At 34.0% G+C, this 57,578-nt stretch overlaps 3 protein-coding genes and 1 long non-coding RNA gene across 6 annotated transcripts; 1 reads left to right on the top strand and 3 right to left on the bottom strand.

Annotated features, from left to right (window-relative positions):
- Window positions 1-2,549: 2,549 nt before the first annotated feature.
- Window positions 2,550-6,227, top strand: LOC114738139 (uncharacterized). The gene is made up of 3 exons (XM_028926155.1): window positions 2,550-2,617; window positions 4,334-4,798; window positions 5,950-6,227. Exons 2-3 carry the CDS (start codon window positions 4,352-4,354, stop codon window positions 6,097-6,099), a joined length of 597 nt encoding a protein of 198 aa, XP_028781988.1. The 5' UTR covers window positions 2,550-2,617; window positions 4,334-4,351; the 3' UTR covers window positions 6,100-6,227.
- Window positions 6,228-8,126: 1,899 nt separating this feature from the next.
- Window positions 8,127-11,057, bottom strand: LOC114738138 (uncharacterized). Its single transcript, XM_028926154.1, has 2 exons — window positions 9,570-11,057; window positions 8,127-9,240 (listed from the first exon to the last, which is right to left on the bottom strand). The coding sequence occupies exons 1-2, from the start codon at window positions 11,055-11,057 to the stop codon at window positions 8,689-8,691; spliced, it is 2,040 nt and encodes a 679-aa protein (XP_028781987.1). The 3' UTR covers window positions 8,127-8,688.
- Window positions 11,058-12,986: 1,929 nt separating this feature from the next.
- Window positions 12,987-44,282, bottom strand: LOC114738137 (putative disease resistance protein At3g14460). 3 transcript variants are annotated; one of them, XR_003739493.1, is made up of 3 exons: window positions 44,086-44,282; window positions 14,574-14,663; window positions 12,987-13,460 (listed from the first exon to the last, which is right to left on the bottom strand). XR_003739493.1 is itself a non-coding variant. In XM_028926153.1 (3 exons), exons 1-2 carry the CDS (start codon window positions 18,626-18,628, stop codon window positions 14,660-14,662), a joined length of 3,153 nt encoding a protein of 1,050 aa, XP_028781986.1. In that variant the 5' UTR covers window positions 18,629-18,887; the 3' UTR covers window positions 12,987-13,460; window positions 14,411-14,659. The 3 variants fall into 3 exon arrangements, 2 of the variants coding, with proteins under 2 accessions (XP_028781986.1, XP_028781985.1); XM_028926153.1 differs by lacking the exon at window positions 44,086-44,282 and adding an exon at window positions 15,480-18,887 and having other exon boundaries at window positions 14,411-14,663; XM_028926152.1 differs by lacking the exon at window positions 44,086-44,282 and adding an exon at window positions 15,480-18,887.
- Window positions 44,283-52,424: 8,142 nt separating this feature from the next.
- Window positions 52,425-54,612, bottom strand: LOC114738136 (uncharacterized). The gene is made up of 3 exons (XR_003739492.1): window positions 54,380-54,612; window positions 52,645-52,733; window positions 52,425-52,570 (listed from the first exon to the last, which is right to left on the bottom strand). It is a non-coding gene; the product is annotated as an uncharacterized LOC114738136 (long non-coding RNA).
- Between the last annotated feature and the right edge of the window lie 2,966 nt (window positions 54,613-57,578).

Raw genomic sequence — 57,578 nt, 5'->3', positions numbered from 1 at the left:
TTATTATATCCTGCCTTTTAACACAGCATTTTTGGATGGAAAGAAAATTAAAAAAGCAAAATACTAGAAGAAAAATCTGTCAAATTTTAGAAGCTTTCTTCAAAGTATTCCCCCCCCCCTTTTCTTTTTCATTTTTCCCTTTATTCAAAGTAAGTAACAGAAGGAGCATCACTTTGGAGCTCTTTGTATCATTTGTTACGATGGATGGTCGAATATTATTTAAATTAGAGGTGAACAATAACCACAAAAAAAAAAAGGAGAAAAAAAGAGAGAATGAGGGAGTTGGGCCAAGGATTGAGTTTTGCATAAATTTGTGCTTATTTTGAGACATTTAAATATTCTTAAAGCATCAAGGTAAGGCCTCCTCTCCAATCTACCCTCATTCTCTTCTAGTTTCATCCGTTGGTTTTCTCTTTTACTTGGAACCCACGTGAAGTTGGAGATTGCTACGTTGGAGTTGTTTGGTCTTTGATTTGTACCTCGAGAGGCTAAATGGAGCTCGTGGGTTTCTCTGTAGGGATTTAATTTGGGGGCGGGGGGCGAGCGAGGCATTGATTTTAAGTGTTGCATAGCATGATACTCTTCTGTTATATTTATAAAGTAGACAAAAAAGATTTTTTTTTTTGGTTCTTTATAGAACACTGAGAAAAAATTTTTATATGGATCCTCTAATTCTAAATATAAAATCCTTTTTATAGTGTAAAACTAAATATAAAGACTCCTTTTGTGGTGTAATTTTACGCCACAAAAATGGTTTTATATTTAGTACCAGAGAAGTATAATTTTACTTTTCATTTTTATTGTATTGACTTAGTTTATATGAAATAGTATAATACTACCTCCGGTCCTAATTATAAGAGTTAATTGACTAATTTGAAGAAATTAAAAAAGAAGTTAAGTTAATTATTCGTAACAAATATTGTCTTTTTTAAAATATCCTCATTAATCAAGTGTATTGGTAGGAACTACTATTGTTAGAAGGACTATCTAAGAAAAATACATAAATATAAGAGACAAAGTGGATTGAGGTCTTATATTTAAGACCAAAATAAAAGTCAAATAAGGCCTTATATTAAGAATCGAAGGTAGTATATATTAAATACATGTAAAGTAAAAAGTTGTTGGATTTTAAACGAGAGTTAATAAAATTTAAGATTTTTTCTATGAAACATGTTAAAACTTGAAAGTCAATCAAAAGAGTATTAATAATCATGAAAATTTTTATTGTGTTTTTAAAAGCTAAAAAGATTAACATAAAACTTGAAATGCACTTTTGCTATTAAACTATTCTTTCAGCAGAATTGTTGGGTATCTTAAATTATTAAGGAGTGCAACACTGCTCTCAAAAGTATATAAAAACAAACTTACTATCTCCGGCTTTTAATACTCCTCTGGTCCTAAATATAAGACCCATTTTATAATGTAATTTATACTACAAAAAGGGTCTTATATTTAGGATCGCAGGATTATAAAAAATTAGTTGACTAATTTGAATAGATTAAAAAACTAGTTAACTTAGTTTTATTATAACAGATATGTGTTTTTTTAAATATTTTTGCTAATTAATTATATTGATTAGAACTACTATTATTATTAAAGACTATATTATAAACATACTTGACTATATAGTATTGGCATATATACATATTTATGTTTGCCTTTTCTCCCTTAGTGATAAGGATAACTTTGCAACTATTTTCAATTTGAAAAATAATATTGTATCCTTAAAATCAAACTATAATTTTAAAAATAATTTTATGGTATATAAAATAAGTATGTGATAATAATTTTGTCTTAATTTACATAAAAATATTTTTTAAAAGTATTTTTGACTTAACCAAACATCTTTTTGTACTCCTTGAAAGTTTATATCTAATGCTTATGTGTGAATAATTTAAGAATAAACATGGCATTTAACCCAAACTACTAATAAAGATAATGGATTAAAATGAAATCTATTTCAAAATTGAGGGGACCAAATATAGATTATCATTTTAATTAATACTCTCTTATCCTGTTTATAAAGATGAGAAAAAGACATTATTATTGTCCTATTTATGTGCCACTAAAAGAATTTTTATATTGTTGTGTAACTTTATTTTTTATTTATTATTGTATTGATTTTGTTTATATGATGTATAATATACTATTTCCGGTTCTTAATATAAGAGCTAGTTAATTAATTTGAATAGATTAAAAAAATTAGTTAGGGTAATTATTAGTAATAAATTAAATGTATTGATTAGAACTACTATTATTACAAGGATTATTTTGAAAAAAATAAATAAATACGAGAGAAACAAAGTGAATTAAAATTTTATATTTATAACTAAAATAAAAGTTAAACAAACTCTTGTATAAGGACTGAAAGCAGTATATAAATATGGATAAATTAGAAAGTTATTAATTTTAAATAAGAGTTAATGAAATTTAATATTTTCTTAGTATATTCAAATTTTAACTTTTAATAATTTATATTAGGACGCTAGGCCGATCCCACCCTGCCACAGCGTAGCTTACCGTATTATAAGTCGAAATTTCCGAGAGGAGCGACGCGGGTGGTGGCTGTGCTGAACCGAAATTTCACTCGTGTCCTCCGTCCTTTATTCCACTTCAGGTGAGTTTCGGTGACATTTTCTGCACTCGTATGGCCCTCTTCTGTTATCTCCTTCGTTTTTTTTTCCCGCTTGTGCACCATCGCTTGTTCATTCTCTTTAGCGAGCTGTATTTCCCCCGTTTTCGGGTGCATTCGTCAAGTTTGCATGATTTGTTCTATTAAAGGTCCCACAACGGAATTTCGTGATTGCCCTTAGAAATCTATCATGAAATTTTGTGACTGTGTAAGGCTATGCATATAAGTTGAGAGGAAAACAGGAAGGGAAGGAATCTAACGAAAAGGAAATCTGAAAGGGAGAGAACCAAGGGAAAGTGATGGTAAATGATCAATATCAAGTAACGATGACTTTGGAGGATTTTGGAAGATTATTGAGCGTTTTTCATTATTCTTTTATTTCTTATTAATTTCTTAAATTCTCCATTCCCTCCTCCCTTTGGCTTCATTATTCATCCATTCGAGACTGTACTCTCTAGTAGAAGTTGGTTGCCCTGTCTGTAAGTGGGTATGAATAAAGCCCCAGGACTGTGGTTAGGAAGGAAATAATATAGTATAGTATGTGTCATCTTCATTTCTCAGAATAGATTGTATGAATGTATCAGCAAGTAAGCTGTGGTTTCTAATTTGGACCTAGCTAAAAATGGAACTAAATTCAATTGGGTAAAGGATATATATATATATATATATATATAATGTTGGTAGTGACTGGGTTGGTCATCAATGTCATTCAGTTATTGTGAATCCGATGAGTCAGTGGTAACTTAGTAAATTCCAGCTACCAACATCCATGTCTCCCGTGTTTTGAACTCGCCCCCTTCCCGGGGGGTTCTTCAGCCATGTCTGTAATATTCTTATTGTTTGTCATGGGAAAGCCAACACTTATTAGGAAGGACCATGTTCCAATGACTATCTCCATTTAGTGTATCATTAAAATTTACTTGTAACCCTGTCAATTGAGCAAATGATAGAAATAAGACACATACGACATCATCTATTTGGTAATTGGTACTCCTCTGGTCCTATTTATAGATCACTTCTAACATGTTTTACATAGATCAAGAAGAATCTTAAACCTCATTAACTCATTTAAAATTCAACAACTTTTTAATTTTATCCCTATTTAATATACATTATACTTTACATAAATAAAGTCCATACAATAATAAATGAAGGGTAAAATTGTACATTCATATAAAAAGTTTTCTCAGTGCCCAATAAATAGGACAAAAAAATATCTTTTCTCTGCCTTATAAATAGGACCAGAAGAGTATATTTTAGATACGTATATATTTTTTTATTATAGGAATGCAGAAAATCAATGTGAATTTTCTACATTGGAATCGTTGGGTGACTTGGGTTGGTTGAAAGAGCTAGTTTCGGACTATTGGTGTTTCATCTTTTCATCCTTTGCTCAGTTGTGATATAACAATAAATGCTTGTCTTTTATATTTTCTGTTTTAGAGGATTTCCATAGTTTAAATTAAGGTAATTAAAATTCCATATTATCATGTCTCCACTATTTTTGCTTATGAAAGACATTTAAGTTCTCCTATATCTGGTATGTGGCTTATATTTTTAATGGCTTGCTTATGGACGAGTGACCTATGCTACTGAGGGGGAGGTCATTTTGTTGCGCTCCAGAACTTATTCTATTTTCATCTAGTTTTTAAGTTAGTATTTGCCCTAATTATTAACTTGGTCATTCTGTTTAATTGTCAGGTTTGGTCACTGTATTACATGGGATCTACAGCAGAGGATGACTATGCTGCATTTGAAAAGAAGGTCAAACGAACAATGTACCTTGACAACCTTTCTCCTTCGGTCACTGAATCCGTGTTGAGAACTGCTTTTGATCAGTTTGCAAATGTAAAAAATGTCAAGCTCATTCCCAACTACCTTGAACCAATGAATGTGCCACAGTGTGCACTAATAGAATTGGATAATGAAAAGAAGGCCAAGGAAGTTATATCAATGATTGAGCAATATCCTTTCATGATATGTGGGAAACCAAGGCCTGTAAGGGCATTTCCTGCAAAAGCAGAAATGTTTGATGATCGCCCTAAAAATCCTCGTAGAAAGTTAACCTGTCGTTGGTTGGAGCCAGGTGATCCTGACTTTGAGGTGGCAGAGGAACTGAAGGAGCTTACTCGCAAACATGCTGCTGAAGCTGCTTACTTGCACCAAGTAAGTTTTCCCTCTTGTACTTATTATGTATTTATTTTAGTAATCAATTGAATTTTAGTCAATCTTGTTATTTTTATTACTAACCTGCCAGTTGCTGCAATTGTCAGAGGAAGGGCAATTTTTTATTCGGTTATTACTTAAATTCACTTTTATCATTGACTTTCAAAGATTGGTTTTATCCCTAAACTTTTCCTTTTTAATAATTATCCTTAAATTGGTGAATTTATTTCATTATTTTTGTTCCAATGAAGCAGGTTCAGGAATTATTTTCAGTAGTGTGACTAGTGATAGTGAGAGCTGCTAGTGTTGATGGTATAAGATAAGATGTGATTCTTATGGGCTGCCACCATAGACTTTAAACATACTGATTTTAGGTTTCTGTTTCAAAATAAGAAACGGTAAAAATTCAGGGATGATTATCCATGGCTAGCCTCAAGAAAACAGAATATCAAAATACTGCTTAATTTTCATCCGTCACATGTCTAACCTTCCCCTATTTGTACTAACGGAGGTTGGATGGTCTCCTTCCAATTTACTTAACCAGCTCCAAGTTCCTAACAACTCCCCGGTTATCCCCCAATTCTCATGTAATGAATAACATATTTTAACCTCAAAGAGGTGCCTTCAACCTTGTTGCATTTGTTCTTTGAGAATTTGCTGGAAGGGATTACTGCTTTACTTGTTTGATTACCTAGTATATTATTTTAACCACGCAGAATCATATTACCTGAGGTAAACAAGGAAACGGATAAATTTTTTCCCCCCCTCATGCAACTTCGTTATCACTATATTTTATTTTTAACATTCAGTGTTTGCTTTAGCTGCTTTGTTTTCTGGGTTGACTATTGGGGTTCAGTAAAGGATACTTTTCTTCTAAATCATATGATGCCGAGGTGTTGTTTCTTCTCTTTCAATGAGGAATATGACTGAGAAGAGCATGCACGTTCGGAAGAAGCTTGTGTTTAGAGTGTAAGAAATAGATAAGTGTCCAAAGATAAATAACATGTCACATTGGTTATCGCTCTTTTGAAAATATGTCCATTCATTTGGAAGACCGTCTTATCTTGCTGGCTTTTAGCTTTTTAAGATTGCCAATAGGTTTATAATACTCTTATGGGTTAGCTTATTCTTAAACTTGTTCTTTTTTGCAGGTACAACTACAAGAAGAGGAAAAGCTTGCAAAGCACCAGGAAGACACGCTTAAAGGGCATTATAAGAAGTACAGGATGATAGAGAGCGTTATGGACGGAACTGCCCAATGTCTGGCGCGTCACTATAATGTGCGTTATAACAATGATTGAAAACTTTATTTGGACTAGCAATACGTGTAAGTAAACTCTTCTTTATTAGTAGGTTATTTTCTTCTAAAGCTATATTGTCCCTTCCAGTTATCAGGAATAATTTATGCGAGGAACGTCTTTACATGACCTATGATCCTTGTTAAAGTACAATTTTTAGTCTGCTCTATTCTTTCCTTTTATGTTCAGCGGAGTGTGATGGAGGATGTTTGTGTTGTACTTGTATTGATAACTTAGAAAAGTATACTTATTATGTCTGTATGTTTGTTTTAATTACTTGCCCATGCTTTAAAGCCGTATAACTTTCTTGCATTAGGAATAGGGATTATATTGTGATTTGGAGTTATTATAGCCATGAAAAAGCTTCTGGTGTTGTGGTCTTGTGCGCCTGTTTGTGATACCCAAGACCCAAAGCAGAGACGATGAGGATGGAATGTGCATCCGTTATTTTTCTAAGAATTTGGAGAATTGTGTTGTCCTATAAGCCGAATGTTAGGGAGCATTTGCATGCTTTAAGAAAATCCCAGCCCCAAGAATGAATCATCGATATATCAATAATTCAATATATCGAGTGAACTCTGTAACAAATATTTTGTCTATCACGGATGGATATCTATAATATTTTGGCAAATGACAAAAAAGGATTGTGGAAATTGCAAAATTCCAGAAGATTAATTTAATGACAGTTTAAGTTCTATAAAATCTTGCTGAAAGATGAGTTGCAAATGGCTAAATATCAATTCAGTTGCAGATATGAGAGGCTCATATGCTAATCGGACGTTTATTATTGAAATTACTTACAAGTATATTACAAAAGTTGAGATAAAATTTTTTTCATATATTTATCTCATATTCTTATAAATCTGAGTTATTCCACATTGACAATAAATCTTGTACTACTTCTGGTTTTTAATATAAAATCTAGTTGACTAATTTGGAAAAATGAAGGAAGTTAGTTAAGTTAATTATTTGTAGTAAATATATCCCTAAAATACTCTTATTAATTTTGTATGTTTGACTTACTTATTGATGCTAATTTCTTAACACATGCAACTGCTATAGGAATTACTCGAATGTAAAATAGATAAATATTGGAAACAAAGTAGATTAGAGTTTTATTTAAGACCAAATTAGAAATCAAATTAGCTCTTATATTAAGGACTGAAAGTAGTACATTACTTGGTACTTTGCAATGGAGTCTCAATTGTGCGTGCGAAGGAAAATTAAGGAGAAATACAAGCAATTTCTTCAACCTTTATGGAAAAATTATACACTACTTTTCCAATTTTTCAATGATGAGCATATAAATATAAACTTCTCTTTAAATTTTAAGCAAATAAAGTTTCTCTAATTTTAAATTGTTTGCTATCTCGCTTATGGAATAAAACATGATGCGAGGTTTCTTTTAAAATTTAGAGGATTATTCCTATAAAAATTAAAGTTTCAAGAGTTTTTTTTTTTCTCAGCAGAAGTTTTTTCTCTCTCGAAGTTCTAACATTAATGGTTTTTGTATTTTTTTTTTGTATAACTTAAAGTATCTTTAAGTCAATTTGGCTTGAGATTAAATTTTGTTGGTTGAGAGGGTTAAGGGTAAAATCTTTTCAATAAATGAATTTATTGCTTTCTTCTTTATGGGGGTGAGACCGTTTACTATCTCAACTAACAGTTTGTTAATTTATTGTATGTCTTTTATTTTTGGACAGAAGTTTTTGTTAATTTATCGTTTTTTTTTATGAGGTTGTTAATTTATTGTTACCGTAGGGGAAAAAAAAACTATATCTAACTTGTTACTCCAAAGGAACAATAAAGAAAATTTGACTATGGAAGAAAATGATAGGAGTTTTTCATCAATTGGTATGATGCATAGTTATTACAAATAAAATTTTGACTGAACTGCGCACATGCCAAAGAAATTTGGCAAATAAGGAATACTTAAACGAGACGAATTTTTTGGCCAATTTAAAATTAGAGATAAAATTTTTTTGGCCAACTTAAAATTAGAGATAAATAGCAACTATAAATTACCAAAAAAAAAAAAATTCCCCCGTCTGGGAGTTGCATTTGATTTAACGAGTATTTTTTTTGGACCAAAAACATTAGTGGGTGATCAAAGATCGAAAAATATAAAATAAAAGAATAGATTGAAAAACATATTGAAGAATAGAACAAAGTGAAGCTAGGGGAATTGAAAGGGGCTAGGGACCTCATTGCCATATTAACGCAGGGGCTTCGCTGAACAGGTATTGCCTTCAAACTTCCAGTTTGTGTACCCTGTTGAATGATTTCAAATCAGTGGAGGCTTGTTCCTTTCACACCTGCTGCTTGTTCAATCTCTACTGTCCATTCTACTGCAGACGGAAAATAGTTTTGCCGAAGAGCTTTACAATGAAAGCTTGCCTCTTTCAAAATTGGAACTAGCACCCAGTGCTAATAATCAAGGAAATCATTTAAATCAGTAAGAATATGTGAGGTTAAGTTTATATTGGAGAGTCAGTTACTAAATGCATCAAACAGTTATTTTATTCTTTTTGTTTAGCAAAAGATTAGAATGAGAAAATGTATCTGTCTTTACCTCAGAAACACCCACTGGTTTCAAGCATGGATAGTTCTTCCATGAGCAAAGGCTGAACCTTTTTTCAATGGTTTTTCCTTTTGGGTAATTGGCATTACTGCTTCAAACGCTTCAACCAGCAGTGCCACCTTACTTTTCCTCACCGGAGCAAGTTTGGTGACTGCTTGCCTAAGTGCATGGTCAAGCATCCATTGCTCTGCAATTTTTCTTTCATCCATTATCTGATGTTTGAGAATAACCTTTTCTCGTTCTGGATTTGGGATCAAGGGCAAGAAGTTTGGCATTCGTTGGTCGAACTTCCTCAGTTGCTCATCATCCTTGACAGGTATCTTGTGCTTCATTTCTCCTCTCCAATTCTTGCTTCTTTTCTCCTCTTCAGTGCCCGTGCAGCTTGTGCCCTGCAACTTATTAGCTCCACTCTCAATTGCTTCCAACATTTCCTTGTCTTGAGCAGTAAAGATATTTTCACTTTGCACATCTTTCATTAGAATATGTGTCGCTTGGCTAGTGCTTCCATCATCAGTCTCTGGACTTGAGTCTTTGCCTTCATCGGTATCATCAATCTTATGTAACTAACTTATCTCATGACCTTGCCTTCGATAATCACTACTCTCAACTTGTTTGGCAAAATCTTGATAGATTTCCGTATTTTTCATCTCCGGATTCTTGCTTCCTTTGCCTATTGCTTTTCCAACATGATTTAGCTTACGTTCTTCTTCAGAAGCATTATAGATTTGGTCACTCAGTGACATAGGTGTACTATCTTTTACAAATATAGGCTTCTGTCCAACATCAAGTACATTTGCGACACAGCTGACACCATTATCTAGAGATGTTTCATTTTCTCCGCCATTTTCTTCTGCATTTGTCAAATTCTGAAATGCTTCCTCTATTAAAGAACGAGTCTCTGTGCTTTCAATTGTGGCTCCTGGTCCAAAACAGTGTCAAGAGGTTGTGCTTCAAAACAAGCACATTCTTTTGCTTTGGCTTCTTGGGATGCTTCTTCAACTAAGTATTCTATCTTTTCGAGCCTTCTAGTGCTAACAATTTTATCTGATTTTACAGATGCCTCTAGTAAACTCTCTGATGAAGACTCAAGCCTGAACTCTGTTTCCTCTTCAGCTAAAACAACTCTCTCTTCAAGTTTTGACGTGCAAAATTGTTCCTCCTTCCACTCTGTATCAGTAGCTTCAAAATCACAATCATCTATTTCACTGCTTCCCAACTGTTCCCAATCATTAAATCTAATCCCTTTGTAGCAGATTTCCATACTCGTACCTTTATGAGAACAGCTAGGTGGGTGGCTTTCACTTGCAGATTCTTCGTTATGTTCCTGATGAATGCTTAGCATGGTATCTGCCTTAGTTGCAGGATCATCATAGTATTTCTTGAAATATTTCTTGGAATTTGATTCAAGCTCAGGGGACTCGTCAGACATATTTGTGGTAATATGCTTGACATTATCCCCTCTTGCAGCCAAGCTATTCTCCTCAATTATAAACTTGATAACTTCTTGATCCTGAAGCTCTTCAGAGGATTCTAGTTTTCCTGTTTCATGTCCATGACCTGTTGCTGCTGGTTTTGATTCATGTTCCTTTACGTTAGCATAGATTTCAATAAAGAAATCTACTTCTGCGTCATCACCTGCAGAATTGCCATCAATAACAATCTGCTCAGTGTCAAAGACTTTGGTGATGAAGGGCACCTTCAATCTTTGAAGGCTTAGTTCTTCCTGCTTCATGGTCTTCTCGGCCTTAAAAAGACTTCTCCTTTCTGACAAGAAGCTCTTCATTCGAGGCAAAGGAGTATGGCAATGACCATTAAGAGAGCAAAATGTATACGGACAATCCTTCATAACTGAAGTTCTCTGTGACTCTGTAACACGAGGATCAGTCATGGGGCGTTTAGGAGACAGAGAGTTCCTCAAACTTGATGGTCTTGTCAAAGTTTTTGCAGGTTGCTTACCAGGAACAACGCTGGCCTTCCAATTACTAGAAAGCTTTTCCTTTTGATCCTTATAATCATAATCAGCTTGAGAGTTGGAAAGGCTCGCTGGAAAGAGCTCCTTTGCACCTGAACTGATGGTGGGCTTCATGTAATGAATTGACGTGTCTGTTCTCATCAGTGGCTGCTGCGTTTTTTGAGATTTGGCAGTGATTGGAACATGAGAAGGTGATGGCTTTCCGGGTTTGGAAAAGCTTCGTCTTGAAGGTGATGATTGGAAAGCCTCTAAATCAGAAAGCTGAATTGATCTTGACTTATTCGTCTCATCTCCACTGGTTACGCCATCCTGGTGGTGAGAAGACTGCTGCAAGTGTTCCAAGTGCTTATCAAATTCACCATTATCGGCGTGGATTAAGGCCTTGCTCGTCACCTTTCTCTGCACCATGTTCAAAAGAGGCCCAACAAGATGAACAAGCAAAGAGTTGGACTCAAAATTTCTTTTTCCTTTACTGCGGATTTCCAGCAAAGGAAGAAATGAAAATATTTTGCGCTTTGTTTTTCTCATATGATAATTTCATGGAAAGAAGAGGAGAAAAGCTGGAAACCCCAGCAAACAGAAAGATTCCTCCTCCTTGGTTTGTATGATTTGTTGTTTTGCAGTGGGTTCTCATTTTTCTTGTTTTAAACTGTTTTGTCTGCACCGCAGATGATGAAATTTAAACAAGGCTGAGCCAACTGTGTGATGCCAATTCTTAATATTAACAAGGAATATTCTTTGATAGAGTCAAGTTTATAGAATCGAATTAAGATTAATCATAAAAAGACACGTTAACATAAATTAATAGCCGGTTTGAGTGAAATATGTGTTGGTTTGACATTATCTCTGGTTACCTAATTTTACCGAAGTGCTCGTGATGTTAGCGTTTGGGCCATCCATGTTTGCACATATTGTTCTCAGTAGTCTCGTTTTATATTAAAATCATTAAATTGGTGCTGATTTGATTCCCCAGTTCATCCTTCGTCAAATATTTTTATCAGCCTCTTGATTTGGATTGGAAAAGAACACGTTGTGACATTCTGTAGATTGCACATGGCTTGCATGGATTTGATTTATTGGCCATTAGAATTTGATGGCACCCAAATTGGTCAAAGAGCTCTCTCTTTCTCAGAAATTTAATTATTGAGATGAGAATTGATTCTCTTCCGAGGATCTTATAGAGTGGTTTATATTGAATAATATGAGACTGAAAAAAAAAAAAAATCTTGTATAATATAATGGTCTCCATCAATTGGCTGTGCTGTTGGAGAGTCTGTCTCAGTTTCTATATTTTGCAGCACTTCAATCTGACTTTTCTCAGCAGCCAAAATATTATATAGTTAGTCCTTTCAGAGTCGCCAACACTACCTATAATGTCAACTACGATGGGTGGTGTATTGCATGAAAATTGAGAAATGAATTATATTTTTCATAACTATATTAAATACTATAATTCTTAGAGTTTTTATAAGTATTATATATATATAAGCATATAATGTGGAAAATTTTCTTCAAAAAGTTAACTATTTGAGAGAAGTTAAACTTATCCAACATCAACAGGCAGAGCAGAACAAAAGAGAGTCAATAGTACTGAATGTAAAAATAGACAAGTTGTACTATTTAGTCTCTATCAACTCTCATTAAGACGATCACTTTGGTTCAAGAAAACACCCTCAACTGTTTTTCCTTTCCCATCAATTCCTGGGTGATGATCTTAAATATATGAAAGGATGACTAATCTTGAGTAAGAATAGTAGCTGGATGATCAAATCAGGTTAATGAACAGGCCTAAAGAAGTTGGTTAGGATTGTTTGTCTTTTATTTCGGAAAATAGTAGGTGGTGGTTAGGAGATAATGTTAGGACATGTATGTACTTGTATAGCATCACAATTGGCTTCTCTCATCTCTCTCTCCCCTCATTACCATTGGATTAAAGTTTCAATGGTTCAAATTTAACATTCTATAAGAATATTATTATAATTTTACTTAATAAATACATAAATAAATTTAATTCAATGATGGTGAAGGGAAAAAGGAGGGTAGAGGGGAGAAGCCAAGCCCATGTAGCATCAATATAATTTTGGCAGCATTGTAAGGGGAAAAAACAAAAATATTTTAATAAAGGGTAGTCAGACAAGTCATATATAGGTCCAATGAGGCTTCTTCACAATATACTTAATGGAATGCTGCGGATATCTCACTTGTAATAGAGTTACTTAGCGAAGTTGAAATCAATAAAATGCTGCTTTTAAAACAAAGTTCTTCTGCTAATCAAAAATAAAAAGTTGTTCTGACAAACGATTTTAACAAGAAAACTGCTTGAGGATGGAAGAGATGAGGTAAGAAAATCATACACCATGCAACAATCTTGGAACAATTTTCAAAGTCTCATATCTACTTCTCAAGTACAAAACAAGAGAACCTTTATCCACGGTAAGTAACCACAGCTTAATGAAGAAGGCAATCAAGTTTTTACAATCCCTAATCATGACACCAGAACACTATCTGCAGCAGCAATGCTATTAAGGCCTCAACATCCTAATGCAACCCCAAACAGCTAGATTTTTTTCTCAAGAACGAAGGGAAGTTATTGTTTACAATATCTACTCAAAAACTCAACTTTTAAAAGAACATGTACTGCAAGAGTGATAGAAACTCAGAATGTGAAGAAGAAAGGGTTTCAACAGGCATTGAAGCACACCTTCTTCTTGGCAATCAATTTCATGGGAGTTGTACTTATGAATGAGCATTGAGCAGTTGGATGTGACATCTTGCTCCTGATGCTAAGAGTAAAAGGGAAAAAGAGGTAACCTTGTCAAAGGAAAGAAAAGTGGATCAGTTCCAGTTTGCATAATGCCCTTGAGACTTTTTCAATGGGATTTCAAAATGCAAGGAATTTAAAATGCATTAAGCTCATTCCATGGATTATATATATATATATTATAACTAACAAGTGAACTTTAAGTTATCAAAATTTCTTACATTTTGATAACATTGAGCATAAAGTTGAGGTAACGAAAATGAGGATGTTGAGATGAATGTGTAGTTATATAAAAATAGATAAGATTTGAAAGGCAAAAATACCTATTGAAGATTTGAAAATCATTTGAGGTGATATGGGTAAGTATAGAGAAGGACATGGAGGAGCTAGAGGGGAGGGTAGATCAGACAATTTGAAGTCTTCTAAAATGGCAGAAAAAGACCCCAAAAAAAACACTAAATAAGGTCATTGAACGGAACCTTTGAGTTTACAACCTATCTAAGAATTTCATCATTAAGAGAGCACAATGGCATCTTGCAATCTATGTAGCAGATCCAATCTAATTGGATAAGACTTGCTGTCTGCTATTCTCTGTCTTACTAAAACTGAGTGAACAAGCTCAATCAAACAATGTAATGCATCAACATAATGCAAAGGTCATTCTTTTATGTATCAAATATAGTTGTTTTGTTTCTTTTTTACAAAAAGACGACAATAATGTTTGGTGATTCTCACTACGGCTAACCTCCCAAATAATACAATGGTTGGATGCAGTTTGCTGAGAGCAAAAATTGTATCCACTCAAAAAAAAAAACAGGTAAAAATTGTATCAAATCGAGGTTGCATAATCCTGTTATGGGACCATGTTGATATATATTATAATCTTCAAAGTAAAAGATAAACTATCACTTTGATATCAACCAAAAGAATAAGAAAAGATAATATAAGATGCGTGACTAAAAGATTTGAAATTAAAAAAAAAAAAAGACTTTATGTATACCTTTGTAAAGCTGGTACAATTTGTAGTTGATATACTCATCAAATGTTCACTTTCAGACAATGGTATGTTAATATGACCATCTAAAAAGCTGTGTTAGGCATTCTTTTATGATACAGTGGGTTTGAAGTACAGTGGGTAATCAGCAAGTAAAAATCATTGTAACCTGAATAAAAACCTGCTCTACACACTAGAGTTTGGTCTGATCAGGCTCTGGACTTTGGAGTTGTTCCACCACTAAACTTGCTTGTCTCATCTGTTAAATTCAACAGCAATGGGAGCCAAGTTAAACTGGGCCAACTTCATCAACCAAAGCTCATGAACTACATCATAATCACTCCTATTAAATAGGTGAGTTAAATTGAGCTTGGTTAAAAAGAATTCATAATATGTAAGGACAAAATCTCTTCCACAAATACTAAATTCTTCTTAGCCTGAAACTGGAATTAGAATTGCAATTTTTTTATCTGCTTTTAGCAAACTAAAAAAATGGCATATTTTGACACAGCAAGATAATATACGCAATAAGTAAACCACATTAATTTTTTTTTTATTCAATTCTAAGCCGAACTTCTCTAATGCATGACATGGAACCAATTGTTTCCTACTTAGAATTTTAAGCGTATGACAGGCGAAAAACGAGCTGCTTGTTTTTTTTAAAAAAACTGTGTTCATTTTATGCAGCTTTGCTATCATTGATAGCTACAAAAATGAAAATTTTAAATAAACAAGTCTATTTATAGATAAATCGTTGTTAATATAAAGACATTTTTATGATTTGAAATTCCAACAAAATAAGCATACTGAGAAATTGAGTATATATGAGTTTGGCTGACAAAAATTCATGAGATATAATGACTAGAAAGATTTCATATCATAACTCAACAAGGATATACAGAATAAGCAAATGATATTATTTCTTTTTCAACAAATTATAAAATGAATTTTTCCTCTTGGTGCATGTGTGATTTGACATTCAAATAAACAAGCAAATCTTTCAATCTAAGACAAGTAGCCAAAAGAAAGGAAAATAAGTTCTCGATTTGAAATTGAAAGAGGAGTTAATATGTACCTAATGAGTGAATGGATAGTAGGAAAACTGATGCCCTCATGAGTGAGAAGCTCACTTAAAGATACCACATCATCCTCAATGCTAACAAAAGGAATTTGAGAAATCTTTGCCCAAAATTTTCCTTTTTGTTTTTGGATCCGCTTTTTGAGCAAGGGACAGCCCATAATCCATAGTCTACAAAGGGAACTAGGCAAACCCTCCTTTGGAAAGTATTGGAGCTCAGGACAGCCAAAAAACCCCAAGACTTCCAAAGAGGATAAGTGACAAAGACCTTTGTGTTGCAAAGATCTAAGATTTGAGCAGTTATAGAACACAAGGGAATTAATAGTTGGCGGAAGTAGTCCAATATTAGGAAGAGACTCATCATCTGCATCACCAATCCCAAAGTATACTAGTGAAGTAAGGCTACTCAGATGCCATCCCATTCGAGAGGCTATGAGTTTCGAGCATTCCAAGACATCAAGATATTTGAGATTTGATGGGAAACCTCCCTCTGGAAATGATTCCACTTGTGGGCAGCATTTTATTAACAGATATGAGAGGGAGGGAAAGAGAATGTGCATATTCTCTGGGAGCGATTTCAAATTCTTCAATTCTTCAATGCAACAAAATTCTAGATTGGGAGCCGAAAACCCTCCTTCAGGAAAATATGCAAATCTAGGACACCTTCGTATGTAAAAGCTTGTAAGAGAAAAATGATGCCCCTGTGAAACAGATATCATTTCAAGATTATTACAGTCAATCAACTTCAAAGATTGAAGCTTTGGGAATAAACCTAGTGGAAAAGATTTCAAAGAGTCACAGCTTCCTCTTATCTCCATTTCAAGAATGAAGTTATGACAATTGCATAACGGAAATTGTAGGTGAGGACAATTGGAAAACTTCAACTCTTCAAGACTACAACTGGTAATGATATTCTCAATTTTGTCACCTGCTAATAATTTTTCGAAGTGTCCAGAAATGTCAAGGAACTTTAGAGTTGATGGAAGACTTTCCAACTGCTCATTTCCGCAATCTCTTAGAACCAACTTATCAAGACATGGAGCAAATGGAATTGATGACAAAAGCTTCCCACAATTGGAAATTACTAGAATCCTTAAGGAAGGAAGTTGTTGAGGAAGTTGCCCTTTCAATTTGGGACAATTTTTTATACTCAACTCTTGAAGATGAGGGAAAGTAAGAGACAAAATTTCACATTTCCATTCTTCCCAGCCCTTCATATCTCCAAACCTCAAGATTTCTAGGGATGAAGCATTAGAGCTATTTCCACAAAATTCTGGACCAATAGCTGCTATACTATGAAACCCTATAATTGACAATGACTTGAGAGATGGAAAGAGGCCAAGTGATGGCAAGGATATACAGTATTTGCAATTCCTTAGTTCTAGGGACACTATATTGGACAATGAATGATCCGCAAGCCAATTTGGAAACCCGATACCACCATAATTGCCAATTGATAGCTTTTTTAAATTTTTATGAGGTTGGAAGTTCTCCAGCACATCCTTGTCATGTAGTGATTTTTCATTGTCTATGCACCATTCTAATGTTAACTCCTTAAGGTGTATCTTGCTTCTCAAATTGACTGCTAAAGCACGTGAGGGAGAAACTACATTTTGCAATTCCAAGATGGAAACTGATCCATGAAGATTAAGTCCTTCTAAATGTTTGATGTTGGTCTCTCCAGATTTGTCTATAATAAATGGTGACAGAACTTGAAGATTTTTCAATGTATCCAATTGCTTCGGCATCTCTCTTACCTGAGTTTCACGGAAATCAAGGTGACGCAGATTCATAAGTTTATGAAAATCCATTGGCAATTTTTCCAAAAGACGACAACGCCGCAACTTTAGTGTTTGCAAATGATGAAGTTGACATATTGAATCAGGCAATTTTCTTATTTTAGTTCCTGATAAGTCCAAATAACGTAGATGTTTGAGATTTCCTACTGATTCAGGCAACTGCATGATGAAATGATTGCATAGAGATAAAACTCGCATGTAGACAAACTTGGATGGCAAATTGTGAATAACCTTGCTCGACATAAAGTGAAGGATAGAGGTATAACTCGTACTTCTATGACCTTGCATGGGTAGAGGCAAGAATGTGCGCAATTTATCAGCCTGGTATATAACTTCAAATCGTTTGGATGTATCAGAATTATTTCTGAAAAATGAAACATGGCGGGTCGTTTTTGTCAAATTATTTAGATCATCTACCTCCAGCCTATGGCAAAACTTTACATACTCAGCTTTTGCCATATCATTAATAAGGTCATGCATGATAAAACGTGTTTCATCTACTGCTGATGATTGAAACAGTGACCTCAACAATAGGTCATGAAAGAATTGTTCTCCCACTTCTCTCTCGTCTTTGCTTTGATGAGCACAAGTCAGAAAATTTTCCGCCATCCACAATTGAATTAAATGCTCCTTATCAAAATCATAATCCTTGGGAAATATTGAACAATAAGCAAAGCATCTTTTGAGATGATTGGGGAGGTGGCAATAACTCAATCTCAAAGCAGGGAGAATTTTGCTATTGCTTTTTTCCTCCCATATCTCACTTTTCAAAATGCCATTCCATTGCTCATGAGATAATTCTGTGTATAAGAGACTCCCAATGGCTTTAAGAGCTAAAGGCAACCCTTTGCATTTTTTACTGATTTTTCTACCAATTTCTTCAAGGTCAGTGTTTGAATAAAGAACATTTCCGTCATGGAAGGCATATTTGCTAAATAATGACCAACTATCTCCTTCTGATAAGGGCTTCAATGACAGTATCTTAGCGGAACGCATGGTTGAAGCAACTTTTCCACTGCGAGTGGTAAGAAGAATTTTGCTTCCTAGAGCCCCATGATTGAATGGTAACTGCAAGGCCTCCCATCGCAGACAATCTTCATTCCATACGTCGTCTAATACAAGGAGAAATCTCTTTTGGGTTAGTTGTTGTTTCAATTTAATTTGAAGCATATTAAAATCATTGGTATCATCCTTTGATCCAGTGATTGTCTCATAAATTGTCCTGGTTACCCTCAACACATCGAACTCATCAGAGACACATACCCATGTTTTGAGGTTGAATCTATCCATCACCCTGCTATCATTGTATGCCAGCTGGGCAAGAGTAGTTTTACCCAGACCACCCATACCCACGATAGAAATAACAGATAATTGGTTCTTATACTTTTCTGACAGCAGCCATTCAATGATGGTATTTTTTTCGTCATCTCTGCCGTATGTTCCATGTGGATTCACTAAAGATGTAGTTGGCAATCTATCTGCTATAACACTTCTCAATCCAGCACCACTATCACGTTCATTCAATCTTAATATATGTCTTTGAGATGCAAGATATTCTAGATTTTCAAGGACATTTTTGGTTCTGGATTCAATTTCCTTCTCAAATGAACAAACGGGAGCACTAAAGAAGTTTCGTACCTTGCCAATAACACTGGTTTGACTCTCTTGTTCAGCTGCCAGCTTGCGTTTGGACATTTCATAATCTATCTCATCCAAGACATCCTCAGCATCGAACACAGCATCTTTGACCAAATCAATCCACTCCTCCACCTTCAGATTAGTGATCTGCTTTTGCTCTGCATCGTCAACCACAGCGTCGATGGATAACAGCACGATCTTCAGCTTACTGAGCAATGTCTGGTTCAATTTTGGTTTTTTGAAGAAGTCCAGAACATGCCGAGAAGCGAGCCGATCGAAAGCCACCTGAAGAAAAGCAGAAAGAAAAGCACCACCAACCAAAGCTCCCGCCATAGATGAAGTTGTTCTGCTTGTGCAAATGCAAAACGAAAAGAACGAGATGAAGATGCAGAAGTGGGAAAGGTTATTGCAATGCAAGGAAGGCGTGACTTTGTGGGTTTGGTGAGTGAAGCAAGAAAATGCGTTAAGCTTTCAGCCATAACCGTCAACCGCGCCAGACAATATCGATCAAAATGAAGACTTTTAGGTTCCCCGGTCCGACTGCCAACGTCAGGTCAGGAATAAAAAAAAATTCAAACTATCAAATTCATTGCATTGTTTTATTTCTTTGACATTATAAAGTGTGTTTAGACTGTGTATTCCTCGTCTTTGACCCAAAAAAAAAACGCTGCGTATTACTGGTCAAAAAATGAGTGTTTATTACACGTTCGGTTCTAAACATATAACTCATTTCATAATATAATTTACACTATAAAATATATTCTATATTTAGAATTGAAGGAGTAATCATTGTTGTGGTGAAGCTCAAAATGACTGCGCATTGTGCTCCGCCTCTTATATAAACATCTATGCCAAAAAAAAAAATTGAGGTTAAAATTTCACGGAAATACTACCTCCAATTCTAATTATAAGATATAATTAATTTTTTTTCATTTGGTCGGCCAAAATATTTGTTTTATTTTATATTAATGAACTGAATATTTGATATTTCTCATATTAAATAAATGCTAAATATGAAGATATTGTGGTTAAGAAATAATGGGATTCTGATTCATTTTTATAGCAATAGATGTTAATGTATATGTTTACAAATTTAAAAAAGGATTATAGATAATTAAAATAGAGCATATGTATGCTTTCATAACAATGTAATTTTTATGTAAAATGTTTTAGATGAGTTGAATTTTGAAAACTCACTACATTCTCATAAGATAAAAGATACATCTTTAATAATTAAACTAACTTTTATTGACTATCAGAGTGTAATACATTACTTTTACACATGAACTTATGTATAGAAACATTATGATTCAATTAATTATATCTTTCCATAAATTATTCATAAATATTTTTTTAAAAAAGTTATACGGTTATTTGATCTCTCTTGCTTGAAAAATAAATTATAGTATTTTTAATTTATGTATAAGGAAGAATCCTATAAACAGAAATTTGAAATTACTAAATCACAAATCAAATTTGGTAAAAATATCTTAATAAGTTTTGATAACATAAAACTCGCAAATAAGAACACATTTTTATTATAATTCCTCATTTAAAATTTACTAATTTCAAGTTTTTTTTTATTGGATGGTTAATCAAATTCATGTCACCTCAAAGGCTATACGAGTTTCACACTCATCCAAGGGATGAGGGCTACCAAAATGCAGCGTTTTTTAAATGTCATGTCATTTTTATGAAGCACAAAATTACAAGCCTTCAATTAAGCCTCAAACATATGTAAGCCATGTTTCTTCTTCTTATTGGCGCCAAGAGTTTTAGAATAGATGGTCTTACTCTTAAAAACGGCCGTCCAAATAGAAGGCTATACATTTGTCTTGGGGGCAAACTTTGATCTTCCAATACACACGCGCACACATATCAAAACCTTCTATGGATTTGAAGTGTGAAACTAACAGTCCTAACAGGCATTTGCAAGTTCCAAATGAACCATATTCATAATACTATTTTTTCAAGAACCAAGCGTGGTGGCATCAACTTTCCATTCTTCTTTGTGCTAATAAGATGAATCATCAGTCATAACCAAAATCAAATAAAAATTTATAGTAAGCTACGTTATTTACAAGTTGCAAGCAACAATAACAAGTCTTATTTTATTAAGTGGGGTAAATCACACAGTCACATTACACCAGTGAGACTTATTTCTTAAATGTAGAAGATATTATTTCACTTCCATAACAGCACCAAAACCATTATAGTGAGTAGATGGCAGAAGTAGTTATGTATAGTCAAGAGTAGTTGCAAGTATCAGCTGTGGCTTTTGTACAGATGTGGGTTAACAGTATTTATTAAGTGCATCTAAATGACAGTGATACAAATGAACAATACACCGATTTCCCTTTCTCTGGAACCTCACAACTATGAAACAAGAGAGAAATACTGTTTAAATTCTGTTTAAATATATATACAACAGAGAAGGTGTCTATATACAAAAAAAATCTGTTTAAATTCTCTTCTGCAAGGCAACAAATATTACCATGAAGATAGGGACGAACTTGATTTATTGCCCTTTCTTGCACATTGAGGTCTTCCTGTAAACCGTAGTTAGACTTGTTTTGTATAAAAGCATCAAAATAATTCTGGTAGCCTGTGTTCAATGCAAATGGAGATCCTGTTGTCACCTTCATTTCCTTAGCCTTCCAGGTTTTAAGATTTAACCCATCATGCATGGCAACAAGTATATGAAAACAAGTGGCCTCTTGTTTTTGTGACAGGCTTAGGCAGAGAAGTCAGGGCATGTTAATATGTGCATTGTCAAATATTATTTAATTATAACCTTTTTTGGAATTTGAATCAAGCTCAGGGGACTCACCAGACATAGATCCTCTCCTGAAGCCCAGCTATTCTCCTCAATTATAAACCTGATAACTTATTGATCCTGAAGCTCTTCAGAGGATTCTACTTTTCTCATTTCATGTCCATGACCTGTTGCTGTTGGTTTTGCTTCATGTTCTCTACATTGGCGAAGATATTTCGATAAAATCCACTACTGCATCATCACATGCAGAATTGCCGTCATTAACAATCTACTCAATATCAGAAATTTTGTTTTGAAGGGCACCTTTAATCTTTGAAGGCTTAGTTCTTCTTGCTTCATGTTCATGCTCTTCTGGGCCTTAAAAATTACTTCTTCTTTCCCACAAGAAGCTCTTCAGTGGAGGCAAAGGAGCATGCGGATGACCATTAAGAGAGCAAAGTTTATATGGGCAAACCTTGATTGAAGTTCTGTCTGACTCAGTTACCGGCAGGTGAGGCATGGGGCATTTGGGAGACAGAGTTCTTCAAAGTTGAAAAATGGGTAGTTCTCAGTGCAAGCAAGGCTACTTTGCAGAATTTTCTTGGTCATTGTAGTCTTAACTAAATTCCTAGTTATGACAGACAGTTGAAATCTACTAGGACTATCATGAGATAGGAAAACGCAATAGAACAGGAAATTCATATTCAATAGATAATTATGTGATATTATGCTATCACAAGTACCTGTAGATTTTTGGTATACAGCATCAGCATTTAGTGATAATGTAATTCTTAATATTCAAAATCTCTAGTTGTATTGGCCTTATATTGGAATTTTATCACTGTATAAAAAATAAAAATCAATTGAAGTCCTCATCTCATCCGTTGTCAAAACTGCTATTTCATTTTAAACTTCTCAAATTTTAACAACTCCACCAACTGGTTCCACTCCCCACAGCTTAGATTATATCTCTTTGATGGTAAAGATTTTATCGTTTGAATGAAATCCATCAAGGCCTTGAGAAATCTTACTTAAACCATAGGAAACATAACCTGTATTAGGGTCACGTGCCAAGTCATTGTTTTATGCCTTTTTCCAATGTTCATGTTTCCAAGGAAGCTTGAGAGTGCTACTAATAAGAAGAGGAATTCATGCCCAAATAAAACATTTGTCACAGTCGTGGTCGAAAACCAGAATCAATAAATGCTAGTATAGACACGTACCCACCGGTTGACTTAGGCGAATGAGAATTTAGGCAAATTCTGAATGAATTTTCTTAAAGATATAAATGAAAAATAAATATATATGAGGAGTAGCTAAATCGTTTGAAACAACTAATTACTCTGCTCTGAATGAATCACTTCATTATTAATACTACGGTCTTGAATTTTGCTAGAATCGCAAGTACATATACACATAGTTGCATGCTGTGAATATCTCATTTGTAACAGAGTTTCATAGCGAAGTTGAAATCAATAAAATATTATTTTTAAAATAAAGTTCTTCTGGAAAAATTATTTATACAAGAGAAGTGCTTGAAGATGAAGAGGAGATGAGGTAAGAAAATCACAGCATATAAAAATCTGGACACAAATTTGAAGTTTAATTAACAAGGTAATCAAGTTTTTATTATCCGCAAGGATGACATCAGTAAGCTATCTACAGCAGTGATGCCATTTAAGGCCTTGACACCCTAATGCAATCCTAAACAGCTAGAATTTTACTCGAGAAAGAAGGGAAGTTATTGCATACAATATCTACTGAAAAACTCAACTTTTACAAGAATATATACTGCAAGACCAATAGAAACTTAGAATGTGAAGAATATAGGTTTTCAGCAGCATTGAGAGCACACCATCTTCTTGGCAATCTATTTCATGGGAGTTGTATTTCTGAATGAACACTGAGTAATTGAAGGGCTTCCTTGCTCTATCATGACATAACTTCAATCAAGGGATGTGCTATCTTGCTCCTGATGTTAAGGGAAAAGGAGGGGACCTTCATTAGAAATTGGGCTACATGAAGAGAAGAGTCTCTTATGTTCAGTAGACATAATAAGAGAGCCTGTCAAACAAAAGAAAAGTGAATCAATTTTTGTTCGCATAATGCCCTTAAGATTTTTTCATTGGGATTTCAAAATGCATGGAATTCATTTCATGGACTCATGATATATTTTGTTTTTATAACTAACAAGTAAACATAACTATTTGACAGATTTGGGATGCAGGGACATGCAAGAAAAATCTTATGCTTTGACACTCTAATAGTATCATGTTTATGTATTGGACTTATCCCCTTGGCATCACCCAAAAGAATTATAAAAAACAGTACAAAATACGTGACTATAAATGTATGTTGTGGTTTTGTAAATTCTAACATAAGGGTAGATAAGTTAGGTGCAATGCCGTTAGTTAGTTAACAAACTAGCCATTATTAGTTCCTTATTCCCCTCCCTATAAATGTACCCCAATATACAAACATCAAATGTGTGTACTCCTATGATTGAGTAGAAATGCAATTCTCAGTCCCTATCTCGTTCCTTTGTCCTCTCTTTTATCTTCCTTCATTTCCCCTCTTTCCCTCTTTCTCATACTTCCAATATTAAAGAAGTACTATAACAGTCGGAGTGTACCTTTGTGAAGCTGGTACACTTTGTGCTTGATACGATCATCAAGTGCTCACTTTCAGACGATGTTCTGTGGATATGACCATCTAAAAACCTGTGTTAGGCGATCTTTATGATAGATAGTATGTCTGAAGTACAATTGGTAATCAGCGAGTAAAAGATCAATGTAACCTGAATAAGAACAACTCTAAAGACTAGAGTTTGGACTGAACAGGCTCTGGAGTTTGGACTTGTTGCGCCATTAAACTCGCTTCTCCCAACTGTCAAATTCAATAGCAACGGAAACCAAGTTAATTTGGGCGAATTTCACCAACCAAAGCTCATGAACCACATCACACTCACTCTTTTTATTAAACAGTTGAGTTAAATTGAGTTTGGTTAAAAAGAGTTCATAATATTTAAGGACTAAATCCCTTTTACAAATACTAAATTGTTCTTAGATTGCAACTAGAACTAGAACTGCATTTTTTCATCCGCTTTTAGTAAAATTAAAAAAAAAAGTCATATTTGGACACAGCAAGATAATATACATGATAAGTAAATCATATTATTTCTTTTTGTTCAATTTTAAGCCGAAGTTCTTCTCTAATGCATGATATAGGACCAATTGTTTCCTAGTTACAATTTGAAGTGTATGACAGGAGAAAAAAGAGCTTATTATTTAAAGAAAACCATGTTCATTCTGCACAGTGCTGCTATCTTTGATATCTACGAAAAGGAAAATAAGAATTCAAATAATCAAGTAAATCTATAAATAAATCGGTGCAAAAATAGAGGTGTATTTCTATGATTTGAAGTTCGAACAAAATCAACATGAGTATTGAAAAGTTGAGTAAAATTGAGTTTGGCTGACAACAACTCATAATATGTGATGACTAAAAGGATTTGACATCATAACAAGATTATATACAGAATAAACAAATGATATTATTTCTTGCGCGTCAAATTTTACGATGAATTTTTTCCTCTTAGGGCATGGTGTCAGCCTTTTGTATGACAGACACAAAAAAAAGAGCTATTATTGGATTACAAATATGGGAAACAATACACTAAATTAAACCTGGTCAAAATAATATCTGATTTGCAATCTATAACAAGTAAATTATTTACGAATTATGAATCCTTTGGCACATTCTTTGGAAAACATTCAAATGCATGAATCTTTCAATAAAAAAACAAATGGCCAAAAGAAAGGAAAATACGTTCATGATTTGACATTTACAAAAGGACTAAATATATACCTAATGAGTGAATGGATAGCAGGAGAACTGATGCCATCATAAGTGAAAAGCTCACTTAAAGTTGCTACTACATCATCTTCAATGCTAACAAAAGGAATGCGAGAAATCTTTGCCCAATATTTTCCTTTCTGCCTTTGGATCTGCTTTTTGAGCAAGGGACAGCCCCTGATCCTTAGTTGACAAAGGAAACTAGGCAAACCCTCCTTTGGAAAGTATTGGAGTTTAGGACAACCACAAAGTCCCAAGAGTTCCAAAGAGGCTAAGTGGCAAAGACCTTTGTGTTCCAATGATCTAAGATTTGGGCAGTTATGGAACATAAGACAAATAAGAGTAGGTGGAAGTAGTCCAATATCAGGAAGAGACTCATCATCTACATCTCCAATATGTATGAAATGTAGTGATGTAAGGCTACTTAGATGCCATCCCATTCGAGAGGCTATGAGTTTCGGGCGTTCGAAGACCTCAAGATGTTTGAGATTTGATGGGAAACCTCCTCTTGAAAATGATTCCATTTGCAGGAAGCATTTTATTAATAGATATGTGAGGGAGGGAAAGAGAATGTGCATCTTCTTTGGGAGTGATTTCAAATTCTTCAATTATTCAATGCAACAAAATTCAAGTTTGGGGCCCAAAAACCCTCCTTCAGGGAAAAATACAAATTTAGGACACTTTCATATGTACAATCTTGTAAGAGAATAATGGTGCCCCTCTAAAATAGATATCATTTCAAGATTATTACAATCAATCACCTTCAATTATTGAAGCTTTGGGAATAAATCTAGTGGAAAAGACCTAAGAGAGTCACAGCTTCCTCTTATCTCCATTTCAAGAATGAAGTTATGACAATAGCATAATGGGAATTCTAGGTAGGGGCAGTTAGAAAACTTTGACTCCTCAAGGCTACAATTGGAAATGATATTCTCAATTTTGTCAATTGCTAATAAGTTTCCAAAGCATCCAGAAATGTCAAGGACTTTTAGAGTTGATGGAAGACATTCCAATTGCTCATTTCCGCAATCTCTTAGAACCAATTTATCAAGAGATGGAGCCCATGGAATTGAAGGTAAAAGCTTCTCACAATTGTAAATTACTAGTGTTGTTAGAGAAGGAAGCTGTTGAGGAAGTTTCCCTTTCAATTTGGGACAATGGTTTATACTTAACTCTTGAAGATGAGGGAAAGTAAGAGACAAAATTTCACATTTACATTCTTCCCAGGCCTTCATATCTCCAAACTTTAGGATTTGTAGGGATGAAGCATTAGAGCTATTTCCACAAAATTCTGGACCAAGAGCTACTATGCTATGAAACCCTATAATTGACAATGACTTGAGAGATGGAAAGAGGCCAATTGACGGCAAAGATCTACAGTATTTGCAATGCCTTTGGTCTAGGGACATTCAATTGGACAACGAATGATCAGCAAGCCAATTAGGAAACTCGATACCACCATAGTTCCCAATTGATGGCTTTTTTAAATTTTTATGGGGTTGTAAGTTCTCTAGCACATCCTTGTCATGCGGTGATTTTTCTTTGTCTATGCACCATTCTAACATCAACTCCTTCATGTTTGTCTTGCTCCTTAAATTGAATGCATGAGCTGCTGAAGGAGAAAATACATTCTGTAATTCCGAGATGGAAATCGATCCATGAAGATTAAGTCCTCCTAAATGTTTGATGTTGGTCTCTCCAGATTTGTCCACAATAAATGATGACAGCAGTTGAAGATTTTTCAATTTATCCAATTGCTTTGGCATCTCTCTTACTTGAGTTTCACAAAAATCAAGGTGATGGAGATTCAAAAGTTTATGGAGATCCATTGGCAACATTTCCAAATGACGACAACGCCACAACTTTAGTGTTTGCAAATGATGAAGTTGACATATTGAATCAGGCAATTTCCTTATTTTAGTTCCTGATAAGTCCAGATAATGTAGATGTTTGAGATTTCCCACTGACTCAGGCAAGTGCATGATGAAATGATTCGACAAAGATAAAACTACCATGCAAATAAACTTGGGTGGCAAATCGTGAATAATCCTGTGAGATATAAGGTGAAGATTAGAGTTAGAAGCATAGCTACTATTATGACCTTGTATAGATAAAGGCAAGAATGTGCACAATTTATCGGCCTGGTACATAACCTCAAATCATTTGGATGGAAAAACATTATTTCTCAAAAATGAAACATGGCGGGTCATTTTTGTCGAATTATTTACACCATTTACCTCTAACTGTTAGATATGATTAGTTTTGATGATGTCAAATAATAGAGTAAAAAGTTTGCATAAATTATTTGTCTCATATTTTGACTAACTACCGTACTTAATATCTTGTGTAGTTTTTTCATGAAAAGAAATGAGTTATTATGTTAAACTTTGAGCTATAAAAAATGATCAAGAGGAAAAAGAAGAAGAGAGATTGAGAAAAGAACTTGCAAGATCAAATGAAAATATCAAGATTCAAATTCATAGATTTGATATTGGAAGTTGCTATGCTCAATTAGAAGTTTGTATGGCTCAATCAGAAGCTAAAATGCACAAACCAGAAGTTATATCATCATATATTGAGTCATGCTTCATATAAACATTGAAAATAAGCTTCAGAGGTTATTTTCAAGAGCATTTATTGATCAATAACTCGATCAGCCACTTATCGATCAATTTATCGATAAAACACATACTCTGTTATGCTCTGTTCTTCATTCAGCTCTGATATAGGTTCGGTATTTCTCTAATATCTCTTAGACGAAAAATCTTTTTGAGGTTAAACTTGATTCATATGAAACTAGACTCAGAACACAGTTCATAGACACCAAAATCAACTTCAAAGAGTTTCATATGTGGGAGATATGTTGCTCGAAACAATGCAGTTGGGTTTAACGCTTTTATTCCGACCTTCAGTCACTGTGATGAAGATAACTTTGTGAGCACAGTAAATTTTGGGGTGGTTCTTGTTGCATTAGAAAGTAGACTGAAAGAGTTTTATGGGAACATGTCATTGCAAAATTTGGATTTGAATTGGAAGATTTATGATCACTCAAATTTGACCTTCATTTTGCTTGAATCAGAATCCGAATTTGTTGAAGCAAAGACTAGAAGTTCTACATTGATCGATTAAGCTCTCGAGCAACATGCTACTCAAACATGTTATTGGGTAAAAGCATTAGAAGAAATAAAGAAATGAAAAGCCATTATCAGATGTTGCTCGAAGCCAGTTATCAAGTAAACTGATGTTCGAGTTGATGATCAAGCAACTACATACTCGATCACTTTATTGAGTTCCTGGTACTATCTCTTCAATTCTTCTCTTATATCTTCACATACATTCTAAGGTGCTCAAGCTAAAATCTATCTTTGAAAATATGAAAGCACAAGTAATCAATAACATTATCGATTAAAGGTTAATTGGTTGATTAATAAGCTATCAGAAAAAAAGAAGGAATAAACTTCATTTCGTGTAACAGTAGAAATATCGATCACCTGATCAATCAAGTCCTTATCGATCAGGACTCAGATAATCTGGTAAGCTTCCTTGACTTATTTACTATATTGAACAGTTTGCTTGTTATCAATCAATTTATCGATTATTATTTTATCAATAACTTGTTCAAACATTGTATGGTAATTTACTTCTAATTAATCGATAATGTGTTCTGTCAAAATTTTCTTTCAAGGTCTTTAATCGATCAATTGTTTTTCGATCAAATGATCGATCATCATCACCTTCATCGCACTTACTTGTTTTAAGCATTTTTAGATCACCTAATCGATCACTCATTTATGGATAAAATGATTGATCATTCAAATCTCTGAATCTTTTGTTTTCACATAACATGATCGATCAAAGTCTTTCCTGGTTTTTTCCGAAAAGAGATTTCAATGATATTTTATTGATCATTTAATCAATTAATCTTTAATCGATCACTTATTTGATCATCTTAAGATTTGTGCTCTTTATGAATATCTTTGTTAAACTTCATTTTATCGATCAAATTTTCTGTCATCCGTTTATTGATAAAGTATTTGATCACCACTCTTTGAAAATCTATGTCTTTCATACTTAGCTTTATCGATAACCTGATCAATTAAATAGTTTTTTATCACCTTTTCGATCATTGAACCAATTCATTTCGTAACAACTATTCACAGTGATCCTTAGATTCTTTTGAATCTTTATCTTCAAGCTTTTCTCAGCCTTCCTCTAACACATAACTCTCTATTGAAAAGACATGAAGGCAAATGAAACTTGAAAGAGATTAACCTTGCATATTTCATTTGGAATTCACTGTGTTCATGCTTCATCATTTATCGATCAATTGTTCTATCATTGTTTGATCCATAATTTACTCAATAAATGCACATATCAGCTATAATCTTTCTTTTGATATTTAGTCGATAATATGATTGATCAAAGAGTTATCGATCAAGTAAGTTCATCTTACTTTCTGAATATCTGAATATCTTATGATTGATTCTATGTTTTCTAACTTAGTATTTCTAAGATTATCAGATATTTATCATTTGATTTGAGGAAGATTATTTCAGGTAAAGAGCCACAACAAATTTATGATGTAAAGAATCGACTTTTGTCATAAGCTTCCAACAACTAATTTCAACGGTCATATTCTTCAAGCAAAACTGGAAGAAAATGCTCAACGATCAAGTATCCAACATCATCTATAAATAGAAGAGCATTCAAAACAAGAAAAAGAAGAAGAGTCGGAGCTTACAACATCAAATACTAAAATGCCGAATCAACATATTCTCATTTAGAGCTCCGAGAGAAAACTCCATTTCTCTGTACTTCAAAGACTATAACATATGTATTCGTAAGATAGAGAGAGGAGTTTCCCAAACGTGCTTAAGATTCATCTATCACTTCTTTGAGAGAAGAAATATTCAACCTTTATTATCATTATTAGATTGTGTCCTTACGGTGTGTATGGGGGAGTATTTACCTCAGTGTGATGTTGCTGTTGAGTAGATTGGTTAGTCTAAGAATTATAAGTGGCGTCACAAGTACCCGGATCAAACTTGTAGTTGTAGTGGTTTTCAAGTACCCATGTTAAACTTGAGGGAGATAATGGATTGAAAATCTTAGGGGGAGCTTGGGAACTAGACGTAGGTTAGTGAGGACCGAACCAGGATAAATCACAGTTTGCATCTTCTCTTACCTTACCTCGTTATATTTCTAGCCAAACTATTTTACTACTGTGATTATACTTATGTCAATTCATTGTTTTTATACTAAGAATTTATTGTGAATTTCATTATATTGTGAAAAGGTTTTTGATTTTAATTAACACCCAATTCACTGCCCTCTTGGGTGATCAGCCATTCTTACACTAACTTATGGCAAAACTTTACATATTCAATTTTTGCCATATCATTAATAAGGTCATGCGTAACAAAACGTGTTTCATCCACTATTGATCGCTGAAAAAGTGACCTCAACAACAGGTCATGAAAAAATTGTTCTCCTACTTCTCTCGCATCTTTGCTTTCATGAGAACATGTAAGAAAATTTTCTGCCATCCACAATTGAATCAAATGCTCCTTATCAAAATCATAATCTTTAGAAAATATTGAACAATAAGCAAAGCATATTTTGAGATGAGAGGGGTGGTAGCAATAAACTCAATCTCAAAGCAGGGAGAATTGTGCTATCACTTTTTTCCTCCCATATCACACTATTCAAAATGCCATTCCATTGCTTATGAGATAATTCTATGTATAAGAGACCCCCAATGGCTTTCAGAGCCAGAGGCAACCCTTTGCATTTTTCACTAATTTTTCTACCAATTTCTTCAAGTTCAGAGTTTGCACAAAGAACATTTCCATCATGGAATGCATATCTTCTAAATAATGACCAACTGTCTCCTTCTGGTAAGGGCTTCAATGGAATTATTTTAGTAGAACGCATGGTTGAAGCAACTTTTCCGCTACGAGTGGTTAGAAGAATTTTGCTTCCTAGAGACCCATGATTGAATGGTGATTGCAAGGCCTCCCACAGCATATAATTTTCATTCCATACGTAATCTAAAACAAGAAGAAATCTCTTTCGAGTTAGTTGTTATTTTAATTTAATTTGAAGCATATTTAAATCATTGGTATTGTCCTTAGATTTGATGATTGCTTCATAAAGTGTTCTTGTTACCCTCAACACATCGAACTCATCCGAAACACACACCCATACTTTGAGGTTGAAACTATCTATCACCCTATTATCATTATAAACAAGCTGGGCAAGAGTAGTTTTATCCAGACTACCCATACCCACAATAGAAATCACAGATAGTTGGTTGTTATACTTTTCTGATAGCAGCCATTCAATGATGGTTTCTTTGTCATCATCCCTCCCATATGTTCCATTTTCATCCATTAAAGATGTAGTTGGCAATCTATCTGGCATAGCACTTCTCAATCTAGTACCACTATCACGTTCATTCAATCTTAGCATGTCCCTTTGAGATGCAAGACATTCTAGATTTTCGAGGACTTTTTTCATCCTGGATTCAATATTCTTCTCAAATGAACTAGCAGAAGCACTAAAGAAGTTTCGTACCTTGCCAATAGCACTGGTTCGACTCTTTTGTTCAGTTTCCAGCTTGCGCTTGCACATAATCAATCTCATCCAAGACATCCTCAGCATCGAAGGTGGCATCTTTGACCAAATCAATCCAGTCCTTCACTTTCAGATTAGAGATGTGCTTTTGCTCCGCATCGCCAACCGCAGCATCGATGGATAACAGCACAATCTTCAACTTATTGAGCAACGTCTGGTTCAATTTTTGCTTTTTGAAGAAGTCCAGAAAATCCCGAGAAGCCAGCCAATCGAAAGCCACCTGAAGAAAAGCAGAAAGAAAAGAACCGCCAACCAAAACTCTCGCCATAGATGAAGTTGTTGTGCTTGTGCAAATGCAAAACTGAAAAGAACGAGATGAAAATGCAGAAGTTACAAAGGCTATTGCAATGCAAGGAAGTTGTGACTTTGTGGGTTTGCCGAGTGTGGCGATAAAATGCAGTCGGCTTTCAACCATAACCGTCAGCCACGCTAGAAAATATGAATCAAAATGAAGACTTTCAAGTTCCTAGTTCTAACCTCTAACATCTAACTTCAGGTCAAAAGAATTAAAAATCTAACTACAAAAGTCATTCCGTTATTTTATTTCCTTGACATTTTGAAGGGCGTTTAGACTGTGTATTAATTTCTGACCCAAAAAAAAAGACTGTATTAATTATTATTGTTCTCGAGGTCAAAACAACTGTGCATCGTGGAATTGTGGTTAAGAAATAGTGGAATTGTGATTCATTTTTATAGCAAGAGATATTAGCGCGTGAGTCTTTTTTTTTTGACAAATAAAAAAAGGATTATAAATAGTTAAAATAGAAAATATGTTTTTTTTTTTTTTATAAAAGTGTAATTCTTCACTTAGAAAATTTTAGGTAAGTTGAATTCTAAAAGCTCACTACATTGTCACGGGGCAAAATTAGAGAAGAAGAATGCAGCTTATCCTTCAAGTTAGGTATTAGGCAAGGCTCTGACATATCCATGTGCACTCCTAACTGTCTATAGGAGTGTTATACATTACTTTTATATATGAATTTGCGTATAAAAACGTTATGATTCAATTTGATATATCCTTCCATAAATTATTCATAAATATTTATTAAAAAAAAAAAGAGTTACACAGTTATGTGATCTCTCTTGCTTGAAAAATAAATTATAATATTTTTAACTTATGCATAATGTCACTTTGAATAAATATTATTCTTCTGATTCTTAATGTAAGACCTAATTCATAAGTTTGTCAACTTTTTACTAAATTAATCCTATTAATGTTCTTCCAACAATAATCAAGTAGAAAAGAAAATGAGAAAATTAAGGGAGATACTTAGGGTATTTTAAAAAAATATATTATATTAACTAATTTAACTAACATTATTAATATACTCAAATTAGTTAATTAGAACTTAATAAATTAAGGATCGGAGGACTATAGAAGGATTAGTTGGTTAATCAAATTCATGACATGGTGCGTTTATACTGTGTACTAATTATTTTTGTGCTCCAGGTCAAAACGAAGACTGTATGGGGGGAAAAATGGATCAAAATAAAGACTGCGTTTGGACTGCGATGAAATATCGATCAAAATGGAGACTTTTAAGTTCCAGTTCCAACATCGCACTTCTGGTAACCAAAGAAAAACGGAACATCTAATTACCAAATTTATTCATTTCATTGTTTAATTTCTTTGACATTATGTGTTTAGACTGTGTATTAATTATTATTGTGCTCAAGGCCTAAACCACCGGGCATTGTGATAGACAACTAAACGAGATTCATAACCTCTTATAAGCTAAAATTATATATTTTCATGCGAACATATAAGTTTGGTTATCTACATTTTTGTCAAGTTTCAGTTTAATTTCTTAAAAAAATTTTAAAAATAATTTTTCAATTCCTTAATTAATATTAACATGATTAGTTTTGTTAAAAAAATGTTGAATCAATAAATTTAATCAACAAATTGAAATTATGACTTTGCAATTCAATACTGTCATACTAATCTTTAATTTAAAATGTGAGTTGAAAATTTTAAGTGAAAATTTTACTGAAATGTGTTATTAAATTTTTTTTTATTTGGTTGGCAAAAAATATGTTTTATTTTATATTAATGAAATGAATATTTGATATTTCTTATATTAAATAAACATCAAATATGAAGATATTGTGGTTAAGAAGTAGTGCAATTGTAATTCATTTTCAAAGCAAAAAAAGTCATTGTGGGGGGAAAAAAGAAAAAAGATTTCAATGAAGGGTAGTTAGACAAGCCATTCAGGTCCAATAAGGCTTGTTCTTATTTGGATACCTTAAACTCCGAACCAAGAGCAAACAATGAAGAGCGCCTAATTATTACGTTTAAATAAGGAGGCAATTGTGGTCTCAAGTAAATTCCTAATTATGACAAACATTTTGTTGAAATCCACAAGGACTATCATGAGATGGTAAAAGACAATAGAACAGAAAACTCTTAATAATCAAAATCTTCGATTTTTTTTTTGGGGTTTGTATTGGAATTTTATCACTTCACGGAAAATAAAATAGGAAAAATTTCATTTAAAAACCACTGTATCCAATTAATGTGAGTCAACCCTCTTGGACCAAAATGAAATTAAAATTAACATTTTGTTGAATCCACAAGGACTATCATGAGATGGTAAAAGACAATAGAATAGAAAACTCTTAATAATCAAAATCTCTGATTTTTTTTTTGGGGTTTGTGTTCGAATTTTATCACTTCACAGAAAATAAAATAGGGAAAATTTCATTTAAAAACCACTGCATCCAATTAATGTGAGTCAACCCCCTTGACCAAAATGAAATTAAAATTTAAGGGTAAAATTATATAATACTACCCCTTTTTTTATCTCTTTAAAAAGTAAATATTAATGGTCGTCAAAGCTCTAGCCATCGAAAGTCAGAGGTTTGGGCTGTTGGCGCTCAGGTGGCCAACGCTGAAGGTCAGAGCTTTGGTGGTTGGCCACCAGACTCTAGTGGCTAAGGGATTTCTTTTTTAAAATAAGGTGGCCAGGGAGCGTTTAAACCTATGACCCCTTAGCACACCAAAAGTAATATAACTACTAAGCCAACCAAACCATTTAGTTATATATTGCAAAGAAATATATATAAGTATATATAACAAAACAAATATAAGTGCCCAAGTGTAAATAACCAAGTGAAATTTGATAATTTGCAAGTGAAATTTAACTATTCACAATAAAAATTCGGTGATTTACAAGTAATATAATGGAATTCACAACTCTAAATGCGTGTTTATGTGTGAATGAGTAAGTAAAATTCAAAGATTTGCAACAAAAATTCATGAATTTATAACTTAAATTCGGCAATTTACAAAAAACAAAAAAGAATTCGCAACCCCAATTATAAGTGTTTGAGTGTAAATGAATGAGCGAAATTCAGCAATTTATAATAAAAATTCAAAGATTTACAACTCAAATTCAGATATTCACATAAAACATAAATATTACAAACTTGTAAGAGAATTCACAATCTCAAAAGTTTTGCTAATTAAGGCACCGGAGCTTATATTCAGGGAGGCTTAATTTGGGTTGTGAATTCTATTATACTTTTTAGACGCAATGTGGATTAATTTAAATTGTGCTTCAAATATCTAGAATTATTTTTCAACTTGCGGAATTTATTCATCATGATCTGTTAAATATATAGATGTTATGAGTTAATTATCAAAGGCTTCAATATATGTGTGTGTGTGGAGCCAAAAGAAATGAAGACTGTACGTGAAGAATCGTATTATTGACAATATGTCATCCACCTAACATTTATTTATACTACAAACCATATTTTAATATCTTATTCATTGTGAAAAATTATAATATAATTAAATTACAGTGTATCTGATGAACACAAAATGGGTAAAAGAGCTAACTTGAGATCATATGCATTACGAAGAAATATAAATTAAATAAAGGCAATATGTAATTAATTCTAATACCATGTTACATATTCCTTTTTATTCGACCGAGCCTTAGTTAGCAAAATTAAGAAGATGCCGGTCTTCACTTAACTATGTCACCGCTAACAGTGAAACATCCCTGAATAGAAGCTCTGGTGCCTTAATTAGCAAAATTTTTGAGGTTGTAAATTTTCTTATAAGTTTTGTAATATTTATGTTTCCTGTGAATCTCTGAATTTGAGTTGCAAATCACTGAATTTTTATTATAAATTGCTGAATTTCACTCATTTATTCACATTCAAACACTTATATTTAGAGTTGAGAATTCCCTTATGTGTCTTGTGAATCGCCGAATTTGGATTATAAATCCATGAATTTTTGTTATAAATCTTCAAATTTTACTTACTCATTTGTACATAAACACTTACATTTGGAGTTGTGAATTCCATTATATTACTTGTAAATGGCTCAATTTTTGTTGTGAATTATTGAATTTCACTTGCAAATTATCAAATTTTACTTATTCATTTACATTTGGACACTTGCATTTGTTTTGTTATACACACACACACACACCTTTGCCTCATATAATTAAATGGTTTGGTTGGCTTGGTAGTCACGTTGTTTTTGGTGTACCAAGGGATAATGGGTTCAAACCCTTCTAGCCACCTGATTTTTAAAAAGAATCCTTTAGCCACCAGAGTTTGGTGGCGAGCTCCGACCTTCGGCATCAGCCACCTCAGCACCAACGGCCAGACCTCCGACCTCTGGTGACTATTAATATTTATTTTTAAGAAAATAAAAAGAACGGGTAGTATTGTAATTTTATCCTTGAATTTTAATTTCATTTTGGTCTTAGAGGATTGACTGAAATTTTCAAATATTTTGGAGGTTGACTGACATTACTTGGCTACAGTGGTCCTTAAATGAAATTTTCTCAATAAAATAAGTTGAAGTCTCCATCTCACATATTGTCAAAACTGCTATTTCATTTAAACCTTTTCAAAGTTTAACAACTCTTCCATCTTATTCCCAAGGAAGCTTGACAATCTTCCTAATAGGAGGAGGAATTCATACCCAAATACTATCTCATGTCTTAATTACAAGACTTCGTTTATAATCTACAAATATACTCTTATAATTAAGATCGAAGGTAGTACAATACAGTATATAGTTGTCATAGTCATGGCCGTAAACCAGAATCAGTAAATGCTAGTATGGATTTTTACCCATCGGTTGACTTAGTTGAATGAGAATTTAGGCAGATTCTGGATTTCTTAAAGCTAAATCGTTTAAAACAACCACTCACTCTATTTTGAGTGAATCACTTCGTTTATCAATACCATAATCTTGAAGAATTCTGCTAGAATCGCATGTCTGTATACATAGTTGAATGCTGTGAATATGTCATTTCTATCAGACTTTCTTTGCGAAGTTGAAATCAATAAAATATTGTTTTCCAAATAAAGTTCTGTTTTAAACAAGAAAAGTGCTTAATGAGTTAAGAAAATCACTCACCATGTAAAAATTTGGACACAAATTTCAAAGTCTTATATCCATTTCTCAAGTATAAACAAGAGAAACTCTATCCATGGTAAGTAACCACAGTTTAATGAAGAGGGAATCAAGTTTTTACAATCCGTAACCATAACACCAGTAAACTATCTACAACAGCGATGCCACTACATCCTAGTGCAACCCCAAGCAGCTAGAATTGTACTCAAGAAAGAAGGGAAGTTGTTGTCTTACAATATCTACTGAAAAACCCTACTTTTAAAAGACTAACAGAATCTCAGAATGTGAAGAAGATAGGTTTTGAGCAGCATTGAAAGCACACCACCTTCTTGGCAATCAATTTCATGGGAGTTGTGCTTATGAATGAACATTGAGCAGTTGGATGTGCTATCTTGCTCCTGATGTTAAGAGTAAAAGGGAAAAAGTGGTGGCCTTCCTTAGCACTTGGACAATATGAGCAGAAGAGTCTCTCATGTTTAGTGGACACGATATAAGACCCTGTCAAAGAGAAAAGCCAATCAGTCTCTGTTTGTAATGCCCTCAGGACTTTTTCATTGGGATTTCACAATGCAAGGAATTTAAAATGCGGTAAGTTCATTTCATGGATTCTTTATATAATGTTTTTATAACTAACAAGTGAACTTTAAGTTATCAAAATTTCTCTCGTAAATAAATTATTACCATCCTCTATCTTTCCAACAAACATACTCAAGAATTGCACAAATTCCCACAGGGATATGCTTCAGATCTGGATTTTGTAAGAAAAATGTTATGTTGATTTGAGCTTGTATAAATATCGACTTAATGGTATGCTTGAGTCAAGAAGAATGAAGAAGAAAGAAAGATTTGAGTTAGATTTGAAGTTGGCAAAAATATTTAAATCAAATTTTCTCTCCCATTCTCCTCAATCCAAACACGCCCTTTTCACAATTCTTTTCTCAAGACACTCTAGTCCAACCTACCAAATATTGGATACATGACGTATGTGTCCAAGTTGTAAGAATCAGTAGTAAACTCAGGACTCTTGTTTATATACTGACCATCTGCGGGCTTTCTTAAAAGGAGATTGAGATATGTCGTGTCCTGTGCTTTGAAATTCTTGGAAAAGCTCATCAGCCACTTTTTTCAGTGCTGTGTCTAATGGCTTCTTGAGTCCAGTTTGAGCAGTTATGTTCTCTACATATTCTTCTGTTGAATGAAGAACCCATCTTTCATTGTAAAGTAAACATGCCACTGGCAATCAATAAGTTATAGATTAATGGAAAATGATAGAAGATTAAACAAATACTAATGAGTAGAACGGCCTGGCTTGTGCTCTCGCAATGAGCCCACCTTAAAATGCTAGAATTCTTAATAAAGAAGCCTTTGAAGGGTATCTGAAAAATTTGAACCACAGATTGAATTTATTTCGCTGAAGATTATCTTTAAGTATACATTCAAAAGACAAAATCAAGCCGTTATTTTATTTTAGTATGATTAACTCTAATAATTAGATAGACAACTCCCGTCTTCTCTACCAAGTTCAATTTTCAGTTTCGATAGCAAGCCACATATACAGAAGGAAATAGAAAATGGCCAAGCCAAAACCAATCGTGCAGTGAATAAGGAAATCAAACAACCCATACAGATTTCATTCACTATTAATGACAACTTCAAAGGGGTATAGCTACTATCATACTAAGGTTAGAGGCTTTGCATATGCCTGCAATACAGCAAAACATGGCCTAACAGGAAGATGACACAACTTTGCTGACAACTGTGGCATCAAATTCATATCTGCATTCATCGCAAAAGTCAAGCTGCCACTATTGACCATAGAAATGCCACAGTAAGTATCATTTGACATAAACACCCATATTTTAGATGCTAGGTTTTCACCTTTCAGAATACAAACAGACACAAACATGACCAAACTAATTATGTCGACACCACTGGGGCAGATTTGAATATAAAAATGGTCAAAACATAGTCCATTTGTCCAGCTCATCAATTTCATGTTGGTTCATCTACTAAACCATAAACTACCAAATTAATCTGATATCACTATTAGTTAACGTAAAGGAATCTTTAATTCATCGTAAAAATGCTGGGTCAAGAGTCTCTCCACTTTCCTTATTCTCCATTTCCGTCTACTTCCCATCTCAACATTAAGATTAAAAGTCTAGCAGTTTTGATTTCATTTTTTAGAAAATAATTTTATGAAATAATTTTTAGTATTTTTTTGAATTATTCTGGCTAAAATTTATTAGTTTTATTTTATTTTATTTATTTATTAAAAATTTAATAGTTTATTTATAATTTTATAAATATGAGATCAAATTATTGAAATTTCAATCTTACAATTGAGATGAGAAGTAAATGGAAATAAAGGGGAAGGGAAGTGGAAATACTGCTTGCCCTCTTTTATAAGAGACAAATGATAAAAGTAATAACGCATTGCAATCACTTTTCTCCTCTTCAATTTCTCTTCGTACTGAAAATAGAAACAAGCATTTTATATTGATAGTTATTTCCTTTGACAATTCTCACTTTTTTAAGAACATTTCAAAAGCAAGTTGAGATCTTCTTCCATTACTCAACATTCAAAATTTTTAAAAAAACGGAAACAGAATAAACACCTTATAAGAATACATGTAGCATTGGCCATGTTTAACAATTTGAAGTAGAAACAACAGCAAACAACAAAATAATACTAATGATTCCTAATTAGAATTTGAAGTGTAAAGGAGCTTCTTGCTTAAAGAAATTATGTTCATTTTATGCAGCTTTGCTATCATTAATATCTACAAAAATAAAAATTTCATATAAACAAGCAAATCTAAGAATAAATCAGTGCAAACATAAGGATATATATATATATATATATATATATACACGACTTAAAATTCCAACAAAATAAGCATGACTATTGAAAGCTGGGAACCAACATGATGTGCAGCACTTGCGCAGCAAACAAATAAAGCTGAGTTTTATGATTTGAAATTTAGATAATCTAGCAAATCGTTCAATCTTTAACACATAGGAAAAAGAAAGAAAATTATATTCATGACTTGAAACTTTAAAAAAGGAATGAATACATACCTAACGAGTGTATGCAGAAAGGATAGCCGCAAAACTAATGCCTTCCTGAATGAGAATCTCGCCTAACAATGCTGCTCTATCATCTTCAGTGCTGCTAAGAGGGATGTGAGAAACAATTGCCCGATATTTTCCATTTTGTTTTTGGATCTTCTTTTTGAGCAAGGGACAGCCCATAATCTGTAGCATGCAAAGGGAATCGGGTAAACCCTCCTTTGGAAAGCGCTGGAGTTTAGGGCAGCCACGAAATCCCAATATTTCCAAAGAGGATAAGTGGCAAAGACCTTTGTGTTCCAATGATCTAAGATTTGGGCAATTATGGAACCAGAGACAAGTAATAGTAGGTGGAAGTAGTCCAATATTAGGAAGAGACTCGTCATCTGCATCTCCAATCCCTAAGTGACGCAGTGAAGTAAGGCTACTCAGATGCCACCCCATTCGAGAGGCTACAAGTTTCGGGCATTCCAAGACATCAAGATATTGGAGATTTGATGGGAAACCTTCCTCTAAAAATGATTCCACTCGTGGGCAACATCTTATTATCAGATATATGAGAGAGGGAAAGAAAATGCGCATCTTCTCTGGCAATGATTTCAAATTCTTCAATTCTTCGATGCAACACAATACTAGTTTGGGGGCCGAAAACCCTCCTTCAGGAAAACGTGCAAATCTAGGACACTTTCGAATGTACAAGTTTGCTAGAGAAAAATGGTTGCCCTCTGAAATAGACATCGTTTCAAGATTGTTACAGTCAATCAACTTCAATGATTGAAGCATCGGGAAGAAATCCAGAGGAAAAGACTTGAGAGAGTCACAGCTCCCTCTTATCTCCATTTCAAGAATGAAGTTATGAAAATAGCACAATGGGAATTCTAAGTAGGGAGAATTAGAACACTTCAACTCTTGGAGGTTACAATTGGCAATGACATTCTCAATTTTCTCAACTGATAATAAATTTTTGAAGCCTCCAGAAATGTTAAGGACTCTGAGAGATGATGGAAGACATTCCAACTGCTCATTTCCATAATTTCTTAGAACCAATTTATCCAGAGATGGATCCTGGGGAATGGAAGACAAAAGCTTCTCACAATTGGAAATTACTAGCATCCTTAGAGAAGGAAGTTGTTGAGGAAGTTGCCCTTTCAATTCGGGACAATTTTCTATACTCAACTCTTGAAGATGAGGAAAAGTTAGAGATAAAATTTCAATCTTCCATTCCTCCCAGCTCTTCATATCTCCAAACCTCAAGATTTCTAGGGATGAATCATTAGAGCTGCTTCCACAAAATTCTGGACCAACAACTGCTATATTATCAAACCCTATAATTGACAGCGACTTGAGAGATGGAAAGAGGCCAATTGATGGCAAGGATATACAGTATTTGCAATGCCTTAGCTCTAGGGAGACTAAATTAGACAACGAATGATCTGCAAGCCAATTTGGAAACTCAATACCACCGTAGTTGACAATTGATTGCTTTTCTAAATTTTTATGCGGTTGAAAGCTCTCCAACACATCCTTGTCATGTGGTGATTTTTTGTTGTCTATGCACCATTCTAATGTTAACTCCTTTAGGTGTATCTTGCTTCTTAAATTGACTGCTAAAGCAGCTGAAGAAGAAACCACATTCTGTAATCCCGAGATGGAAAATGATCCATGAAGATCAAGTCCTTCTAAATATTTAATGTTGGTCTCTCCAGATTTGTCTATAATAAATGATGAGAGCACTTGAAGATTTTTCAATTTATACAATTGCTTTGGCATTTCTCTCACCTGAGTTTCACGAAAATCAAGGTGACGTAGATTTATGAGTTTATGAAAATCCATTGGCAACTTTTCCAAAAGACAACAACGCCACAACTTTAGTGTTTGCAAATGATGAAGTTGGCATATTGAATCAGGTAGTTTCCTTAGTTTAGTTCCTGATAAGTCCAAATAACGGAGATGTTTGAGGTTTCCTATTGAATCAGGTAATTGCACGATGAAATGATCAGACAAAGACAAAACTCGCATGCAAGTAAACTTGGATGGAAAATTGTGAGTAAACCTACCAGATATAAAGCTAAGAATGGAGTTATTGGTTGTACTTCTATGACCTTGCATAGATAGAGGCAAGAAAGTGCGCAATTTATTAGCGCTGTGTATAACCTCAAACCGTTTGAATGTAGTGATAGTATTTCTCAAAAATGAAATATGGCGGGTCATTTCTGTCAACTTATTTACATCATCTAACTCCAACCTATGGCAAAACTTTCCATATTCAGCTTTTGCCATATCATTAATAAGATCATGCATGACGAAACGAGTGTCATCCACTGGTGACCGTTGAAAAAGTGACCTCAATAATAGGTCATGAAAGAATTGTTCTCCGACTTCTCTCCCATCTTTGCTTTGATGAGCACACGTTAGAAAATTTTCTGCCATCCACAGCTGAATCAAATGCTCCTTATCAAAATCATAATCTTTGGGAAATATTGAACAATAAGCAAAGCACCTTTTGAGATGAGAGGGGAGGTAGCAATAACTCAATCTCAAAGCAGGAAGAATCTCGCTGTCGCTTTTCTCTTCCCACATCCCACTTTCCAAAATTTCATTCCATTGCTCACGAGATGATTCTGTGTATAAGAGACTCCCAATGGCTTTCAAAGCCAAAGGCAGCCCTTTGCATTTTTGACAGATTTTTCTGCCAACTTGTTCAAGGTCGGAGTTTGTACAAAGAACATTTCCATCATGGAATGCATATCTGCTAAATAATGACCAACTATCTCCTTCCGATAACGCCTTCAATTGAAGTACATTAGCAGAATGCATAGTTGAAGCAACTTTTCCGCTACGGGTGGTTAGAAGAATTTTGCTTCCTAGAGCCCCATGATTAAATGGTGATTGCAAGGCCTCCCATAGCATATAATTTTCATTCCACACATCGTCTAAAACAAGGAGAAATCTCTTTTGAGTGAGTTGTTGTTTCAATTTAATTTGAAGCATATTTAAATCATTGGTATCATCCTTAGATCCAGTGATTGCCTCATAAACTGTTTTTGTTATCCTCAACACATCGAACTCATCCGAGACGCACACCCAAACTTTGAGGTTGAATCCATCCATCACCCTTCTATCATTATATACGAGCTGGGCAAGAGTAGTTTTACCCAGACCACCCATACCCACTATAGAAATCACAGATAGTTGGATGTTATACTTTTCCGATAGAAGCCATTCAATGATGGTTTCTCTGTCATCATCTCTACCATATGTTCCGGCTTCATCCACTAAAGATGTAGTTGGCAATCTATCCGGTATAGCAGTTTCCAATCTAGCTCGACTATTACGTTCATTCAATCTTAATATGTCCCTTTGAGATGCAAGATATTCTAGATTTTCAAGGACGTTTTTCATCCTGCATTCAATTTCCTTCTCAAATGAACTAACAGAAGCGCTAAAGAAGTTTCGTACCTTGCCCATAGCACTGGTTCGACTCTTTTGTTCAGCTTCCAGCTTGCGCTTGCACATTTCATAATCAATCTCATCCAAGACATCCTCAGCATCGAACACGGCATCTTTCACCAAATCAATCCAGTCCTTCACCTTCGGGTTAGTGATCTGCTTTTGCTCTGCATCGTCAACCACAGCATCGATGGATAACAGCACGATCTTCAACTTATTGAGCAATGTCCGGTTCAATTTTGGTTTGTTGAAGAAGTCTAGAACAGCCCGAGAAGCCAGCCTATCAAAAGCCACCTGAAGAAAAGCAGAAAGAAAAGCACCGCCAACCAAAGCTCCTGCCATAGATGAAGTTGTTCTGCTTGTGCAAATGCAAAATGAAAAGAACGAGATGAAAATGCAGAAGTTGGAAACGCTATGCAATGCAAGGAAGTTGTGACTTTGTGGGTTTGGTTAGTGTGGCGAGGTAATGCGGTCGGCTTTCAGCCATTACCATCAGCCACGTTCCAAGACTTTCAAGTTTCCAGTTCTAACGTGTAACATCTAACATCTAGTCAAAAGAATTAAAAATCTAACTACAAAAGTCATTCCATTATTTTATTTCCTCAACATTTTGAGGTGTGTTAAACTGCGTATTAATTATTATTGTTCTCAAGGTCAAAACAACTGCATCGTGGAATTGTGGTTAAGAAATAGTGGAATTGTGATTCATTTTTTATGGCAAGAGATGTTAGTGTGTGAATCCTTTTTTTTTTTTTTTTGACAAATTAAAAAGGATTTTAAATAGTTTAAATAGAAAATATGTATTTTTTATAAGAGTGTAATTTTTCACTTAAAAAATTCTAAGTAAGTTGAATTCTGAAAACTCACTACGTTGCCATAGGCAAGGTTAGGAAAGAGGGCTGTAGCTTATCCTTCAAATTAGGTCAAGGAACTTGCTTATCCAGGTGCACTCCTAACTGACTATGAGAGTGTCACACATTACTTTTACATATGAATTTATGTATAAAAATGTTATGATTCAATTTGATACATCTTTCCATAAATTATTCATAAATATTTTTTTAAAAAAAGAAAGAGTTACACTGTTATGTGATTTCTCTTGCTTGAAAAATAAATTATAATATTTTTAAGGGAAAATGACAATAAAATACCACATGAATTCCAAAAAGACAAATAAGGGACCTGAATAAGCAAAATGACATATAGGGGACTGGGTACCAATCTGGAATTCAGATTTTTGGCCAAAAGACCAAAATGCCCTGTCTGAAAGTGAGAGAAAGGAGAGAGGAAGAAAGCGACGCAGTGAGAGAAAGGAGAGAGGAAGACCGACGGTGATGAAATGCGGGAAGAAGGAAAGAAGAATGTTGGAAATGCTATTATCTTACTCCTTCGCATCACCATTCTGTAGAGATTGTTGATTTGGTGGGTTTTGGTTGTGGGAAAGAGGATTTGTAGTGAGAGAGGGAGTGAACCTGCGGGGAAGATGAAGTGGAAATCAGAAAACAATGACAAGCAATTACGTTACGTAACTGCTGTCATATGCCTGCTGGTTTTTGGTAAACCCCACTACGTGAATGGTAAATCCCACTATGTGAATGGTAAATTTTACTATACATGTAGTTAATTATGAATTTTACAAAATACATATTGTGATTTACAACTTTTGTAGTGAAAGTGACTACTTTGTTAATGGGTTTTGCAACCTGTTTTCAGGAGATAAATAACTTGTTTGTAAAAACTAATAAAATTTCACGCTAAATTTGACAAAACGTATAGTGGGATTTACAACTTCCATAGTAAAAATGACCACTTATTCAATGGGTTTTGTAACTTGTTTTCAGGAGATGGGCAGCTTGTTTCTAAAAACTAATAAAATTTCATACTAAATTTGACAAAACACATAGTGAGATTTACAACTTTCGTAGTGAAAATGATCACTTCTTCAATGGGTTTTGTAACATGTTTTCAAGGGATTGACAACTTGTTTCTAAAAACCAATAAAATTCTATGCTGAATTTTACAAAACATAGAGTAATATTTACAACTTTTGTAGTGAAAATTACCACTTCTTAAATGAATTTTGCAACTTCTTTTCAGGGGATGAGCAACTTGTTTCTAAAAATCAATAAAATTTCACGCTGAATTTGACAAAACACATAGTGAGATTTACAACTTTCATAATGAAAATGATCACTTCTTCAATGGGTTTTGCAACATGTTTTCAAGGGATTGGCAACTTGTTTATAAAAACCAATAAAATTATATGTTGAATTTTACAAAACATGTAGTGAGATTTACAACTTTCTTAGTGAAAATAATCACTTCTTAAATGGGTTTTGCAACCTCTTTTTAGGGGATGAGCAACTTGTTTCTAAAAATCAATAAAATTTCACATTGAATTTTACAAAACACACAGTGAGATTTACAACTTTTATAGTGAAAATGACTACTTCTTAAATGGCTTTTGTAACTTGTTTTCAGGGGATAGGTAACTTGTTTCTAAAAACCAATAAAATTTCATGTTGAATTTTATAAAACATATGCTGGGATTTACAACTTTTGTGATAAAAGTGACCGCTTTGTTAATAGATTTTGCAATATATTTTCGGGGGATGAGTAACTTACTTTTCACCACCAATAAAATTTCACGCTGAATTTTACAAAACACATAATGGGATTTACAACTTTTATAGTGAAAGTGACCACTTCTTCAATGGGTTTTGTAAACCTGTTTTCACCGGAAGAGCAACTTGTAAGCATAAATAAATCATTCAGTGAACGTGCACCTGAAGTACATCACAATAAACATTGAACTATTAAGTTTCATAATTAACTACATGTATATTAAAATTTACCATTCACGGAATGGGATTTACCATTCACGGAATGGGATTTACCAAAAACCAGCAAACATATGACAGCAATTACATTACGTAATTGCTTGCGACTATTTTCTGATTTCTGCTTCATCATTCACCAAATATTGAATATGAACCCTCAAATGCAATAATCCTGTTCCTATTTCACCATGAAACAGCCACAAAAATGAATAATCCAAATCCCGCCATCAACTTCTACTCACTCATGAATAATTCAAATACTTCAGCGACCTCTTCGACGACGACAATTTCAGGGGTACAAGTTATTTCAGACAGGGCAATGTATTTTAGCGATGGTAACCAAATTCAGCGATGGCAATCTACTCCTACGACGATGGCAACGTGATTTCGAAAAATCCTTTTTGGTGACTGCAGGAACTTGGATTTAGTTTCGTAGAAGGAAATCAGTTTCTTCCTTTCTCTATCGCATGAATACACTGCTCAATGTTCAGAGACAATCAGGGCAATTCGGTCTTTTGGCCGAAAATCTATATTCCAAATTGGTACCCAGTGCCCTATTTGTCATTTTGCTTATTCAGATCCCTTATTTGTCTTTTTGGAATTCAGGTGGTATTTTATTGTCATTTTCCCTATTTTTAACTTATTTACAATGTCACTTTGAATAAACATTATTCTTCTGATCTTACCAAGACCTAATTGGAGAGTTGATGCTAGTCTTATATGTAAGACTTATTTCACAAGTTTGTTAATTTTTTATTAATTTAATTCTATTAATTTCTCCCAACAATAATCAAGTAGAAAAGAAAGGAGGAAATTAAAGGAGATGCTTAGGGTATTTTAGAAAAATATATTATATTAACTAATTTAACTAACATTCTTAATCTACTTAAATTAATTAATAGATCTTATATTAAGAATTGGAAGACTATAGAGTGATTAGTTGGTTAATCAAATTCATGACATTGTGCGTTTATACTGTGTACTACTGCTTCCGGTTGTAATTATAAAACCTCGTTTATAATCTACTTATTAAGCAATGTCTATTCAATTTTCGTTTGTTGAAGAAGTCCAGAACATCCCGAGAAGCCAGCCTATCAAAAGCCACCTGAAGAAAAGCAGAAAGAAAAGCACCGCCAACCAAAGCTCCCGCTACATATAGATGAAGATGTTGTGCTTGTGCAAACGCAAAACGAAAAAGAACGTGATGAAAATGCGAAAGTGGGAAAGGTTATTGCAATGCAAGGAGTGTGTGACTTCGTGGATTTTGTGATTGGCCAGAAAATGGCAAAATGCATTCAGTTTTTAGCATCCCGTCAACCGCGCTACAAAACATCGATCAAAATGAAGACTTTCGAGTTCCCAGTTCATTCCATTGCTGTATTTCTTTGACATTACGAAGTGTTTTGGACCACGTATTAGTCATTCCATTATCATCTTCATCCCGTCAACCACGCAAGAAAATATCCATCAAAGCACGAACTTCAAAGCGACCGTGCCTTGTGCTTTACGATTTAATGGAGATTCCGCGTCTTTCATGCGCTGAAATTATATATTTTTATTATAAACATTTATGTAAACAAAAACTAATGCAGTTTTTAATCTTGAACTTTGACTTCATTGAAGATTAAAAAGAATATTAACCTTTATTTTCTTTTTATTAATGAAATGAGTGGTTGATACTCTACTTCTTATATAAATAAATGTTAAATATGAGATATTGTAGTTCTGAAAATATTTTTTTTTATAAAAGTGTTATTTTTCACTTTAAAAATTCTAGGTGAGTTTAATTTCAAAGACTTGCCACATCGTTGTGGACAAGGTCAGGGAACAGGGTTGCAACTCATCTTTCGATGTAGATATTAGGCAAGGTCGTGGCCTGTTCATGTGCTCCCCTAACTGCTTATAGGAGTTTTACTCATTATTTTTATATATGAATTTATGTATAAAAACATTATGATTCAATTTGATATATCTTTCCGTGAATTATTCGTAAATATTTATTTTTTGGAAAAAAAGAGTTACACAGATCTCTCTTGCTTGAAAAATAAATTATAATATTTTAATATTATGTATAATGTCATTTCGAATAAATATTATTCCTCCGGTCTTTAACGTAGATACAAATTGAAGAGTTGATGCTGATCTTATATGTAAGACTTATTTCACAAGTTTATCAATCTTTTTACTAAATTAATCTTGTTAATGTCTTCCTAATAATAATCAAGTAGGAAAGGAAGAGGAAATTAAGGAAGATTCTTAAAGTATTTTTAAAAAAATCATATTAATTAATTTAATTAACAACCCTAATCTACTGTAATTAGTTAATTAGGATTCACATTAAGTACCGCAGGACTATACAGTGATTAGTTGGTTAATCAAATTCATGACTTTGTGCATTTAGACTGTGTACTAATTATTTTTGTGCTCAAGGTCAAAATGAAGACTTTATTGTGCGGAAAAAAATCGATCAAAATGAAGATTGCGTTTAGACTGCGGCAAAATATCGATCAAAATGAAGACTTTTAGGTTCCAGTTCTAACATCTCACTTCTGGCAACCAAAAAGAAAAAAAAAAAAAAAAAAGGAACATCTAATTACCAAATTTATTCATTTCATTGTTTAATTTCGTTGACATTATGTGTTTAGACTATGCATTAATTATTATTGTGCTCAACGCCTAAACCACCATGCATTGTGATAGACAACTCAATGGAGAGTCATAACATCTTATAAGCTAAAATTACATATTTTCATGCGAACATATAAGTTTGGTTATCTATATCTGTATCAAGTTTCAGTTTAATTTCTTAAAATTTTTTTAAAATAATTTTTCAATTCCTTAATATTAACATGATTAGTTTTGTTTAAAAAATGTTGACTCAATAAATTTAATCAACAAATTGAAATTATGACTTTGCAGTTAAATACTGTCATACTAGTCTTTAATTTAAAATGTGTGATTTGAAAACTTTAAGTGAAAATTTTACTGAAATGTGTTATTAAATTTTTTTATTTGGTTGGCAAAAAATATGTTTTTTTATATTAATGAAATGAATATTTGATATTTCTTATATAAATAAACATCAAATATGAAGATATTGTGGTTAAGAAGTAGTGCAATTGTAATTCATTTTCAAAGCAAAAAAGTCATTGTGGGGGGAAAAAAGAAAAAAGATTTCAATGAAGGGTAATTAGACAAGCCATTCAGGTCAATAAGGCTTGTTCTTATTTGGATATCTTAAACTACGAACCAAGAGCAAACAATGAAGAGCGCCTAATTATTACTTTCAAAAAAGGAGCCCATTGTGGTCCCAAGTAAATTCCTAATTATAACAAAATTTTTTAAAATCCACTAGGACTATCATGAGATGGGAAAAGGCAATAGAACAGAAAACTCTTAATAATCAAAATCTGATTTTTTTTTGGGGGGGGCTTATGTTGGAATTTTATCACTTCACAGAAAATAAAATAAGTTGAAGTCTCCATCTTACACATTGTCAAAACTGTTATTTCCTTTTAAACTTTTCAAAGTTTAACAACTCCCCGTCTTGTTCCCAAGAAAGTATGATAATGCTCCTAACAAGGAGGAATGCATACCCAAATAAAATACAATATAATTCTCATAGTCATGGCCGTAAACCAGAATCAGTAAATGCTAGTATAGATTTTTACCCATCGGTTGACTTAGTTGAATGAGAATTTAGGCGGATGGTGGGTGAAGTTTCTTAAAGCTAAATGGTTTAAACAACTACTTACTCTACTTGAATAAATCACTTGTTTATTCATACCATAGTCTTCAAGAATTTGCTAGAATCGCATGTCTATATACAAAGTTGAATGCTGTGAATATCGCACTTCTATCAGAGTTTCTCAGCGAAGTTGAAATCGATTAAATATTGTTTTCCAAATAAAGTTCTTCTGACAAAGGATTTAAACAAGAAAACTGCTTAATAAGGTAAGAAAATCACTCACCATGAAAACATTTGGACACAAATTTCAAAGTCTTGTATTCATTTCTCAAGTATAAAACAAGAGAATCTCTATCCATGGTAAGTAACCACAGTTTAATGAAGAAGGGAATCAAGTTTTTACAATCCCAAACCATGACACCAGTAAACTATCTACAGCAGTGATGCCATTACATCCTAGTGCAACCCCAAACAGCTATAATTTTACTCAAGAAAGAAGAGAAGTTATTGTCTTACAATATCTGCTAAAAAACTCAACTTTTAAAAGACTAACAAAATCTCAGAATGTGAGGAAGATAGGTTTCGAGCAGCACTAAAAGCACACCACCTTCTTGGCAATCAATTTCATGGGAGTTTACTTATGAATGAACATTGAGCAGTTGGATGTGCTACTTTGCTTCTGATATTAAAAGGGAAAAAGTGGTGGCCTTCCTTAGCAATTGGACAACATGAGGAGAAGAGTCTCTCACGTTCAATGGACACAATATAAGAGCCTGTCAAAGAAAAGAAAAGCGAATCAGTCTCTATTTGCATAATGCCCTCAGGACTTGTTCATAGGGATTTCACAATGCAAGGAATTTAAAATGCAGTAAGTTCATTCCATGGATTCTTTATATAATGTTTTTATAACTAACAAGTGAGCTTTAAGTTATCAAAATTTTCACATTTTACATGCTTCCAATCCATGGACTTCGAAAATAATTATTACCATTCCTATCTTTCCAACACATATACTGATAGGGCCCATTCTACAAAGCTGATAAATCAAGAAAATATAACAATCGAACGAGGCAAGTGAGGGGAAATCCTGAGATTTTTATTAATACAGTACTGAAATATGAACCAAATTACAAAATAAGAATCGAATGCTAGTTCCGCTCAAAATCCTAATCCCCTAATACTTACAAATCAAAATATAAAATAAACAACCAAGCTACAGCAAGGTCCTCACTGGTGTTCGAGAGGCCAATCCCTTCCTAAAGCAACACTCTCCAAATTACAAACCCCCCCCCCCCCCCCCCAAAAAACACAGCCGAGTCAAAATATAGGCAGCAGTAATAAAAGGACAAAAGTAGCCCTGAAGTTAGACTAAGTCCACCGCCATTCTACTGTTTCATTTATCTGACCTGGTTGTCCCCTTGACTTTCCTTTTATAGGTCTGTTTAAAAAACAGCGGCTATATCACATACTCAAGAACTGCACAAATTCCCACAGGGATATGCTTTAGATCTGGATTTCGTAAGAAAAATGTTATGTTGATTTGAACTTGTACAAATATCGACTTAATGGTATGCTTGAATCAAGAAGAATGAAGGAAAAAGTCAGATTTGAGTTAGATTTGAAGTTGGGAAAATATTTAAATCAAATTTTCTCTCCCATTCTCCTCAATCCAAATACGTCCTTTTCACGATTCTTTTCTTAAGACACTCCAGTCCAAGCCTACCAAATATTGGATATGTGACGCATATGTCCAAGTTGCAAGAATTAGCAGTACAGGACTCCTATTTACATACCATCTATGGACTTTCTTAAAAGGGGTTGAGATATGTCGAGTCTTGTGCTTTGAGATTCTTGGAAAAGCTCATTAGCCACTTTTTTCAGTGTTGTGTCTGATGGCTTCTTGAGTCCAGTTTGAGCAATTATGTCCTCTACATATTCTTCTGTTGAATGAAGAACCCACCTTTCACTGTAAAGTAAACATGCCACTGGCAATGAATAAGTTATAGATTAATGGAAAATGATGGAAGATTAAACAAATACCTATGAGTAGAACGGCCTGGCTTGCTGCTCTCGCAATGAGCCCACCTTAAAGTGCTAGAATTCTCAATGAAGAAGCCTTTGAAGAGTATCTGAAAAATTTAAACCATCAATTGAATTTGTTTCACAGAAGACTATGTTTCAGTATACATTTAAAAGACCTAGTCAAGCCATTATTTTGTTTTAGTATCATTAACTACAATAATTACACGGACAGGTCCCGTCTTCCCTACCAAGTTCAATTTTCAATTTCGATAGCAAGCCACGTATACAGAAGGAAATAGAAAATGGCCAAGCCAAAACCAATCATGCAGTGAATAAGGAAATCAAACAAGCCATACTGATTTCATTCACTATTAATGATAACTTTAGAGGTGTATAGCTGCTATCATACTAAGGTTAGAGGTTCTGCAAAGGCCAGCATTACACTAAAACATGGCCTACCAGGAAGATCACGCAACTTTGGTGACAACGCTGGCATCAAATTCATATCTGCATTCATCGTAAAAGTCAATCTGCCACTATTGACCATAGAAATGCCACCGTAAGTATCATTTGACATAAACACCCACATTTTAGATGCTAAGTTTTCGCCTTTCAGAATACAAACACACACACATGACCAAGCTAATTACATCGATGCCCCCGGGAAGATTTGAATATAAACAGTCAAAACGTAGTCCATTTGTCCAGCTCATCAGTTTCATGTTGGTTCATCTACTACACCATAAACTATCAATTAATCTGATATCATTATTAGTTAACATAAAGGAATTTTTAATTCATCACATGTGGGGTAAAGGGTCTCTTCACTTCCCTTCCCTTCTATTTCCATCTACTTCTCATTGCAACTATTAAGAATGAAAGTTTAAACTGTTCAGATTTCATGTTTTAGAAAGTAATTTTTAGTATTTTTTGAATTATTCTAGCTAAAATTTAGTAGTTTTATTTTACTTTCTTTTTAAAATTTAACATTTTATTTATAATTTTATAAATATGAAACCTAAACCATTAAAATTTCAATCTTATGATCAAGATGAAAAGTGGAAGGGAAGGGAAGTGGAGACCCCCCTTACCCTATTTTATAAGACAAATGATAAAAGCAATAAAGTGTTGCATGTACTTTTCCCCTCTTCAATTTCTCATAAAACTTCATACTAAAAATAGAAACAAGCATTTTATATTGATAGTTATTTCCTTTGAAAATTCTTGGTTTTTAAGAACCTGTCAAAAGCAAGTTGAGATTTTCTTCCATTACTCAACGTTCAAAATTTTGAAAAAAGAAACATGAAACAGAATAGATACCTAATAAAAGTACCCGGAGCATTGGCCATGTTTAACAATGTGAAGTGAAAAAAACAGCCAACAGCAAAATAATACTCATGATTCCGAATTAGAATTTGAAGTGTAACGGAGGTTCTTGGTTAAAGAAATTATGTTCATTTTATGCACCTTTGCTATCTAACATCTACAAAAATAAAATTTCATATAAACAAGCAAATCTATAAATAAGTCAGTGCAAACATAAGGAGATATATATATTTATGATTTAGAATTCCAACAGAATAAAGCTGGGAACCACCATCATGTGCAGCACTTGCGCAATAAACAAATAAAGCTGAGTTTTTATGATTTGAAATTCAGATAATCTGGCAAATCTTTCAATCTTAAACGCATAGACAAAAGAAAGAAAATTATGTTCATCACTTGAAACTTTAAAAAAGGAGTGAATACATACCTAACGAGTGAATGCGGAATGGATAGCATTAGTGGGAAAACTGATGCCTTCATGAGTGAGAAGGTCGCTTAAAATGCTACTCCATCATCATCAATGCTACAAAAAGGGATATGAGAAATAATTGCCCAATATTTTCCATTTTGTCTTTGGATCTTCTTTTTGAGCAAGGGACAGCCCATAATCTGTAGCATGCAAAGGGAATTAGGCAAACCCTCCTTTGGAAAGTGCTGGAGTTTAGGGCAGCCACGAAATCCCAATCCTTCCAACGAGGATAAGTGGCAAAGACCTTTGTGTTCCAATGATCTAAGATTTGGGCAGTTATGGAATGAAAGACAAGTAATAGTAGGCGGAAGTAGTCCAATATCAGGAAGAGACTCCTCATCTGCATCTTCAATCCCTAAGTGAAGCAGCGAAGTAAGCCTACCCAGATGCCACCCCCTTCGAGAGGCTACAAGTTTCGGGCATTCCAAGACATCAAGATATTGGAGATTTGATGGGAAACCTTCCTCTGAAAATGATTCCACTTGTGGGCAACATATTATTTTCAGATATATGAGAGAGGGAAAGAAAATGCGCATCTTCTCTGGCAGTGATTTCAAATTCTTCAATTCTTCGATGCAACACAATACCAGTTTGGGGGCCGAAAACCCTCCTTCAGGAAAACGTACAAATCTAGGACACTTTCAAATGTATAAGTTTGTGAGAGAAAAATGGTTCCCCTCTGAAACAGACATCATTTCAAGATTATTGCAGTCAATCAACTTCAATGATTGAAGCTTCGGGAATAAATCCAGAGGAAAAGACTTGAGAGAGTCACAGCTCCCTCTTATCTCCATTTCAAGAATGAAGTTATGAAAATAGCACAATGGGAATTCTAAGTGGGGAGAATCAGAACACTTCAACTCTTGGAGGTTACAATTGGCAATGACATTCTTAATTTTATCAACTGATAATAAATTTTTGAAGCCTCCAGAAATGTCAAGGACTTTTAGAGATGATGGAAGACTCTCCAACTGCTCATTTCCGCAATTTCTTAGAACCAATTTATCTAGAGATGGATCCTGGGGAATGGAAGGCAAAAGCTTCTCACATTTGGAAATTACTAGTATCCTTAGAGAAGGAAGTTGTTGAGGAAGTTGCCCTTTCAATTTGGGACAATTTTCTATGCTCAACTCTTGAAGATGAGGGAAAGTTAGTGACACAAGTTCACACTTCCATTCCTCCCAACTCTTCATATCTCCAAACCTCAAGATTTCTAGGGATGAAGCATTAGAGCTACTACTTCCACAAAATTCTGGACCAATAGCTACTATATTATGAAACCCTATATAATCGACAGTGACTTGAGCGATGGAAAGAGGCCAATTGATGGCAAGGATACACAGTATTTGCAATGCCTTAGCTCTAGGGACACTAAATCGGACAACGAATGATCTGCAAGCCAATTTGGAAACTCAATACCACCGTAGTTGACAATTGATAGCTTTTTTAAATTTTTATGCGGTTGAAAGTTCTCCAGCACATCTTTATCATGTGGTGATTTTTCATTGTCTATGCACCATTCTAATGTTAACTCCTTTAGGTGTATCTTGCTTCTCAAATTGACCGCTAAAGCAGCATGGAAGGAACCATATTCTGCAATCCCGAGATGGAAAGTGGTCCATGAAGATCAAGTCCTTCTAAATATTTGATGCTGGTCTCTCCAGATTTGTCTATAATGAATGATGATAGCACTTGAAGATTTTTCAATTTATCCAGTTGCTTTGGCATCTCTCTCACTTGAGTTTCACGAAAATCAAGGTGACGTAGATTCATGAGTTTATGAAAATCCATTGGCAACATTTCCAAAAGACAACAACGCCACAACTTTAGCGTTTGCAAATGATGAAGTTGGCATATTGAATCAGGTAGTTTCCTTATTTTAGTTCCTGATAAGTCCAAATAACGGAGATGTTGAGGTTTCCTATTGAATCGGGTAACTGAATGATGACATGATCAGACAAAGATAAAACTCGCATGCAAGTGAACTTGGATGGCAAATTGTGAGTAAACTTGCCAGATATAAAGTGAAGAATGGAGTTACAGCTTGTACTTCTGTGACCTTGCATAGATAGAGGCAAGAAAGTGCGCAATTTATTAGCCATGTGTATAACCTCAAATCGTTCGAATGTATTAATAGTATTTCTCAAAAATGAAATATGGCGGGTCATTTCTGTCAACTTATTTACATCATCTAACTCCAACCTATGGCAAAACTTTCCATATTCAACTTTTGCCATATCATTAATAAGATCATGCATGACGAAACGAGTGTATCTATCTACTGGTGACCGTTGAAAAAGTGACCTCAATAAAGGTCATGAAAGAATTGTTCTCCTCCTACTTCTCTCCCATCTTTGCTTTATGAGCACATGTAAGAAAATTTTCTGCCATCCACAGTTGAATTAAGTGCTCCTTATCAAAATTATAATCTTTGGGAAATATTGAACAATAAGCAAACATCTTTTGAGATGAGAGGGGAGGTAGCAATAACTCAGTCTCAAAGCAGGGAGAATCTTGCTATCACTTTTGTCCTCCCATATCTCACTTTCCAAAATTTCATTCCATTGCTCACGAGATGATTCTGTGTACAAGAGACTCCCAATGGCTTTCAAAGCCAAAGGCAGCCTTTGCATTTTTTACTGATTTTTCTACCAATTTCTTCAAAGTCGGAGTTTGCACAATAAACATTTCCATCATGGAATCCATATCTACTAAATAATGACCAACTATCTCCTTCTGATAACGGCTTAATTAAAGTATATTAGCAGAACGCATGGTTGAAGCAACTTTTCCACTACGGGTGGTTAGAAGAATTTTGCTTCCTAGAGCCCCATGATTAAATGGTGATTGCAAGGCCTCCCATAGCATAAATTTTCATTCCACACGTCGTCCAAAACAAGGAGAAACCTCTTTTGAGTTAGTTGTTGTTTCAATTTAATTTGAAGCATATTTAAATCATTGGTATCATCCTTAGATCCAGTGATTGCCTCATAAACTGTTTTTGTTACCCTAACACATCGAACTCATCAGAGACACACACCCAAACTTTGAGGTTGAATCCATCCATTACCTTCTATCATTATATACGAGCTGGGCAAGAGTAGTTTTATACCCAGACCACCCATACCCACTATAGAAATCACAGATAGTTGGTTGT

Source organism: Neltuma alba, unplaced genomic scaffold, assembly GCF_004799145.2.
Source record: "Neltuma alba isolate B1F8T4 unplaced genomic scaffold, ASM479914v2 tig00013542_pilon, whole genome shotgun sequence".
In the NCBI taxonomy this organism is placed as follows: domain Eukaryota; kingdom Viridiplantae; phylum Streptophyta; class Magnoliopsida; order Fabales; family Fabaceae; genus Neltuma; species Neltuma alba.
This window is presented reverse-complemented; position numbering and strand designations above follow the sequence as displayed.

Coding starts and splice junctions, on each gene's coding strand:
- LOC114738139 (XM_028926155.1), top strand. CDS start 4,352: ATGGGATCTACAGCAGAGGATGACTATGCTGCATTTGAAAAGAAGGTC. Junction 4,799..5,949: donor AAGCTGCTTACTTGCACCAA/GTAAGTTTTCCC, acceptor TCTTTTTTGCAG/GTACAACTACAAGAAGAGGA.
- LOC114738137 (XM_028926153.1), bottom strand. CDS start 18,628: ATGGGTGGTCTGGGTAAAACTACTCTTGCCCAGCTGGCATACAATGAT.
- LOC114738138 (XM_028926154.1), bottom strand. CDS start 11,057: ATGGTGCAGAGAAAGGTGACGAGCAAGGCCTTAATCCACGCCGATAAT. Junction 9,241..9,569: donor AATTGAAAGCACAGAGACTC/GTTCTTTAATAG, acceptor GAGATAAGTTAG/TTACATAAGATTGATGATAC.